Source organism: Carassius carassius, chromosome 31 (genome assembly GCF_963082965.1).
Source record: "Carassius carassius chromosome 31, fCarCar2.1, whole genome shotgun sequence".
Lineage (NCBI taxonomy): Eukaryota > Metazoa > Chordata > Actinopteri > Cypriniformes > Cyprinidae > Carassius > Carassius carassius.
The window spans coordinates 20,835,400-20,907,488 of NC_081785.1; the positions used below are offsets into that span (position 1 = coordinate 20,835,400).

The 72,089-nt window shown below is 40.0% G+C and overlaps 4 protein-coding genes across 6 annotated transcripts in view; 2 read left to right on the plus strand and 2 right to left on the minus strand.

Moving 5' to 3' along the window:
- Window positions 1-6,840: 6,840 nt before the first annotated feature.
- LOC132111737 (calpain-2 catalytic subunit-like) lies at window positions 6,841-17,550 on the minus strand. Of its 2 annotated transcripts, none has more exons than XM_059519319.1 (14): window positions 17,329-17,550; window positions 14,110-14,355; window positions 13,910-13,982; window positions 13,567-13,685; window positions 13,325-13,458; window positions 13,035-13,209; window positions 12,510-12,584; window positions 11,245-11,330; window positions 11,045-11,119; window positions 10,792-10,931; window positions 10,416-10,594; window positions 9,604-9,812; window positions 7,015-7,061; window positions 6,841-6,980 (listed from the first exon to the last, which is right to left on the minus strand). In XM_059519319.1, the coding sequence occupies exons 2-13, from the start codon at window positions 14,338-14,340 to the stop codon at window positions 7,037-7,039; spliced, it is 1,521 nt and encodes a 506-aa protein (XP_059375302.1). In that variant the 5' UTR covers window positions 14,341-14,355; window positions 17,329-17,550; the 3' UTR covers window positions 6,841-6,980; window positions 7,015-7,036. The 2 variants fall into 2 exon arrangements, with proteins under 2 accessions (XP_059375302.1, XP_059375301.1); XM_059519318.1 differs by having other exon boundaries at window positions 10,771-10,931; window positions 17,329-17,547.
- A 2,218-nt stretch (window positions 17,551-19,768) lies between these two features.
- Window positions 19,769-27,541, minus strand: LOC132111941 (calpain-1 catalytic subunit-like). The gene is made up of 22 exons (XM_059519548.1): window positions 27,498-27,541; window positions 27,125-27,392; window positions 26,728-26,800; window positions 26,233-26,351; window positions 26,005-26,138; window positions 25,650-25,824; window positions 25,140-25,205; window positions 24,227-24,312; window positions 23,343-23,414; window positions 23,063-23,223; window positions 22,830-22,990; window positions 22,717-22,728; window positions 22,367-22,572; window positions 22,177-22,234; window positions 21,380-21,448; window positions 21,220-21,277; window positions 21,068-21,129; window positions 20,841-20,909; window positions 20,608-20,686; window positions 20,252-20,368; window positions 20,055-20,107; window positions 19,769-19,950 (listed from the first exon to the last, which is right to left on the minus strand). The coding sequence occupies exons 1-22, from the start codon at window positions 27,539-27,541 to the stop codon at window positions 19,924-19,926; spliced, it is 2,169 nt and encodes a 722-aa protein (XP_059375531.1). The 3' UTR covers window positions 19,769-19,923.
- A 4,593-nt stretch (window positions 27,542-32,134) lies between these two features.
- On the plus strand, window positions 32,135-34,227 carry LOC132111736 (complement component C1q receptor-like). The gene has a single exon (XM_059519317.1). It carries the CDS (start codon window positions 32,382-32,384, stop codon window positions 34,038-34,040), a length of 1,659 nt encoding a protein of 552 aa, XP_059375300.1. The 5' UTR covers window positions 32,135-32,381; the 3' UTR covers window positions 34,041-34,227.
- Window positions 34,228-70,798: 36,571 nt separating this feature from the next.
- Window positions 70,799-72,089, plus strand: part of LOC132111738 (sushi domain-containing protein 4-like) — a 6,198-nt gene continuing 4,907 nt past the window's right edge. The window contains exons 1-2 of one of the 2 annotated variants that reach the window (XM_059519320.1): window positions 70,799-70,889; window positions 71,398-71,568. In XM_059519320.1, coding sequence (XP_059375303.1) covers window positions 71,433-71,568 — 136 coding nt within the window. In that variant the 5' untranslated portion in view covers window positions 70,799-70,889; window positions 71,398-71,432. Of the gene's footprint in view, window positions 70,890-71,037; window positions 71,346-71,397; window positions 71,569-72,089 lie in introns of those variants that run through there. The other variant, XM_059519321.1, reaches the window with a different exon arrangement.

The following is a 72,089-nucleotide window of genomic DNA, read 5'->3' on the forward strand; positions in this document are numbered from 1 at the left end:
GTGACGGACGTTTCATTTGATGCGCACACTTTATTTCACGTCTTCTCAACAGTTGACAACAAACACCCACTTACCCCTAATTAATTTCCTGCAAAAACCTATCTGTATAGAAAAAAATATTCTAAGCTATAATATTCACCATTGTGAATTGGGCTAAAGTAATAGGCAATAGTTTTGAACACTGGCTGGCTTTGTACTTGCTCAATTATTGATTTTGGATTATTTTTTAACCAAAAAGGTGATGGACTGCAGCTTTAAGTTTTAAGAAATTATGAAAGATTCCATTAATCAAAAACAGTTCCACTGTAAAATGCAACCACAACTATGCCATCCCTAAAGTAATGCAATCAATGACTCAGAATGACAATGGGCAAAACTAATCCTCCTGTAAAGGAGGCTGAAACAACACAATCAATCACACAGTCAATCCTTGCCAGTTCAAACAGAAGAGCTGATATGATGGTGGAAACTGCCAAAACAAGACATGACCATACACCTCTGCCCAGCCCAAATCCCAAGAGAGTCAAATCAAATGCGAAAGACAAAGTTAAACAAACAATCCTAAGAAAGTCAAATCAAAGGCAAAATACAAAGTTAAACAGACAAAATAACAAATGAAGTGATTTTCAATGCAGTTCAAACTCTAATTAAGAGATTTGACGAGCAATATCAACGACTGAAAATAATTGAAAAGACAATGGAGGAAAATGCTCACACAGTTAAAAAGAATAAAGGGCAAACTGAAAAAGAAAGCAGCTGACTTGAGGAAATAAGAGAACATCTCACTGAGACAGCAGTGTTTGTATCATGCCAGGTTCAAAAGAAGATCTCAGACTGATCGGTCTTCCAGAAAAGGAAAAAGAAGACACAAGAGAAATGGTGACTGGAATTCTTACCTGGGTGATTCCGTGGTCAATGGAGAAGGTCCGGCAGTCGGTGGACACCGTACATCGGTTAGGCAAAAGAAACAAGGCTTCTACTAATAGGTTACCCAGGCCAGTGATCATCCAGTTTGCAATGCGGGCTGTGCATGTGTGTGGAAAAATCAAGAGAGGCAAGAGTGTTTAAAGAGATGAACATCCAATTCAAAGAAGACTTTTTAAAGGAAGATTGCGAAGCTCTTGCTAAGTTGTGGCTAAAATTACAAGAAGCCAGAAAAAATGGGATGAGAGCCTTCCTAAAAAGACGTTCCTCATATGTTTTGTATTCTTGTTTGCTCCCTGTTTTTTTTTTCCTCTTTCCCTCTCTTCTGTTTTTCTGTTCTAAATTCTTAGGTTTTGTTTATTGGCTGTTTGGTTCATCAGTTGACTTTAAAGGGGGCCAGGCTTTGTGTGATGTTGTCAACTGTCCTGCTCTCCAGCCAGTGGGCGACTGTCCATTTTTGCCTGCTACGCTAATTTTTCTCTTTGATTGTTTGAGTTGTGTATTGTGTTTAGTTGTTTTCTGAATCATTTAAGCCCCTTTCACACTGCCATTCCGGCAAATACACGGGTATAGTGTTCCAGCAATTGTTCCCGGGTCGCTAGATTTTGCACTTTCACACTGCCAGTGATATGTGCGTGCTTTCCCCCGCAACCCGTAAAGTTTAGGGCGTGACGTGTAATGTATGAGTCGAAAACGTTAGGCACGTTATACTTTCACTGAAGCAAGCGAACGATCAGAAAGTGAGGAACTAACTGATCTCTGCTTCATTAGAGTTTGCACATATTTTTTCAGCGCGAAAGTTGATCTTCCTTCAAAACAGCCGGTCAAAGAGTCGCGCAATAACGCGCGTCATCACTTCGTCACGGCATTAGATCTGGCTTTTGTTCACACAGCGCTCATCCCGGGTTGAACCCGGCAATGTTACTAGGTCCCCGACCCTGGTTCAATGCCGGAATCAATCCCGGGACGTGGTTGCTTTCACACAGAAGGCGACCCGGCAATGTTCCGGCAATATGCCGGGTCGGACGTGCAGTGTGAAAGGGGCTTTAGTTGACTGACTTATTTGTTGGTTTGAGGTTTTCTAGTTTGTTAACTAAAACTGGGTCATTGATCGTTAGAACTTGGAAACATCTGTTGCTGAATGATTGGAGCTGTGATTGCTGGTCTGACATTATCGCAGAGACTAGTTAACATAAACCAATGAGTCCTGTTAGACTAGTTCTGGGAATAGGAGGTAGGTAAATATTTGTATTTAATTATAGTTCTGTTTTGTTAGTTCTAGGTAGGGAGTGACTGTCATCCATGTACTTTTGTTATTAATTAGGGTAATTTATATTGGGCGGTGGATATGCTGAGGTTTGCATTTCTGCATTTTCTGTTTGATAGTTAGATTAGTTTAATTGGGGTCAAGTTATCAGGGTTGTTTGTGCTTTTGATTATTTCTTTGTTTTGGAATTACTCAATAGCCCTTCTTTTTCCCCATAGTTTCTTAAGTCATTTTCTGCTAATCTGCAATTCTCAAAATAAAAAGATTTAGCCTTGAACGTCATTGCCTATTGTAGGATCTTGTTGGATTTTCATGGTTTGCCCAAGTGCCAGTTGTTTCTCATTTAAATGTTACGAAGTTATGAAACACCCCAAAAAAAATCAAGCACATAGATTTTCTATGGGTTTAAGGTCAGGCGAGTTTGCTGGCCAATTAAGAACAGGGATACCATGGTCCTTAAACCAGGTACTGGTAGCTTTGGCACTGTGTGCAGGTGCAAAGTCCTGTTGGAAAATGAAATCTGCATCTCCATAAAGTTGGTCAGCAGCAGGAAGCATGAACTGCTCTAAAACTTCCTGGTATATGGCTGCGTTGACCTTGGACCTCAGAAAACACAGTGGACCAACACCAGCAGGCACATGGCACCCCAAAGCATCACTGACTGTGGAAACTTTACACTGGACCTCAAGCAACATGGATTGTGTGCCTCTCCTCTCTTCCTCCAGACTCTGGGACCCTGATTTCCAAAGGAAATGCAAAATTTGCACCCCCTCATTTTTGAATGGGTTTTGTTTCACCATCCTCTCCAGGGTGCGGTTATCCCTATTGCTTGTACACTTTTTTTCTACCGCATCTTTTCCTTCACTTCACCTCTCTATTAATGTACTTGGACACAGAGCTCCATGAATAGCCGGCCTCTTTTGCAATGACCTTTTGTGTCTTGCCCTCCTTGTCCAAGGTGTCAATGGTCATCTTTTGGACAACTGTCAAGTCAGCAGTCTTCCCCATGATTGTCTATCCTACAGAACTAGACTGAGAGACCATTTAAAGGTCTTTGCAGGTGTTTTGAGTTAATTAGCGTGTGACACCAGGTGTCTTCAATATTGAACCTTTTCATAATATTAAAATTTTCTTAGATACTGAACTTGGGATTTTCCTTAGTTGTCAGTTATAATCATCAAAATTAAAAGAATTAAACTTTTGAAATACATCAGTCTGTGTGTAATGAATGAATATAATATACAAGTTTCACTTTTTGAATGGAATTATTGAAATCAGCTTTTTGGTGATATTCTAATTATATGACCAGCACCTGTATAATGCAGAAAATGTGATAATAGAGGGTGACTTTAATATAGGCCCTGATTTATGGCTAGACAGGAGACCTCAAAGGGGTTCACATTCTGTGTATAATGATACTATGTAGGATTTTTGTTTTATCTCAAGTAAAACAGAAAATTGTAATACAAAGCTAGCTAACGTTAGTAAGATGACTTTTGGAAACCAGTTCGCCATGTAGCACTAACTGATGTCAAAACCATTGCAAGTCAGTGGACTCTAATTTCGATGGAGTTAAACTATTTGTACAAATATTTGCTTATTGGCTTATTCTTTATCTGAGTATTTTTTATTGTTTATTAGAATTGTTCCATTTAAGCTTATAGTCTCTCCCAAAAGATGTACCAAATGAACGTTTATTGATTTGAGGTCCGTTCAGAATTTCCCACACCTTTGTGAAATGCTTGATAGTAGCAGATCATTTGCAGACAAACAAAGTCAAGGCTAGTTTGCTGCAAACGAGTAATTTTATTGTAAAGCTTCCATTTTAATCAGGTGCAGACAGAGGATTTTTTATACTACCACAATGTCAATATATATTTGTGACACGTAAATGTATACGTGTGAAAGGTTTTGTGACTGCTGTAAATTAGTGATTAGTATGGTGATGGTGATGATCTGTTGCTGTTCCTCCATATATTGTAATTTTATATAATGCCATTAGAAAGCAGTGCAGACTCATTCATACAGGTTTATATGTGATGCAAAAATTTCCATTTTAGTTGATTTTTTTCCCCTACACTAATATACAAAGGAATTAAAGGCAAATTTCAATCAGAATTGAGCTAAAATTGGGTCTCTTTGGACTACAATTTGAAACCTGAAAAATTGAATCTGATATAAAAAAAAAGAAAAATGCAGGTGTACCTTAACAGAATCTTCACTAAACAAGATCAGCACATCACAACGTTTCACATCGCATCTGTACTTCTAACCTGGACAGGTAAATTTCAGAATCACCTACTATTCCGGATCCTTCTTTGCTAGAAGAAAGAACATTTTGCAACATTTGCCTTTTCAATGTTTTCCCGAAATTCTTTACAAGAAAACAGGACCATCATCACTATAATTTCCCAACTCATGTGCAATTACAAAACAAGCAAAAATGGCTTTAAGTTTTTCAGTCAACTTGCTGCTGTAGAGAGAAGAGAGATACAGGATCTGTGTATCCAGAACAGCATTTGAAATCGGATACCGCCAAGACATTCCTGTTTACAAAGATCCACTGCTATTTTCTCCCATGTTCAGCAGGGTAACTTTGAGATCAGCAGTTCCACACTGAGCTGTCTGCAATGCTAACAGTATGCTGCTTTTCTCTACATCATTATTGCTTCTTACCTTTTAGCCACTTGCCGACACTCCTTTTAAGGTTGTAAAAGGAGATATCGTGAGGCATTTTAGTCTTAGGAAAGCCACATCTTGCTGGACCTTAGATCAACAACACCCTCAATTGTCAGGAGGTTAGACACTGTACTGTGACTATTTTGGGAACATATTCCCCTTGATCAGTGGTTTCCAAACCCTGTTCTTGGATCCCCCATGAACTTATGCATGAAACTGACAGGCATTTGAGTCTGTCTGCTGGGATGCCAGGGTGCTGAGCGAAGCTTTTTCAGAGGATAGATGTTTCTTTGGTGTCAGCTGTTTAAACGCCTCCTCAATTCACATCTCCTGTATCAATATTAAAGTTAAGTGATTTCTGACCTTTTTTCATTAGTGCATTGCAATGCTAGATAAATGCAATACAAGGAAAAGTAATAAAGATTAATAATAACAATAGCTTATTCATAAAAAAGAAGAGATAGAAAAACAAGCACAACTTTACAGGAAACATACACTTTAAAAGATGAGTGAAATTTTAACTGTGTATTATTGTAAAAATACTACGAAAAGAAAACATAATATGTTAACAGTAAGTTCCTGTACTATATACAGGGAAACACGGTCAAAGACCTAACCAGACATTTCATGTAATTTTACAGTAAAATGCTGTTAATTGTAGTTATAATATTTTTTTTTTTTTTTTTTTTTTTTAAATCAACATATAATTTACAGTCCAAAACTGTAAACTGATATTCCCAGTAAATTTCCTGTATGGTACTTCACGTTTGAAAGTATTTTGTTTAAATAATAATGTTTCTTAATTGTTTTTGTTAACATTTCTTTTAAATTGAAGTGAATAACATTGACTGTGTCATTATAACGGCACCTGTCAAAGAGGGGGATAATTAGGGAGCAAGTGACCAGTTTTGAATTTCATGTGTTGGAAGCATGAAAAATGGGCAAACAAAAAGGTCTGAGTGACTTTGACAAGGGCCAAATAGTGCTGGCAAGACAACTGGGACAGAGTATCTCCAAAACGGCTTGTGGCGTGTTCCCAGTATGCAGTGGTTGGTACCTACCGAAAGTGATGCAAGGAAGGACAACTGGTGAATCGGCATTAGGGTATTATGGGCACCCAAGTCTCATTGATGCATGTGGGAAGGGAAGGCTAGTCCATCTAGTCCAATCCAACACAGAATAGTGTTGCACATGTTAGACCTAGAGCCTAGAAAACACCCAGTAAACCACCCCTTTAAAAAAAAATGCTCTTCCTGACAGATCAGTCAGGAAAATATTGAAAGCAAGTAAGAGCTAGTTGTTAGCATTTAGAAATAGAAACATATTACCCAGATATTGAAAGGGAGTATCAAATAAGCCAGCTAACATTCGTTTTGGCTTATCACCAAAATATGTATAAGCTGCTTCAGCAACAAGCTTTAATATACAGAATTTTTATTTCCAATGTTCTGAAAACAGTTTAGGCACTATTTTTTTAAAAAATTTGGATCAAATGTGTGTTAATGCAGACAGGACAAATTTACAGTAGATACAAGACTTTATTAATTATATAATTAAATATATAATTAAATATATTTGAAAGACACTTTAATCCAAAGTGACTTATATTGCAATCTAGATATACATTTCATAAATTCATGCATTCCCTGAATCAAACCATAACATTAGAATTGTGAGCACCATGTGCTACTGTTTGATCTTAAACTCTTAAGCTTCATTGACACATTTTTAAAACAGACATATAATCCTCTGAATTTATGTGGCTTCCCTAAACAGATGGCCAATACTTAAGATACATTTGCCTTGTTGTGTCACTCTAAGAAAATCTGGATGCTAGATCGAGGTTTTAGCTTTATATTTTTTACTTATTTGGATTTGTTAAATTAGAATGCTCTCACCACATCCAGAAAGAAGCTGCCAATTATTTTTTTATTATTTGATTATTATTCTTATGCAAGCAATATCCTGTTTCTTTGAAGAACAATATTAGAGTAATATATGGGATCTTTATTTTTATGTGTGCAGCAGTATAAATTATTTTGGAATTAATGAAAAGAACTGATATAATGCCACACTTTCTTCAAAAAGTAGAAGCAAAATATACTGATTCCTATTCATGCGACAAGTGAATAGGTTTGCCACACCCTCATCAAGAATGTCTTCATTCTACTTAGGAGTTTCTTGAATATGTCTGTTGAGAAAAAAAATTAATAAACGATCACAGAGCTGTATTTTCAGGTAACTCTATACCAGTGGTTTGTCCTGCGAGCACCCCCATCACTGCAATTTTTCTGTGTCTCCCTCATCTATCACACCTGATTCAACTCATCAGCTCATTAGTAGAGACTGCCAGACCTTAAAAGGGTGTGTCAGACATAGGGAGACATGCAAAATGTGAGGTGCTAGGGGTGCTTGCAAGACCGGTTTGAAAACCACTGCTCTGTACTGTACGCCTTAAAGGGATAGTTCTCCTAAAAATGAAAATCTGATGTTTATCTGCTTAACCCCAGGGCATCCAAGATGTAGGTGACTTTGTTTTTTTTCAGTAGAACACAAACTGAGATTTTTAAGTGAAACTGTTGGAGTCTGGAACCCTTATAATGTAAGTGGATGGGAATCATAAAAAACATACAAAAAAACAAACACATAAACAAAACCAATTTAAACCCTGTGGCTCGTGACGATACATGGATGTGTAAAGACACAAAAGGTTGGTCTGTGCAAGTGCCTGAACAGTATTTATATAGTTTTTTCTTTTTTTTCCCTTTTTTTGTTTACCTCTGATTCACGCAATGTGCAAACTGTTAGAACTCTCTTAAGTGCGTCTTCTTGAGTAGGGCTTTGCAAAAAATCGAAGACTATTTTCATGCACATCTAGTCAGTAAAGGTGCTCCTAAAATTAGTAGTATATTTCCAGCATGTGCATTCAGGTCAGGATTGCCAGGTTTTCAAAACCAAACCTGCCCAATTGCTTCTCAAAACTAGCCCAATCGCGTTTCGTTCCGGGCGATAAAATACAATTTTTTTTGGTGGGCTTCCCTTCGTAAAATTAGCATTTTAGGGGCTAAATATCATGTTATTGGGATTGGGGTCACTTCAACCCATGGACATGAAAAACAACTGCAGACTTGGCAAAACTGGTTGGCATTTACTACACAGAGCCGTAGTTCACTGACAATCTACACAAAATCGATTTTAAAATCGCAAGTGATTCTTTGCCGATTTTGTGTAGCTTGTCAGTGAACAACGGCTCTGTGCAGTAAATGCCACTCCACCTGAACCAGTGTTGCCAAGTCCGTGGTTGTTTTTCATGTCCGCGGGTCGAAGAAACCCCAATCCCAATAACGTGATATTTAGCCCCTAAAATGCGAATTTTACCAAGGCAACCATGCCAAAAAACGATATTTTAACCCTGGGATGAAATTTTTTTCGGGGAACCCTCTGGAAACACGATTGGGCTAGTTTTGGACTAGTATTGAGAAGCAGCTGGGCAGGCTTTGTTGTGAAAACCTGGCAACCCTGATCTGAACACATATGCTGGAGATATACTACTAGAACAGGAGCCCTTACTGATGAGATGCGCATGAAAATTCCATTCGATTTTTTGCACAGCCCTACTCCTGAGCACGTTATCAAGCTGGCGGATCACAGACTTATAAGTGCATTACTGCCACCTATCTCTCAAGTGGATCATTGACACTCCTAATTGAGATTGTAGATAGTGTCAATGGTCCACTTGAGAGATAGGTGGCAGTAATGGACTTATAAGTCAGCGATCCTCCATAAAGCAAGAAGATGAACACGCCTTATGCGCCTGCTTGAGAAAGCACTCAGGACAGAGTTCTAACAGTTTGCACATTGCGTGAATCAGAAGTAAAAAAAAAAAACTATAGAAATACTGTTCAGTTTCTTGCACAAAGAGATCGTTTTGTTTCTTTACACATCAATGTATCGTCACGAGCAGCTGGGTTTAATTTGGTTTTGTTTGTTTTTTTATTATTGTATGTTTTAGCTGTGATTCCCATCCACTTACATTATAATACTGAAAAACTGCAATGGTTTCAGTTAAAAATCTCTGTTTGTGTTCTACTGAAGAAACAAAATCACCTACATCTTGGATGCCCTGGGGGTAAGCACAGTGCTCGAATTGAGTCAAGTCTTATGGGGGGGTCCCCAAGTTTTTTTGGGCGGGGGGTTGGTTAGTCTCGCAATATACACTTTATACAAAATATACAATATATTTGATCATAATATGCATAAATATATACTATTTATTAAAAACGCTTGAATTCACATACATACATATATATATATATATATATATATATATATATATATATATATATATATATCTTCTTTTAAATTACTTACTTGAGTAATATGGATTTAGAGGGTGACAAAGCAGCAGACTCAAAAGGGCAGCTATGGCAAATATACCAGGGCACTACATATAAGGCACTTATATAAGGTATCCTTTGCATGCATTTATTTTGATTTGTCATTATTATTTTTACTAAAATAAAAATATCCGAGGGACCCCCCTAATTCTATTTTTTACTTCTTATGGGGGGTCCCTAATACCTTATGGGGGGTCCCGGATCCCCCCAGCCCCCCCTCAATTCGAGCACTGGGTAAGCAGATGAACATCAAATTTTCATTTTTGGGTGAACTATCCCTTTAAGCACAGATTATTTAGGGACCTGGCCGATGCTTTAGACTGCTTCACAACTTACTCTAAGTGTGTCTCATTCTTTGAGAAAACAGACAGGACGAAGGAGGCCGTTTCTCCAGGATTCTCTGTGCACGGTACAATCAGGTACTCTCCCGGCTCCAGCCTGAAGAATTTCATCACCTCTCTGAACTCTACTAACTCCTCAGTCTGAGCCACAGGCTCTCTGTCAATGAAGAACTCAGATGAAAACCTCCCACTTTGACTTCTCCTCTGAAAAAGAATTACAAAACATGTCTTTAGTCTATTTAAAAGAATGAGCACATAAAAAAATAATGAATAAATAAATCTCTTCTTGAAAGAACCGTAAGAGTATAACATTTAGATTCATTTTCACTTGCCTCTATTGGTATCTGTGAAAGTACAAGAGGAAAAAAAGATAAAACATCTATCATTACAGGGATATAGCAGTTTATGCATAAAACATGTCAGTGCTGAACGTGCTGAGGGTATCACAGCTTTCAAAAAGCAGCTGGCACTTCTTCTTAAAAGAACATAACGACTCCACAACCTCAAAGCGTGGCACACACAAAATCCTCTTTTTCTTTACATTTCACCTCCTTTAGCTTGTTTTTTAGTCTGGCTTTCTAATAAACCTAGCATTGTACACTACAAATATCAATGACTCTGTTACTAATTGCTCACATTTCTCAATTGTAACTTAAGTCACTTTGGATAGAAAAGCATCTGTTAAACACATAAATATACTATAAATGTAACTTAAAGCACCTTCAATTTATAAAGAAACTCTAAACTATATCAGATTCAAACATATGTAAATTCTATACATTATTTGCCATATTTACATATGTAAACAAAAATACTGACCTCAAAAACATAGAAGCCAATATTAAAATTATCTTGGCTATTTCTGTGTCTCTTCTCATGGTTCTGCATGAGGGACACCAGCATATTTTCAGGGCGCTGGCCACTAGCACATTCCTCATCAAGCTCATCAATTTTCACCCGAAAATGAGGGTTTGTCCAGAAAGTCTCTATAACATGTCAAAATAATATTTGTAATGTTTTTTATGCATTTATTCCAAGTTGTATCTGTCTTATACAAGCCTTATTTATATACTTGTCTATATATCATTTTGCTATGCTTGCTGATTGATTCTAGGGCTTTATGTGCAAATATAGACATACTGTATGAATACAGTAATAATACCTGTGTTAATTATGTCACCACCTGCTGTAGTCTCATCATTCCATCTGCCAAAATGTCGTTTTGACGTCCAGTGACATTCATCAGAACCATCCAGAAAATCAGGACAGAGACAACATATGTCTATGTTTTCAAAAATACTGGTAAAGTCTTCCATTGACATCCTGCATTAAAATATGTTTCTAAGTAAAATGTGATTTCATACTTTGTATACGAAGTAGTAATTTGTCACATCAAGTGTGAGAGGGTGGGGTGTATCCAATATGGCCTTGCTCACCAGAACTCCCCGTTATTTAAAACTTCATGGCAAATTTTGCGGACTTCCTCGCAAACTGTGTCCCATAAAGGTGATCTGTAAAATTAATAAACCATTGGTGCTATAATGTAGCAAAATACAAAGAAAATAGCTTTCAGCATGTGAGATGATATGTCATGATGTGTTCAAGATGTAAATGAAGCTGTTTCTGTAACCACTACCCATCGCTCCAGTCTCCTTGCCACTCTTCTTGGCCCCATGGGTTTAACAGTCTCACTAGCTGGACTGGATTTTCATCACTCATCACCTGTTGTACAAACCCAGGAATCAATGTCAGTTCAAGAGATTAATTAAAAGTGAGAGTATTAAATTAAAAATAATTTTAATTTTTTAAAGAGAAAGACACAAAAATGCACATTAAAAAAAAAACATGCCTCTACCCACAAAATCCACAACCTTAAAACAGGAAACATACAAAATGCTCTTTTTCTTTGCAACTTACCTCTGCTCTAGCTTGTTTCTTAGTTTGGCTTTTAAATAAACCTGGTACACTATAAATATAGATGGCTCTGTGACAAAGTGCTCACATTCATTCCATTTACACATTGCATCAGCCATGCAAAACAGAAAAATCACTATGAAGAGCTCATAGTCAGCTAAAATGCTTCAGCTAATGCATTTTTACTATTATTTTATCAGTTAGTTTTAGGGCAGGTGAGAGTGTGGACGAATGACAAGCTGACAGAGTGTACCAAAATGTACAGTCTACAAGGCTGGTGTGGTGAGCACGCTTTTACGGTAGTGAATCATGGAGCCTGCATGCTCAACATGAAAGTAGACTCAACACCTTCCACTTGCGCTACCTCTGTCACAACCTGGGCACCATGGAAGTACAAGATCTCATCCATGTATTCTCTTATTAAGTAGAGATGTGATGTGATGGCTGGGTCATGTTATCCAAATGGGTGATAGGTGCATTCAGAAAGATCTCCTGTATGACTAGCTGTCACATGGAATGCGACCAACAGGTAGAGTTTTGTTAGGTACAAAGACTTGTCAATGGCATCTCAAGGCCCTCGGAATCAAACCAAACTCTTGGGAAGCTATTGCCTCAGACAGAATACAAGTGGAGACAGATTGTGTAAAAAGGCCTCTCTAACTTTGTGGAGACGCTCAAATAGCAGTCTTATATTAAGTAGCTATAGAGGAAGGCCAGGACCCAGCCTATCCAACAAACTTTAGAGTTTATCTGCAGGTTTTGCAGCAGAGAATACCATTCCCAAACTGGATTTTTGAATCACAACCGAAGCTGCACCAGTGATCTTCATCTGTTATGATCCACGGTCTCCTGAAACCAACGGATGCCTATACTAGTGCCATCATTAAGGTAAAAAAATTTACCTGAATCTCAATTCCACTGTGGAAGTATCCTATTAACAAAAGTTATAATCTAAATGAAACGGCCAGATTTCATGTGTGGTCTTACCTCAAAAACCCCTGTCACCGTGTAAGCATGCTCTGCAATAATGCCATGAAGTAACTCAATTTCTTCAGGGGTTGTCTAATGTTAAATGCAAAAAAACAAGTGTAAACATTTCATATTAAGACATAGCAGGCCATGTACTGTATCCAGTTATTAAAAGAAAACGTTATTATTCTTTGACATTCTCGACTTCTGCATACATTAGTCATCAAATTTAATCTGATCTTCAACATAAATCATAACAGTGCACAAATACTGCCTGCTTTTGCCTTAATTTGACAGTACAGTCAATGTTACATGTTAGATGACTGCAAGTGAGGCTATGGCTCTGATTTGTAATTTGTTTTAAGCAGATTGAGTTTGAGTGTTGTTGTGACATAGTAAAAGATCAGATCAAATTCAGCTTTTTTTGTTATGTGCTTTTTTTTTTAACAATGATCATTTCACATTCTGCCTTTGGAAAGACTTAACAAATATATGACAATGCTTTGGAGCTTTGAATCCAGGATTTGGTAAAGTCTTTCTTACCGCTGTATTAGAGCCGCAGCCCATAAGCGTTTTCGACTTGAATGCACATTCCATGATTTTCCACAAATCAGCAGGAGCTGTGTTCAGTGTATAATACATATGTGTCCCACCAGTGAAGTCCATCAGGGCCTCCGATATGTAACCAGCGTGCAAGTCAGCATAAGACCCGCACACCCTGTAAAGACGGTTTGAGTTCACTCCTCAGCATACTTGTAAGTCCATTTAAATTTCAGTTATTCTAAGAATACATAAAGAACGGGACACTTCTTTCTCAAAATAATGGTACCAACTTTGCATATGCTTTCTCCAGTAAAGCAGGCCAAAACTCATTAGATGTTTTTGAACACACAAAAAGTAGTTCATCATCAATAGTTGGAAGTTGGTCATCAATAACAACATCAATCCATTTCCCAAATCGCCAGAACTGTGATAGATTACAAACATGGTAAATATGACTTTCTTGTGTTGAGGAAATTATAATGTGAGAATATTCTGATTAAATATTGATATATTGAACAGCTATTATATTCACCCTGAAGTGAAATATCCCAGCATAATCCTTGGTGAATGACTGCTCAGCTGGCATGACCTGTTTTATGATATCCTTCTCAAAGGTTAGAGCTCCAATTGCAGCCAAGAACCAACAGTTTCCTAAATAAATTAAATATTACATATCTGAAGTATGTACAAAATGTGTCAAAAAATATTGTATATTATTACTAGTTTCCCATCATATGGTGCATGATGCCATTTATTTAAATTGTTAAGTAGAGAACTTGAATTGATATCTGTGTTGAGAACAAAAATTGGCCCTCCACACATTGTGTAGTAGACATAGCACCTATGGTATGACACCAGAATCTACTCAAACTTACCTAATACATCTCCCTGTGCGTAGTCAAACCTTGACATATCATCTACAATTAAATTAGGATCTGACACCAATTCCTGATAAGAGAAAATCAAGTGCAGTTCCTTCAGTAGCGAAACTCATAATTCCATGCAAAGCTGTAAAAGCCATTATGGCAGAAGGTTCGAATATTTATAGACAAAGAATTCAGTAATGTTTACTTACGGATGGCCGCTTCCACACAACTTGAGACATGTCCACATCAGGTGACAGATCATCAAACAAGCCAATGGAGCTGTTTTCTGGAGGGAACAACTCATCATTGTAGAGTGTGTTTTCAGTGAGACAGTTCTGGAGCAGCTCCTGGTAGTTCTGTTCCAGGAAATCCAATGGACTGGTAGGTGAATTCCCATCATCTTCATTTGAGTTGGGTTGGCATCCATCAGGGGGAGGCATTTTTCACTCAGTATGCTTTGGCAGCATGACAAACAAATACAAACACATTTTTAGCATTGTGCTTTTGTATCACCATGAGTGCCAAAGGCTGTAGTCAATGTATTCTTTGTATTCTTCTTTCCTTGACTAGAACAAGTTAAGCTCATATTCTTACCAATCTCACAACTGTGGCCCCTTTCCTGGACCTTATTTCTCTTCTATAATGTACTTCAAAACACTGAGCTGTTAACTGTGTAAATGTAATTGTATCATGACACTAATTATGCTTACTTTTTATATTTAGTGTAAATACTTATCATCTGATAGCCTCTGCCAAAAAAACCTAAGACCTATGTCAAATTCTTGTTTGTCAGCGGATGTTTACGCCAAGGCGCATTGCAGCAAAAGGCTTGGCAGCCTGACAAAACAACACTTTTGCAAATCCTTGTGTTTTAGACATGGCATTGGCCAAAAAATATATTCTAATAAATACAGAGATATTGAGTAAACTAGTTCCGATTACCAATGATGTACTGGAAACTTAATGGTGTTTTGTTTGTTTTTTGTTTTTGAAAATGTGTTAAAAATTTACTTAAGAAATATGCAACCAACAACCTTTGAGATGTTAGCTTATGATAAAAGGTGCAATTCCAATTAAAGATGAAGGAGAGAAAAAAGAAAAAAGGATAAGTTCAAAATGTAACCTATAATTCACTTTCTTTGTCCCATAAAACAGTTATCTCTTTATTATTAAAGGGGAGGTCCAATGCCATGTCATGCATTCCGACTTATTTACACTATTAAAGAGTTGGATTTTCATGCTAAACATGGCCAAAGTAAAAAAACAAAAATAAAAAAAAAAACGAGTTTCTGTGCAAAATACACTCCTTCAGGTATCTTGAGTCTCAGAAAGGTTTTTTTTTTTTTTTTTTTTTTAAAAAGCACCTAGTGACAAATTTAGTGATTTAGACGAACCTTTACTTCCTGAGACTTGCTGGTGGTGTGCACGAGCACATGGTCTCATAAAAGGCAATACAATGCAATGGTGTTGTGAATATGCTAATTAATGTATGACATCATCTAGCGACATTTAGCGCCTTTTCAAGAAGGCTTTAGCTACTCTTCAATGAAAGAAGTTGGCAACAGTGTCAATGTGCTTCATTCGGGTGACGGATGTCATCGGCAGTGCTGCACAGGAATTGCTTGAGAGGGATTTGTAATTTAGTTTTTAGACCACAAAATCAACAATGTGTTTCTTTGGCTCCGCCCAACAGCATGCCTCCAGGTGGTCGACTGTTTTCAGAAAGAAGTGGTACAGTCTTTTATAAATCTGAAAAAAAAAAAAAACTAAAGCCTCTTCAAAATTGTGTGTATGTCCCCTTTAAAGTACACATTCACTGCATGGTCATCCAAGGAGGAGCAATGTATCTCCACCACTGTTGGCCAAAGCCTTGTCTCTTCTTGCCTCTCATCACAATCTCTCTCTGACACAACAAAATCAGAAGTTCTTTGTTCCCTGATTCCTTCTTTGTCTTTTCAGCTCAGATGCTCTAGCATTTGCATTCCTCCTGCACCTAAAAAAAAGGCCCATCCCCAGCTGATCAGTAGCCTCGGCACTAGTCCAATCGGATATGTCAATTTCCATACAAAAAATAATAAAAATTAAAAACTATTTTTTTATAAATATATAACTCTTCTTGAAGAGTTTAGATCCAATCGTGATGAAACACACATTAACCAGCTAATCAGATTCATGATTACTAGAAAGTTACAGGCAGGTGAGCTTGATCAAGGTTGGAGCTACTGTAATCTCTGTAAGAAAGACCTTAAGAGTCACAGTTGAGAACCTTTGCTCTGTAAAACCATAATTAATTAGGGTTAGAGTCTCCAACTTAGAAATTATTATTTAAAAAATCATAGGCTTTATGTGATAGACTATGAACATGTTTTATACAGCAACTCAATGACTTGGCAAATTTTGGTCTCCACAATGTGCACAAAAGCTGATCCAAAGACAAACACAAAGCACTTGTGACTCTCTTATTGTGAGGGAGGGAAACAAAAGTGCTTTGTGTTTGTCTGTTTGAGCTGACTTGAACTACAATCAGTGAGACATGTGAATGTGCCGAGATAATATAAAAGAAGATATCCTTTCGCAAAATTTGCATCTATACTTTAGCAGAATGTATTGACAAATAAACACAGGTATATCTTGAGGTGGTAGTTTATCAGAAATGATCAATGATTTTAAGTTCCAACAAACTGCTCTCTTCCAAATCTTCACTGATAATAAGAAAATCACTGCAAGTTTACTTGATGCAACATCTTTATCTAAAAGTAACATGGCAGCATGCTGGGTAAAGTTATTGCGGTCCCCGAACACACCCTTACACAGATGTGGAAACAGCTGGTTAGCACTGTGCAACCAGGAAAGGGGTTATTTGAAAATATTTATAAAGCCCTGCATACTGCAACCACATCTTTAAGAAAAAAAATGCAGATTCCCTGACAATGCACTTAACTTCTCATGTGTGGCTGTAGAAAGCATTGTCATAAGACATTTATATTTAGACCTAGGGATGCAACTCTGGATATACAGATTGTTGGGCAGTGATTGATAAAGGACATCTTGATGCACAACTATTGTTCAATGGAACATTTAAAATCAGTGATAAATAACACGTTTAATTACACTATGCTGCATGTCAAAAATAAATAAATAATAATAATAGGCTATTTACCTACTCTATAATCATGGAATTTGATTATCAAACGTAAAAATATGTTTTGTTGTTGGTGGGGACAACGAAATAGGTATGACACGAAACAACACTAAACGGAAAAATACACAGCTAGTTACATTCGACTCCGAAAATTCATGACGCTAACGACAATAAAACACGTTAACATTCTAGAATTAAAAATAAAACTCCCTCAGCTAATTCTGAAACGTTCACTTTATACGTCTCAATATGTCGGCTACTCTGTTGCGCAGCGCTGTAAACGTACCTGTCTGTGGGGACCGGGAGCGCTGACTGACCGGCTGAGGGCGGAGCGGAGCGGGCGCTGGACGGGTCAGGTCTTTCGGACGGTGATTACGACGAGAATGACGTCACTACAAAGCAACACTTCTAAATATTATTAGATATCAAAAACAGAGATTTTCCCAATTTCGGAGATGAAGGTGCTGAAATAATTTACAGAAAATAGATAAAAAGAAAGAAAATAGATGCAACACAAATCAAAACATTAATTGTATAGGGTAGCTAGAGACTGTGGGTACAACGAGGCGACCCGGGGTAAAAGGCGCCTTTGATATTACTTTCATCTTAAACCACTAGATGGCACAAAATGTGGCGTAGCACTTTCCAGAACATTTGCTTTTCAAGATGCACGATAAGTTTATATATATAAATATAACCTTATATTATAACCATGTAGCCTACCCATCAGGGACGTGCGGTCAGGGTAGGCAGGGTAGGCAGTGCCTCACCAAAGGAAATGTTGAGATTACATTTATTAATTCCAAGAGCTTTATTAATTCACCACATTATTAATTGCATTAATTTTATTCCAAATATTATTCTTTGCTAAATTAACTGAATGAATATATGAACATATATTCCACACATTGATAGGTCACAGCCTACCCATGACAAGATTTCACCGCACGTTACTGCTACCCATTTACCCAGAATATCAGGACAGACAGACATCAGATTGTTTATTTTCTAATGTATTCACTTCAGTTATCCTGATTATTTAAAACAATATGTAATCCCATTTAGCTCCTCATATAGTTTATGCCATGCACATATTTCTGATGCAGTGAAGAACTTGTGAAACTGTTACTCAGTTCAAAAGCAACACGTGCTCGTCACTCCAGTCTCCAGTACCCCCCCCCTGACAATCTCACCAGATGAACTGGATTTCCTTCACTCATCACCTATTCAACACAACCTACAGTGGTTCTGTCAGTTTCAAAACATTTTAAGACAAAATACAGAAAACAAAGGGGGCATATTTGTACCAAAGAATAACTTACGAAAGCACATATGCATAATGAAGAAAAATTAAATGCATTTTTACAGAGCCAAAAAAAAAGCATAAAGAAAGTGCTTAAAAGAAAAGTGCCATAAAAGAAGTCTGAAATGCATATTTCTCAATGCACTTTAAGGTATTTGGATTCTTTCTAGCAATGAGACTTTATGGTCTTACCTTGGGAACCCAACTATGCCATTGGATGACACAGCTTCACTTGTTCCCTGATTTATTTATGTAATCAAAACAAACAAGAATCAATAATATATATTATGTTAACATCATATATCAGTACACAGCAGATTAATGTGTATTTGTGAATAAAACCCTTAAATTAAATCTCTTCATGATATCAATATTGCTTCTCTTCAGAGGACTTGGATCAAACTGCTTAATCCATATTAATTACTTTTGCAATGTCTTTTTTTACACTTTAAAGCATGGACTTTTTGATTGCATTGGTTTAAATCAATGTACAAAAATAAAAAAAATTGTCAATTATGTTTCGATGAATAGAAGTCTTAAATTTTTGAATGACTCAGGGGGTGAATAAATTATGAAAGTTTTTTTTTTTTTCAGTATTAAAGCATCTCTGGTCCAGGAATCTGACTGGTCGAACAATGTTCAGTGTTTTTCAGTTTTTCCTGCCATTCAGGTGATTTCATAAGGTCAAAGTCAAATCTTTCAAACACTAAGGAGGCAAGGCCCACTAGACCCCCCATACACTCATGGTTCCAGGGGCACCTCGAATGGACCACAAAGGCACTTTATCAGTGGTGATTAAAGGGGCAGGGGTTCAAACATATTGAATTAGTGAATGATAACCCATTGAATTACAAATTTAAATGAGAAATTTCATTCCACTGTACAGTAAATATACACTATGTGCCAAAATTTCAAGCTAAAGACAAAGTCATTAGTCATACAACTATTAATACAATTCCAACAATTTTCATTAATGTGTTTTTAAAATCATGTATCTAAAAACTAAAATCTAAAATAGAGTTAATACATTAATACATGTTCACAGACGGCTGAATTTCTTCTCTTCTGTGGATGTTATCACTGTAGCTGATAACAGACAAACAATGGTCCCAAACTGACACCAAAACACTTTTTCCTGGCATGTCAGTGTTTCAAAGCCCCGCGAGAGCCAAAGCATCTGCCATTTGAAAATGAAAATGTATCGATAGATCTCTCCATAATATTATGAGTCCTCATATAAAGTTGTGTTGAGAAAAATTCTTACTTTACAATCTTGCTGACAAATAATATATATATATATACACACACACACACACACACACACACACACACACAATTACTACAGTTTGAAAAGTTTGATCATATAAAAACTGTATATTAAATGACATTTAAAAAAAAAAAAAAGGACAAAGAAGAAAAGGTATAACCATCACAATTTGTTTATTAGTTTGAAATACAAATATAAATGAAATGTTTAGACTGCCTAGACTGTTGATTGTTTTCGATCACCAAACTAATATTTCTTTTCACGCTGCTTCTTGCATTTGTTGGCAAAGCTCCCGGCAAGGAGACATTCCCTCAAGAGTACATGGTTAGTCCTATCCACTAAAATACAGATACACAGAAACAGGTTGTAAATGTATGAACTATTAAGCACTTGTATGTGTTTGGAAAAATGGGAGAAAAAAAAATGTTTATATCAGGATTACCTCACTCTCATCAAGAGTTACCTTTCCATTTTCACACAGTCTCTGGAATATTCCTGATGAAAAAGTAAAAAAGACAGTTCATATGTAAGAATATATATATATACATTTCTGAAAAAAAATTCTGAACATTAAATTGCATTGCGACAGTATCTGTCCAGTACACTGTCCAGTTCTGTCCAGTTTTGGTCCATACTCACTGGCCATGCAGTTCAAACGCATGACAAGACATATGAAACCCTCCAGAGAGATCTGTTCAGTGGCACCACCATAACGCACAAACATGAGATTCAGGATATCTTCATTTAGATGCAGACCTAGGGTACAATAACCATGACATAAATACAGCGTATTTGCAATGTGTGAATGAGCATCTTATATCAATTATACTGTATATCTATACTTCTGTGTTCAGTTTTATGGGTCATTGGACACAGAGGGTGGCTATTATGCTGGCAGTAACATTGACTAGAAATGATATTTAAGCTAATGCAATATTGCATACTAACCTACTAACGGTTTACCAGAGCAAATTAGAAACTTTATAAATCTCAACCTGTTTTCTCCAATGCATTTTGCAGTTCGTTGAAAGACAGAACGCCATCTTTGGAAGAATCCATGCTGTAGAAGATCTCCTGGGAAATGACTTAAAATTTTATTTTTGATTAAAAGTGAAAAAAAAATAAAAATAAAATAATAATAATTCTTAAAATAACTCAATGCATAGCAAAATATCTTGTCATAATACAATAAAATACATAGCTAAATTCCAGACTCAAATCCACTCACCTTGTATGTCAAAATACGGTTCCACAGACGAATGAATTCTGGTCCGCGAAGTCTTCCAGTGACACTGAACTATTGTTATTGTTACAGTCATGGAATATTTCTAGAGTTAAAACATGTATCTTTACAATACGGCTGCAAATACAAGCCAAACCTGGGAGATAAACCGTCATCATTAAACAAATTATTTGTTATAGCTTATATTTACATGCTTAAAGAATGAAGGATACATCTGACATGGCAATTATACTTCTACAGGAATCCAGGCCAAATCCTTCAGTGTTGTTTTTCCCTAAACAGTGTAAGTGACATAAAAAAGTGAGATTTTAAATCTAGCTTCAGGTATTTCACATAAAATGGACACGGTTTTTAAAACATTCACCTCTAAGTAGGTTTTCTTGAAGAAGCCATTGAAGCTTCTCAGCATCAACAACTTTGAACTGTTTCCAAGAAGACATTCAAGAGATTGTTAAGCACATCAGCTGCAGTTTAATTATGGATCAAATTAAAAATTTTGATATAATATTAGATTTCATATTTACTTGATCGGAATGTTGCCGAAACAGTGTTTTAGTTTTCAATCTTTCATCCATTTCTTCAGTGTAAAGGACCTGAACATGAGAAAAGATCATGTTAAAATGGTAAATAACTAGCAAAAAGGAAGAAAGAAATAGTTTAGGGTCCTAAGGCAGAAAATAAATGTATGAGCTTTAATATTACAATCAGGTCTTATTCTTAGATTGATATTATTAATAATATTTAATTTCATATTTATTTGATTAAAAATATTTAAAATTAATGTTTTTGATAGAATCAACAATATGTGATCATCAATATGCTGAGAAGGGTGTTTATGTATTCGATTCTGAAGTTGTAATTATACTAACTTTATTTATAAAATGTATTTAATTTCAGTCTTGTAGGTGCCTTAAGACACTGGGGTATATTTTTAGGAATAGACAAAAAACATTGCATGGGGCAAAATTATGGCATATTTTTCTTTTATGCCAAAAATCATTAGATATTGAGTAAAGATTATGTTCCATGAAGATATTTAGTAAATTTCCTACAGTAAATATATCAAAACAAAATTTTTGATAGGTAATATGCATTGTTAAGGACTTAATTTGGACAACTTTAAAGGTGATTTTCTCAGTATTTAGATTTTTTTTGCACCCTCAGATTTTAGATATTCAAATAGTTGTATCTCAGCCAAATACTGTCCGATCCTAACAAACAATACATCAATGGAAACTTATTTATTCAGCTTTCGGACGATATATAAATCTCAAACGAGAGAATACTAAAGCTTTTACAAAATGTTTCTGTGTGTTATTACCTCAGACTCGTTTAAAAGATCCACAAGAAAATCTTTCTCCATTCTTTCTGTGTCCTTTCTGAATTAAACACATTTAAAAAAAAAAGTTTTGACATGTGTAATAAAGAATATGATTGTGAACATTTTGGAGAAGAAATTTCAGTTTTCAACCAAGATGATGGCAGTCTCTCAGAATCTTCATATAACTTACTGAATGTGGATCTCATTTTTGCAGAAAATGGACAGGATGAATTCTGCGCTCTTCTTGGGATAGTATGTGGAGGGTATGACGAGATACTCTCCCGGCTCCAGTCGGAAGAATTTCATCACCTGTCTAGCATCCTGAAAGGGCCCACTTGTTACCACAGGCGTTCTTTTAGAGAAAAAACTTGATCCAAACCTTCCCTCAGATCTCATCTAACAGATAATAATAAAAGAAATTGTTTCACTGAACATGTAAAATTAATGTTTAAGAAAGGTCTGATCAGTAATGTAATACATGTTGGTATAACATATTATACAACACCAGAGACTGTGATATAACTTATAGGATTTACTTGCCTCGGGTGGAATCTGTAAAAGTTAAAAATAAAAATAAATGTTACACTCCGAACACAGAAGCATCATACATGCACTGTACAACCATATGTTTTGTCTTTTTTGTTAATACTGACTGCAAACACGTAGAAGCCGATGCCATGGTGTGCAGCGCGGCGTCTGTGTCTCTTGTCAGGTTTCTGTATGAGGGACACCAGAACATTGTTCTGGCCCTGTTCACAAGCCTTATCAATTTCATTAACCCTCAGCCAAAACTGGGGGTTTTTATAGAAGGTATCTACAATCACAGGAGAGGGGTGTTAGAAGCAGATTTGCACTCATAACCAGCTTTATATTTCAGGAAAGGCACCTGAATGATTCATGCAGCCCCCATCTGTGCTCCCAGAAACCCAGCTGCCATGGTGGTACTTGGAAATCCAGTGACAAGCAGACTTCCCCTCAAGAAAATCAGGACAGGTGCAGCAGATATCCATGTTGTCAAAAGTTCTAAGGAAATCTTTCATTGACATCCTGCAAAAAATAAATATATATAAAAAAAATATATATATATATATATAAATCCTGTACAAAATGTGTTTTGTGTTTTAGTACATTTTAAGAATGTATATGAAAACATGGTTCATGCTCACCAAAACTCTCCATTTTCACTCACTAGGAGTTGTTTGTGGTCCTCATCACTCACTGTGTTCCACAAAGGTGAACTGAAAGAATTATGCAAAATAAACATCAGGACAAAGGATCACTTTGACAGTTAAAGGGTTATTCCACCACAAAATGAAAATTTTGTCATTAATCACTTACCCACATGTCGTTCCAAACCCTTAAAAGCTCTGTTCGTCTTCGGAACACAATTAAAGATACTTTGGATGGTAACCAGGAGGCTTGTTTTCTTTTTGTATGCGAAGAAAACAAAAATAACAACTTTTTTCAACAATACGTCTCCTCTGTGTCCTGATTTTGGAGAATAGTACACAAGCAGCGTATGCTCTTCTGTGTCAGCCGCATCACAAGGATGCACTGTTTTCTTTCAAATCAAAGTGTAAATACACGTAGAAAACATATCCTTGTGTCGCAGCTCACACAGAAGAGCGTACACTGCTTGCGTCCAGCGGATATTCTCCATAACGTTACAGTTCATAATGTTACGGTTGTTTCACTGATGGCAGATGGACTATTCTGACGATGTCTTTCATACTCTTCTGGACCTTGACAGTGTAATTTACTTGGCAGTCTATGGGACAGTCACAAGCCTCCCGGTTTTCATCCAAAATATCTTAAATTGTGTTCTGAAGACAAACAAAACTTTTATGGGTTTTGAAAGACGGAGGTAAGTGATTAATGACATAATTTTCATTTTTGGGTGGAGTATCCCTTTATTCTATTCAATTCTACTTCCTATTCTACTACTATTCTACAATTCTACAACTACTACAAATTATTGTTTTATGATTTTACTGGAAGTTGTTCTGCTAGATGGCTATCTGCTATAATGTTGAATAAAAGCAGTGCTTACTTGTCACTCCAGTCTCCATTCCACTCACTGTCTCCCCATGGGTTGAACAATCTAACCAGCTGAACTGGGTTTCTACCACTCATGACCTGTTGAGCACAATTTCAACTGCACAGATTCAGTGATATAAAAATGTGGCAAACCTTTTTAACACTACAAGTATCCTTAACCACATCAACTCTGGGGACCCACCGGTGGGTCCAATATTGCATATGCCTAATTCTCAAAAAATCTAAATAACAGCTGAAGTGGTTAATGTACTATTCAAAAAAATTATTACTTTGTTTTTTAACATTATGCATAATTTTGAAATAAAATGCAGTGTTTACTTTCAATTATTTGGAAGGTAAAATATTTTTCCTAGAACCCACGCACTTTCTAAACGAAAAAGCTTGTGAAACCTAAAGAAGATTAAGAAAAGTCTCCCTGAAGCAACCTGCAGTTAAGATCCTTGCTTAATATTTTCCTTACACAGTATGAATGAAACTCAATACATGAAATTAAATAGTGTGTGTGTGTGTGTGTGTGTGTGTGTGTGTGTGTGTGTGTGTGTGTGTGTGTGTGTGTGTGTGTGTGTGTGTGTGTGTGTGTGTATGTGTGTTTGTGTGTATTTCTGTGGTAAATCTGCAGACTTAGCAGGATTTTGGGGTCTATGAAATCAAAATACATGTTTTAACATTTGATTTTTTAAACATTTCTATCAGACCGTTCAAGGAGATTTTACCTTTTCTCACTACTGTCTTATCAGAACAATCACAAGACCTAAGCAAAACTGCCACATCGAGTTTAAACATGTAAAGGATGGGTGGGTATCAAGTCTGCTGGCCTCCAGGCATTATCTGTTGTCTTAAAAAATGTATCTTGAGACTTTATATTAATCTACTCCATGCTGAGACTTGATTTTGTGCAGTCGTACCTGGTGAACCTTTGTCACAGTGTAAGCGTGGCCCAGGACTATGCCATTTGGTAACCGTGTCTCATTCTGAAACAGAAAAATGAATAGGCAAAAAAATGAAGCTTCTGGAATCCCAACTGAATTTTATCTCTCTCTTTTTTTTTCTTTGTTTTTTTTTTTTTTTTACTAAAATAAGTGTCTAGGCATCCATAGAAAAGTTTTTGGCAGGGTTTTGCAGAGTGAGAGACACTGTGTGTGTGTGTGTGTGTGTGTGTGTGTGTGTGTGTGTGTGTGTGTGTGTGTGTGTGTGTGTGTGTGTGTGTGTGTGTGTGTGTGTGTGTTGTTAAAGCTATGGGGGAATTTGTGGTCTTGTTAGTGAACAATATGGCTAACATCACTTACAGCAGCTTTAAATGTAATCTATATAATTAAAGAAACCACAACAATCCTTTATTTATATATTTATTTAATATATTTATGTTTTTAGTTTTGCATGCCCATGTATTTGAGATATAATCACCCTTTGCTTACCCCTGGTGGAGTTTCACAACCCATAAGGACCTCTGACTGGTGAGCACGGTACATTATCTGCCACAAATCACTAGGAGCTGTTTTCAGATCATAGTGCATGTGAACCCCACCGGTAAAGTCCAAGAGGGCCTCAGATACTCGACCAGTATGCATGTCAGCGTAGGAGCCACACACCCTGCAACAGTCATTCTAACTCAAAATCTTTTGCCACAGTGTGATAGACATAACTTTGATGACGATTACAGTACATGAACTACAGATCACATTATAGCCATGCTTATATTCAATACAACAGCACTACATGTACATGAGATGATTCTTTATCAAGTCATATATAAGATTCAGAGGCACTTACTTGGCATATGCTTTCTCCAGCAAGGCAGGCCAGAATTCATTATATGTTTTTGATTTCACAAAAATCAGCTGGCGGCCGATAGTTGGTAGTTTGTCGTCAATCACAACATCGTACCATTTTCCAAACCGCCAGAACTGTAAATATATATAAGCAGAAGAGTAAATGATCAACTGAAACTGAAACACAAAATATACTATTGCTTGGGTTGGTGAATCTTGGTGAACTTACCCTGAAGTGAAATAAACCAGTATAATTGTGGCTGAATGACTGTCCGTCTGGAACGACCTTATGTAATAATTGGTTTTGAAATGTTAGAGCCCCAACAGATGCAAGAAACCAGCAGTTTCCTGAGGGGGGAAAATCGATCAAAATATCTGGTCTGTACCTTCGCAACGCTTTTATAATTCAAAATTATTTTATTATCATTTTGTCATGAGGGTCTTTGGATAACACATGCCTGATTTTGCATACATGGATCACTAAATTGTAAATAAGAGTTATGAAATAATAAACAAATTTCACTTATTATATTATAGCTAGTGTCTGATGTGTGTGTATGGATGTCTATCCTGCAGAGTTTTGCTCTAGCCCTAATTAAACACACCTAAACCAGCTCATCAAGGTCTTTAGGCTCACTAGACACCTCTAGGCAAGTGTGTTTGTCTAAAGGACATTGAGTTGGACACACCCCTCTTCCATAACATTTTGGTTATCCAGACATACCTACATTCCCTTGGGCATAGTCAAACCTGGACACTGTCTGTACAATAAATTCAGCTACATTTGGATACAATACCTGAAAGAAAATAAGCAATGTAATGTCAGTATTGGTCAACTGATCCATTCTGTGAAAGGGAAATTTGATTGATGGTTTTTTTTTAGTAATGGCATTCTTTTTTCATCTTTTGTATAGGACCAGAATCTGCTATATTATGTGACTACAGGTCAAGTTTATTAATGTTTTTTATTACTATAATTATTATTCTTTCAGGCACTTAGTCAAAGTCAGCTGACTTTAAATAACACTCTTTTAGATTTCAACAAAAGTGTATATTTTACACTCCTTCTACAATTTTGTGCAGTATTGTCAGAACGCATGTGCTGCCTACTGCCTACATACCGTTGGTCTTATCCACTCCACCTTGGCCATGACATCTGGCTTCAGCAGCCCTTCGCCAATAGAACGGGCATCTGGCGGGAAAAACTCATCAACAAATCTCTGTCTTGTCTTGAGACAGTAGTCTTGTAAAAAGTTGTAGTCCTGATCCATGAACTTCAAAGGGTTTGTTTCAGAGCCCATGCCACCCTTCATGTTGCGGTCATTTACAACTTTTAAGCACATGCCATGTGGAACCACTGGAGGAGGCATTTTGAAATCTGTTTGGATTCTTTTTTAAAAGAGGGAAACAGAATAATAATACAAATATATAACAATGCTGTGAGAAAAAAAGCTTGCTCTATCACATTCAAGTTCAGCATATTTCCCACATGACCTTCTCTGCACCAGAAATCCAAGCCACAGACTGTTCTTCTTCATTTTAAAATCATTTATACCCTGACAGCTCAATGCATGTGTACATCTGGCAGTTCTAGATGACTGTTATCTTTGGCATGTCTACATGTCTTGCTCTTCTAGTCTTTGGATATAGTTGTCCACATTTCCTCTTAAACTTAAACAAAATCCATCCTGTTACTGATTTTCCTGTATTGGACTTACATTTACATTACACCTGTATTTGGCACTTGAAGCTTTTATCCGAAGCAACTTACATGGCATTCATAGTATAAATGTTATCTATTGTTAGTGCCATGCTCTGATGTTTATGCTTCAGGTATGCACACAGTGTGTAATACATTTTCACATAATTTTTGTTCACAGTGTTTTCTATGCACCAACTAGTTTGTAGAATATCTAGATAAAATATGGTAGAATATAGACCATTCCTTCCCATTACTCTAATAAACATTAACTTATTGCATTTATGAAATGAATAAAATGCAAACATACCTTCAGTGATGCAACAAATCACTAGAACAAGAAATTTCACTCAAATGACTGTTAGTCTTCTCTGTCTGCGACTGACTTTTACACACTTACTTCACAATTTTAAAACACCTGCAGAAGCCCCACCCAACTCCCAGCTTATGTGTTTATTAACAAAGAGTTCATCTGAGCCTTTGTTATTCTGAGAAACTGAAATCCTTCACATTTGGCATAGAAAAAAAGCTGGCCAAGATGTTTCACAGTATGGAAGACACAAAAATTAGATGTGCACAGTTCATTTCTGTGCCAGAATTATAAAACGTGTGCAGCTTTTTAGGATACCAACTTAGATTATTTTAGCACTCTTTTACGGTTGGGTTTATGTAAAGCCTCCAAAAAATGCATTCAGTGCAGCAGATACCGGTTTGTCGTGCCTGGACTTGCTATGAATGTTGCATTCTACTCATGATTCATCATTACAATGATCATGAATTACAATTTATATTATCTGTAATTGATATATTATACATCCTATGTATACAGTATCTGTATATTATACAGTATATACTGTGTATAAATCTATCAATTATTGCCATATTGGCCCATTTACTACTGCCATGCACAATATGCTGACATGGTTTAACTTAGCCTCAAGTGTAATTTCTTAGCATTCACACTCTTGACAAGTAGGCCTACTTAGGAATGTAAATAGCATGGCAGTACAGTATATGCAAATAAAACACAGTCAAGTCAGATCAGATCAGGTATGGTCAGTGTACAAAGTTCATATATAGTTTGATAGTGCCAGGCAATAAGAACTTGTAATTGAAATTGTGAAAGTTGTTTTTTTTTTTTTTTTTGGAAAAGAAAATCTTTCTTTTCTATTTCTTAAAGGGGTCATGACATGAGAAATAAAATTTGCCTTGATCTTTTGTCATATGAAACGTCTTTGTAGCATTAAAACATCCTGCAAGTTTCATAGCTCAGAACGTCTTACTCACTATGAACAGATCATTTATTTAATCAAGTTCCAAAAACAAGACACCAGATCGATCCCGGCGTCAGGAAGAAATGGATGCTTTATTTTAAATGGCATCCCTAGAATTACAGTGCCTTGTGAAATTATTCATACCCCTTCATTTATTTTTCTTTTTTTTTTACATTTGTTATGTTGCTGTCTTATGTTAAAATGCTTTAAATTACTTTTTTTCACATCAATCTACACTCCATTCACCAAAATGGCAACGCATAAAAAAAAATAAAAAAAGTTTTCATCATCTTTGCAAATATGTAAAAAATAAAACAAAATTAAATTATTCCATTGCATAAGTATACATACCCTTATCTGGGACAGATGAAATTTCATACTGGAGCATTCATATCGCTTAGATGTTACTACACTCCAATAAAAGTTAACCTGTGGCAAATTTAATTGAATGGATATGATTTGGAAAGGCACACATCTCTCAATAAAAGGTCTAACAGCTGAAAATGCATGTCAGAGCAAAAACCAAGCCCTGAGGTAAGAAGAACTGCCTGTAGAGCTCAAAAACAGGATTGCATCAAGCCACAAATCTGGGGAGTTCAGAGACAACTCTACTGTACTGAAGGTTCGCAGATGCTTGTACTCTACATCACTCCTAGTGGAAGAAGTTTGAACTCTTCCAAGAGCTGGCCTTCTGGCCAAACTGAGCAATCAGAGGAGAAGGGCTTTGGTTAAACTGGTGACCAAGAACCTGATGGCCACTCTAACTGAGCTCAAACATCACTGCAACACTCCACCAATCCAGTCTTTAAAGCGGTGAGGACAAACTCAATCCTCTCCTCAGCGAAGACACATGAAAACACACTTGGAATTTGCAAAAAAAGCACCTAAAGAACCCTCAGATTGTGAAAAACTAGATTCTCTGGTCTGATGAACTGCAGTTTCAAGCATCATGTTTAAAGGAAACCAGGCACTTCTCATCACCTGCAGATATCAAAAAGTAAAGTGTGCTGAAAGCAGCCTCATGCTGTGGGGCTGTTTTTCAGCGGCAGGGACTGAGGGACTTGTAAGAGTAGAAGAAAAGCTCAATGCAGCAAAATATTGAGATAGCGTTAATAATAACCCAGTCCAGAGCATTCAGAACCTCAGACTGGGCAGAAGGTTAACCTTCCAACTGGACATTGACCCAAGCACTCAGCAAGGATGGCTTATAGACAACTCTGTGAACGTCCTTGAGTTGCCCAACCACAGCCTGATTGAACCCAATCAAATATTTCCGGAGAAATCTGAAAATGTGTGTCTGCCCCCATCCGACCTGACAGAACGTGTGAGGTGAAGAGGTGAGGGCAAGAATGGCAGATAATTGTCAAATGATGGTTAACGAATCTTGTCGCATCAAACCAAAAAGATTTGAGACTGTAAAGGCGCTTTAACTAAATACTAAGGGAAGGATATGAATACTTATGCAGTGTAGTTGATGTCGGGAAAGTTAAAGTAGTTTAACAAAAGGCTGCAACTTAACAAAACCTGAAAAAATGAAGGGGTATGATTTTTGTGTGAACTAACCCTTTAAAATGGTAATTTCGAATCTAGCCTATAGCAGTGAAGGTGTTTTTTCTTTTCTTTTTTTTCTTATTTTGTGAATGAATAAATTTTTTTAAAGTTTAACAAAGATTAACGAAAATGAAAAGATTCATTCATTCATGTTTTTCAAGAAAATTATATGCTGTATGTGTGTGTGCATTTGTACATAAAAGTGTCGTGTCACCAGTTTCCAACAGAGGTCCCTGACGTCAAAGAAGTGACTTTAAATCCCATCGTTGCCTGTAATCTTTTTGAAATCTTCATGACAGCATATTGTGAACAAACATGTATTAATATTTAGAATGTATGTAATGCAGAGAAGGTTTTTTCATTTTGAAATGAACATTATTCAATATAGTTCCCATAATAAAGTGTTTGTCTGTAGGTCTGACATTAGATAAATTCAACAATACATTTTGAATTAAATCTTTATGCTCAACTGCAGTAACAGTCTTTGGTTAAGTCTTGGATCTCCAACATGGAGAGTGTGTGATAGATTTTTAATGAGAGGTTGTATGGATTCATTATAAGAGCAGAGATCCCTGATAAATAAAAAAAAAGAGAGAAGGCTACTGTTTACAAAACTAGAATCAGCGTTCATGAGACAAAATCAAATGGAAGTATTCTCTTTGAGAGAGAGAGAGAGAAAGAGAGAGAGAGAGAGATGCATAGGCCTATATGTACATTTATATATTTTTTTATTTAGATTGAGAATTTCTGATGTGATTCATTATCTGTCATCCCTTTGGTGATTCAGTGCAGAAGACTATGTTAGGAAAGAACACAATTCCCATTGGCTAAGAAAACATTAGCAACTTCTGCACTGACATTGGGTCCAAAGGTCCCACCGGAAGGGTGTCGTAGGTCATTTCCTGCCATTCAAGCAGAGGCGCTGTCCTGCTTAACACAAACACAGGATGTGATCCATGGCTAGATTTATCAGCAGCTGGCAGGCCATGTACACAATAGCAATACACATTGTATGTTTGTTTCAATGTAAAATACAGAAAAAAACATAACTATGTTTTGTGGCCAAGCATGTAGTCTGTCTTCAGTCTCATTTTGGAGCTAGTTGTCACAAGGGCTATAAAAGTTAATTACACAAATGTATGCTTTCTGTAGCAGTGGTTTTATTTATTTATTTGTATTTTATGCTTTAACATTTTTGGTATTTCATGAATCGTTCAAATTCACATTTCAAATAAGTTTGTCTGTTCATACTAGACTAGATTCAAATTATATTCAACTTTATTGTCATTGTGCATTATTGTGCAGACGTGTCAATGTAATGCAGTTAGCATCTAGCCAGAATTGCAGATAGCCAATGTATATAAAAAAGCCTAAATATGTATAAATAAATGAAAATATAAATGTAAGTGTGTTTAATCCATGTTCAATGAACAATGCGGTTAATAGGGTGTGAATATGATTTTTCACCGGACACTAGAATTGTGGAACTTATGTTGCTTTATAAAATATATATATCTAAATCAGAATCTCAGTTTACATCCAAAATTATACAGATTTTTGTCACATTGTGAGTTGCCATAGGCTGAGACATCTGGGAAAACTAGTCAAAACAATAGGCAGCCCGGGGCAGTTGTTTTTTGTTGGCGGCAGGAACTCACTCTGAGAAGAGACAAATTAAGCCTGCTGCTTAAACAAGATTTCCTTTGTAGGCTATACACTAAACAGGATGCATCAGTTTGAGTCCTCTCATGGTACTTGGAAGGCCTACGAACAATTCCTTCTCCAGTCTCTGAGATGAACTGAATATTTTCTCGTCAAAGCGAGTAGTATTTTATAATTAATGATACTGACGGGATGATGCGCGTACTGATTCTGATGTTATCCTGTTTTGTCTCTGGCGGGACCGACCGGGTGAGCACAACATGCATCCCCGAGGCTTGTCTCACGTTGCATTTGGAGAAAAAACGCTTTGAAAATGCTTCAGAAGACTGTATCAATAATGGCGGCAATTTGGTTACTATGAGAAATGAAAATGAACTTCAGAGCATCAAATCGGTTCTTTCAGCAGCAGGAGAATACAACATACTTAATTCTAAAGTTTGGATCGGACTTAAGCTGCAGAAAACAAACTGCACCGATTTCACTGAGGAGTTAAAGGGCTTCAGATGGACGTCAAAGCCAACCAATTCCGAATATTCCAACTGGAAAAAGACACCTTTGCGCACGTGCACGGAAAAAAGGTGTGTGTCGATTTCACTGGCAGATGGTCTCCAGTGGTCAGATGGCTCATGTAGAGACAGTGCATTTTATATGTGCAAATTTATCTTCAAAGGAATGTGCAAACCAATAGAGTTTGAAGAACCAGGTGATGTCAAATATAATGTTCCGTTCTTACTTAAACCGCTACGTCCAAATGAAAGGTTGGCGATGTTACCACATGGGACATGGGCTGAAATACAATGCAGTGGCTCGGAAGATGCAGAAACTTTTGTCTCCATTTGTCTCAACAATAACTCTCTTTTTGGCTGGAAACCTGAACGTTTTTGCACACAAAATAAAAGTTGCAAAAACAGAGGCTGTGATCACGGTTGTTTTGAGACTGCAGGAGCAGGTGTTCATTGTGAATGTCGTGAAGGCTATTACCTCATGGATGATAAAGTGAGTTGTGCTCCTAGAATTAACTGCAAAAATTCACCTTGCGAATCAAAGTGTGTACCGACTCCCACTGGGTTTTCATGCAAATGCTTGGATGGATTTAATTTGGCTGAAGACAAGGTCAGTTGCATTGATATCAATGAATGTCAGCAACATATGTGCGGTGAACACAGGTGTCGAAACACTCCGGGAAGCTATTTTTGTGAGTGTAAACCTGGTTTCAGGCTTGTTGCTGGCAAATGTGAAGACGTGGATGAATGCACCGAATTCAGATGTCAGCAGGGCTGTCTCAATTCAGAGGGGTCATTCTCTTGTTACTGCCACGCAGGATACAGTTCATCATCAAACAATAGCAGGAAATGTATAGATATCAATGAATGTGTAAGTAGACCGTGTGAAGACAACTGCCACAATACCTTGGGTAGTTTCAAATGTTCCTGTAGGGAAAACTTCCTTTTGGCTAAAAATGGCATCAGCTGTATCCCGTATCCCATAGAGAAAATACAAATCACTCCATCTCCAGATCATAGTGGTGTGTTCATCACTAAAATGAGTCAGTCGCCTGTCACTTCTGGACCGTCAACAATCAACACCCCTCTACTTAACATGACAAACACTAAAGCGGACAGTAAACGCAAAGAAAGTTTTCTCGGAAGTTATGTGATGTTGGTGTGCGTCTTGGGTTCAGTTATTCCATTGACTGTGATCACTGTGCTCATCATGTCTGTCTTTGTTATCCACCGATGGAATCGTTCAAGAAAAGCCGCTTTGAAAAATGCCAACGCTGACAACTACTGCTGGGTTTCATCTGGAATTGACAATGAACATAAAAAGAACAACAGCCAACTGAATGATTAAATGAAGCCAAAATATAAACGTTTAGTTTTTGTCAGCATCAAATTCAAAGGTTAATTTACTCAAATGCTGTTTTCCTAATTTTAATGTCCTTTTTATAGCCTACACTAGTTCAATTATTATTAATTTTATTATTATTTGTGACTTGTGTACTTTAAACTGCAATTCCATAATTATCCGGAGGGGGTTCTGTAAATGTTCGACAAAATAAATAAAAATAATAAAACCAAACTGGGATAGGCTACTAAGTTTAATGCACCATAATATTTGCTATCTTTTACATGTTTGCTGTTTAATTAATTTCTTTGTTTAATAATTTTGTTGCTGAAAACATAACAATCGTGGCATTTAGGGCATGCAAGAAAAGGGTAACGTTTGTAAAGTGAACTTTGTATGTCTTTCTGGCAATGGAATGATGATATAATTTTACAGTCTGTAGTAGACAAGAATGCAAGGTACATATAGAGAAATTGACTTAAAAAATTAACCTATTCTAAGATATGTTAGATAAATTCTAAGATATCTATTCATTTGAGTAACACTGTGACAATTTAGCCCACTCTCCCCTTTAAATGAACTATGTAAAAGTTAATGTTTGGACAAGCTTCAGACCTGTTCACAAGCGTCACTGAACGTAATCTTATATTACCTTTTTCATTTCATGTATATGATAAATATTATTGTTGAATAAAAATCTCTGTACATTTTGGTAGAATAAATAAAGTTTAGTTGAACTAGTCTCAGTGTCAATGTAAAGATTTGCTTGAAGCGCAATGTTCTTGTTTGATCTATAATAGGGCTATGGAAGCCCGTTTCCACCACAGTTGAGAAAAATATGATTCTGTAAGACATAATAATGAGAAACTTTCTAATTATGACTTAGTATCTTGTTATATTGAGATTTTTTTTTCTTGTAAAAATGACCTAGTTTCTCATAATAATTATTTAGTTTCTCATAATAATGAGAAACTTTCTTGTAATAATGAATTAGTATCTTGTTATATTGAGAAGCTTTCTCATAATAATGAGAAAACTTCTCATAATATTGACTTGTCAAATAATATTGACACAGTCAAGCCAACTTTTAGCTTCAAAAATGTTTTTCAGAAATCTACGAATGACGTCACGGACACTACATCCATGTTTTTAAACAGTCTATGCTCGTAACACACTCATTTATTAAAATGTTTACATAATGCTGTGTTCCTGACAGCTTGAATATAATATAATATAATATAATATAATATAATATAATATAATATAATATAATATAATATAATATAATATAATATAATATAATATAATATAATATAATATAATATAATATAATATAATAGTTATAAGTATATTTGTATAGACTTTATTTCCAAGACCTAGATGGCTGCACGTCAGTAAATGATTGACAGTTTTTTTTTTCGTTTATCCCTATTTTTCCCAGTCTTTGAATCATGTTTCCTACATTACTTCTTTTATTATTTTTTTGTTCAGTCATTTAATTTAGATGTGTATTTTTTTCTGCCCTTTTTTAATTATTTCATTTATAAATTCAAATTTAACTATACTCACAAGAAGTTCAGAAGAAGCACGAATTCTGAATATGGGTCACCATACTTGGCTGTATTTCACGTCACATCAAGAATAAAGCACTTGAATAAAGTTAAAGGTGTAATCTGTAAGATTGTCCTACATGTTACCACATCTGTATCCTAAAGATGCACTTATGGCTTTACAATTACTCATAGATCAATAATGATTTTCAAGTGATACTTAAGTTACGATGCTTTTAGGAAACAGACCATAATAATGAGATCGAATTTCTTAGCCTAGGGGAGATATATCCAGAACCCGGAAGTGAAGGGCGGCATTATTTACAATGAGACAAGCATGGCGAAGAGCATGGTACGTAGTCTCTAATGTTTTTGCTGTCATATGGTCAATAATTATCGTATATATTTAGTTAAGCGTTTATCTGCAAAAAATACTTAATTTGTGCATGGCTTTGTTGTCTTTTTTGTAGCTTCATATTGTTGTCGTAGTTTAATGTAGGCTATAGAACGTCTCAGGTTACGAATGTAACCATGGTCCACTGAGTAGGCAACAACACACTGCATCCTCTAGGGGTCGCTATGGGGAACACCTCGTTGTGACCCGTGTTTGAAGCATACATTGAAAAAACACCAATGAGTTGGCTGGCGACAGCCTCTGACATCACTACCGGCGCAACTATAAACAGGCACCGGGAGAATACGTCATTTACTTCTTCGTCTGAAGCTTGCGTCCGAAACATGGCAGGGAGCTAGAGGACACAGTATCTTGTTCCCTACTTTCAAGGGAACTTCGAACTGCAATAGAGTTGGAAGAGGCGGGTTAATATGGGAGTGAAAAACAGATTTCAATTTGGAGACATGGAATGCGGGGTGAACCCTCCTGTACGCAGGAGGTAGTTTGAGGCAGACCGTCACCGGACTAATGATTTTGGTGACAGTGAACGGACCAATAAATTTAGGAGCCAGTTTATTACTCACGGAACACAGAGGAATGTTCTTGGATGAAAGCCACACTTTTGGCCCATGATGTATGAAAAATGGAAAATGGAACTGACTGTGCGTGAAAAACGCATTTCTCCGCCTTGACAAAAAGCCCATTCGCTCGCAACCTCTGGAGCACTAGTCTGACGTGCTGAACGTGTTCCTGGAGAGAAGAAGAAAATATCAGTATGTCATCCAGGTAGAAATAAACGAACTGATCTACCATGTCTCTCAGCACGTCATTGACTAGTGCTTGGAAGACAGCAGGGGAGTTGAACAGCCCGAAAGACATGACCAAATATTCAAAATGGCCCTGGGGGGTATTAAATGCTGTCTTCCATTCATCCCCCTTCCTTATGCGGACCAACTGATGAGCATTACGTAAGTCCAGTTTTGTAAATATAGATGCTCCCTGCAGCCTCTCGAAGGCTGAAGACATCAACGGCAAAGGAGAGGTATTCTTCACCGTGATGTTGTTCAGCCCTCGGTAATCAATGCAAGGTCGCAGAGATCCATCCTTCTTACCCACAAAAAAGAACCCCACCCCCGCTGGAGAAGAGGAAGGGCGGATGAACTCGGAAGCCAGCGAATCAGAAATATATTTCTCCATGGCCTCCCTTTCAGGAGTAGAAAGTGAATCTAACTTGACCTTAGGCGTAGACGTACCTGGCATAAGGTCTATGGCACAGTCATAGGGACGATGAGGAGGAAGAGAAGCAGTCCGGGACTTACTGAACGCTTCCTTTAGGTCTAGGTACTCCTTGTGCACGTTAGACAAATCCACCGTCTCCTCTTGAAACACAGAACTAGACACAGATGAATGAGCAGACACAAGACAAGAGGCATGGCACTGATTACTCTGGAGCCTTGGCCCCAGTCCACCCTGGGGTTGTGTTTGATAAGCCAGGGGTGCCCGAGAACAATGGGGCTGAGGGGAGTGTCAGTGAGGAGGAATTCCAGTGTTTCAGTGTGGTTACCCACTACCGTCAACGTGATGGGATCCGTGGTATGCGTGATGGTGGGTAATGTCTGACCATTGAGAGCGTGGACTGCTATGGGTTTGTGGAGTGATGTGATGGAGATGCGGAGGTGATGGGCCAGTGAGAAGTCCATGAAATTACCCTCCGCTCCGGAATCCACAAGGGCTTGGCAGTCGTGAGAACTGGTTGCCCATTGCAATCTTCCCGGAAGGAGAGTCGCGGACGAGGATTTCCCCAATGCTGCTCCACCCTACTGCCAGGCTTGGTCTTTTAGCGGACAGCGATTGAGGAAATGCCCCACCGCACTGAGTAAAGACATAGTCTCTCAGTTCGTCGACGCTCCCTCTCCTCCCGGGAAAGCCAAGCTCTACCCACCTGCATGAGCTCTGGATCGCTGGATGGACTGACCGTGTCTTCGGCGAGGAAGCCCAATGGCTTGAGTTGTCTTCTGGCTCGGGAGTGCTGTTTGACTTGAGAGCGCTGTTCCAACCTCAAGTCGACCCTTAATGCTAACTCCATCAATCCGGTCAAGCTCTTGGGAAGATCCAAAGTGTATATTTCATGTTGGACATGGTCAGCCAGCCCATGCAGGAATCTGTCCCACTGTGCCTCCTCGTTCCAGTGGAACAGCATTGATCGTTATTCTCCCACACCGCCGTTCCCCAAAGACCCGCACGCCCCGACAGCAGGTTTAACACCAACGCCACTCTTGATCCCTCAGTGGAAAAGGTTACAGGTTACAGGGGAAAGAATAATGAGCATCTAGTCAGAAAAGCACGACACAGCTCTGGCTCACCCGCGTATCTCTCTGGCGTAGGAATCCTGGGCTCGTGCTGGCTGGTGATGTTAATAGGGTTGAGGGAAACAGGGGGTGGGGTGGGCGCAGCGGGCGATCGTAGCTGTTGAATCTGGACACCTGCGTCACTAGAGCTTGTACTGCCTGAGCGGTGGCAGAGACCTGTTCCTCCTGATGATCCATACGTTGATTGCTGGTCGTGAGGTATTCCTGAAGCTCTGCCATTCTCGCTGGATCTATCAATGGTCAGTTCATTCTGTTACGTCTGGTGCGGAAAGAAAGGCAGAGAATCCAATAGCGAGTTAATGACAGAGATTTATTATACTCAGGCACTCGTGAAATGTTAATGTCAGTTTTGCTGGATGAATCACAGATGAGTGAAGATGGCTTCTGAGGCAGGCAGGCAGGCTGAGGATACCACCGCTCAGGACTGTGATGCAGGGAAGCAATGGGCAAACCGGACCAGTGGGATACAGGTATCCGAAACGGAGAGTGTAGACCAGGAAGCACATGAACAGCCGGAACCCCAAACACACTGCAACGAATTGACAACACGGCTGGGTGAGAGACAGGTTAATATAGCCCCGGTGATGAGTGCAGCATGTGGCAGTGATCAGAGTGATAGGTAATCAGAAACCACGCCTCCAACACAACTGCACACACAGAAAAGGTGAGACAGTGAATTCATGAACCGTGACACATACAGAATGAGTTTTTTTTTGAGAAAGTAAAATTGCACAAAGTTTCCTGTGAGGGTTAAGGTTAGGTGTTGGATTGGTGTAGGGCCATAGAATATACAGTTTGTAAAGTATAAAAACCATTACGCCTATGGGATGTCCCCACTTTTCACAAAAACAAATGTGTGTGCGTGTGTGTGTGTGTGTGTGTGTGTGTGTGTGTGTGTGTGTGTGTGTGTTTGTGTGTGTGAAAATTACAGAATTATCTTTAGTGACATATGCATGGCTTCTCTAGTCATTTTACAGTGATATCAGTATACATTTTTTTTTCTCAGGGTCATTTTTATATCAATGAAAAAAAAATTATAAAGTTAACTGTATAAATGTGTATTGCTGATTATTTTATTTTGTTCATTAAAGTTAATTGCAAATAAACTACTGATAAAGCAGTTGCCAGAGAAAAACAAACTTAATAAACAAATGAAAATGATTTAAAAAAGCATCATTCTTTAACGCATCATGAGACGATTTATTATGAAATACAAATAAGCCATCTGCAGGTGTTCAGCATGTTTTTCCTGGTTGAGTAGATTCAATCCACAGGAGACTGAAAACATGACCTGGGGGACTGGGTCACAGTGAGAGGAAATGTCAAATGTAAAATTACAGCTAAAATACAAATAAAAGTTTATCACACAAGTTAACACTGCTACCTGTACTTTATGCTGGATCTTCAATGGCAACAACATAGAAAGGTTATTGTTCCACACCTGACTGTAAGTAGAAGCTATGTGCTTTATGAGAAACTTTCATTTGTATTTTAGCTGTAATTTTACATTTGACATTTCCTCTCACTGTGACCCAGGTCGGTCTCCTGTGGACTGAATCTAATCAACCAGGAAAAACATGCTGAACACCTGCAGATGGCTTATTTGCATTTCCTAATAAATCGTCTCATGATAGGTTAAAGAATGATGCTTTTTTTTAATCATTTTCATTGGTTTATTTAGTTTGTTTTTCTTTAGCAACTGCTTTATGAGTAGTTATTTGCAAAATGATGTCTCCCTCTCCAATAATAATAAAAAAAGAAAAGTTTTACTGTATTTGATCAAATAAATGCAAATAAATCCTTGGTAAACATTTCACTGATATTAAAATGACCTTGAGAAAAAAAGAATATATACTGACATCACTGTAAGATGACTAGAGAAGCCATGCATATGTCACCAAAGAGATTTCTGTCATTTTCACACACACACACACACACACACACACACACACACACACACACATATATACATATATACTCAAATAAGGGATTATTAGGAACACCTGTTCAATTTCTCATTAATGCAATTATCTAATCAACCAATCACATGGCAGTTGCTTCAATGCATTTAGGGGTGTGGTCCTGGTCAAGACAATCTCCTGAACTCCAAACTGAATGTCAGAATGGGAAAGAAAGGTGATTTAAGCAATGTTGAGCATGGATGTTGGTGCCAGACGGGCCAGTCTGAGTATTTCACAATCTGCTCAGTTACTGGGATTTTCACGCACAACCATTTCTAGGGTTTACAAAGAATGGTGTGAAAAGGGAAAACATCCAGTATGCTGTCCTGTGGGCAAAAATGCCTTGTTAATGCTAGAGGTCAGAGGAGAATGGGCCGACTGATTCAAGCTGATAGAAGAGCAACTTTGACTGAAATAACCACTCGTTACAACCGAGGTATGCAGCAAAGCATTTGTGAAGCCACAACACGCACAACCTTGAGGCAGATGGGCTACAACAGCAGAAGACCCCACCGGGTACCACTCATCTCCACTACAAATAGGAAAAAGAGGCTACAATTTGCACAAGCTCACCAAAATTGGACAGTTGAAGACTGGAAAAATGTTGCCTGGTCTGATGAGTCTCGATTTCTGTTGAGACAATCAGATGGTAGAGTCAGAATTTGGCGTAAACAGAATGAGAACATGGATCCATCATGCCTTGTTACCACTGTGCAGGCTGGTGGTGGTGGTGTACTGGTGTAGGGGATGTTTTCTTGGCACACTTTAGGCCCCTTAGTGCCAATTGGGCATCGTTTAAATGCCACGGCCTACTTGAGAATTGTTTCTGACCATGTCCATCCCTTTATGACCATCATGTACCCATCCTATGATGGCTAAATAGATCATGGCCAATAGAGCATCTTTGGGATGTGGTGGAACGGGAGCTTCGTGCCCTGGATGTGCATCCCACAAATCTCCATCAACTGCAAGATGCTGTTCCTAATAATCCTTTAGGTGAGTGTATATATATATATATATATATATATATATATATATATATATATATATATATATATATATACATATATTTCTTTATTTCTTTTAATTTTGATGTTTATAACTGACAACTAAGGAAAATCACAAATTCAGTATCTCAGAAAATTAGAATATTGTTAAAAAAGGTTCAATATTGAAGACACCTGGTGCCACACTCTAATCAGCTAATTAACTCAAAACACAGCCTAGTTTCTCAGTCTAGTTCTGTAGGCTACACAATCATGGGGAAGACCGCTGACTTGACATTTGTCCAAAAGTCGACCATAGACAAGGAGGGCAAGACAGAAAAGGTCATTGCAAAAGAGGCTGGCTGTTCAAAGAGCTCTGTGTCACGGTTCATGAATGCACTGTTTCCTGCTCGTCTCAGATTATGTCATGTTGATTGTTTCATCATGATCAGCGGCAGCTGCATCCCATTCCAACGGCCTCCTTAACGCCCTGTCTTTCGTCTCTTGTTTGTCAGATCGTTGTTTGAGGTCCTCCGTGCTTCATGTCTGAGTCTCCTCTGCTCAAACGTTCATCCTTGTGTTTTAGTCCCGTTCTGTGGATTCATCATCATCTCTCACCAACGCTCTCAATTCACCGACCCATGCTGCCATCAAGGTCCCTGTGTCACCCACCATCAACCCCATCTGACTTTGTTATAAATAAATACCTGTTTACTTGCAACTGCTTCCTGTCCTTATATCCCATGACAGAATGATCTGACCATCATGGAAGCAGCGAGTAACCTATCGACATCTCTAGAAGAATTCCTCAGCGCCAGTGTTCGGAGGATGGACTCCCAGGAACGGAATCTTAACAACACTGGTCACACCGTCCAGACATTGGTGACGCAGGTGTCTGAGCTCACCCAGCAACTACAGCTCCTGCGCCACTCACGCCGCTCGTTGCCCCCACACCATCGGAAACCCCCTCTCAGCCAGAAACCACGCCTTCCGATTTCGGAATCTTACTCTGGTGAGCCCAATTTCTGTAGAACTTTTCTAACATGATGCTTAATGCACTTCTCCCTTCAACCCAGGACCTTCTCCAATGAACGAGCCAAAGTTGCGTTCGTCCTGACATTGCTCACTGGGAGGGCGGCGTTATGGGGAACGGGACCCTATTGGTAACCGAGTCAGCGGCGGGGACACGGCCAGCCCCCTCTACAATTACGAGCCCATGCAGGTAGGGCGAGCTCGGCTTTCCCAGGAGGAGAAGGAAAGGCAGAGATCCCTGGGCCTTTGCCTCTACTGCGGGGGAAGCGGTCATCATGCCTACATCTGTCCGGTAAAAGGCCAAGCCCGGTAGTAAGTATGAGGCTACTATCGAGTGGGAGCTCCCCTGAGAAGACCACATCATCATCTACGCTCCTTCCGGTAAGACTAAGATGGCCAGCACGATCCCACGACTGTCAAGCACTTCTGGACTCCGGGGCTGAAGGTAATTTCATGGACCATGCACTTGCACACAAACTTCAGATTCCTCTCAAACCCCTCACTCACCAGATCACTGTTCACGCCTTCAATGGTCAAAAACTTCCTGTCATTTCACTCACCGCTGAAGACATCACCCTCATCACATCAGGCAACCACACTGAAATCACCTCCTTCTACATCCTCGACTCTCCACTTGTACCCATAGTTCTCGGACACCCCTGGCTCCTCTTTTACAACCCCAAAGTGGACTGGCAACTTCATTCTATATTATTTTGGAGTAATAAGTGTCATGAGTCTTGTCTTGTATCTGCTTGTCCGTCTGTTTCTATGTCTGTGTTTCAGGAGGAAGCAGTGGATTTGTCTAACGTGCCTGTGGAGTGAAATGTTAATGTCAGTTTTGCTGGATGAATCACAGATGAGTGAAGATGGCTTCTGAGGCAGGCAGGCAGGCTGAGGATACCACCGCTCAGGACTGTGATGCAGGGAAGCAATGGGCAAACCGGACCAGTGGGATACAGGTATCCGAAACGGAGAGTGTAGACCAGGAAGCACATGAACAGCCGGAACCCCAAACACACTGCAACGAATTGACAACACGGCTGGGTGAGAGACAGGTTAATATAGCCCCGGTGATGAGTGCAGCATGTGGCAGTGATCAGAGTGATAGGTAATCAGAAACCACGCCTCCAACACAACTGCACACACAGAAAAGGTGAGACAGTGAATTCATGAACCGTGACACATACAGAATGAGTTTTTTTTTGAGAAAGTAAAATTGCACAAAGTTTCCTGTGAGGGTTAAGGTTAGGTGTTGGATTGGTGTAGGGCCATAGAATATACAGTTTGTAAAGTATAAAAACCATTACGCCTATGGGATGTCCCCACTTTTCACAAAAACAAATGTGTGTGTGTGCGTGTGTGTGTGTGTGTGTGTGTGTGTGTGTGTGTGTGTGTGTGTGTGTGTGTGTGTGTTTGTGTGTGTGAAAATTACAGAATTATCTTTAGTGACATATGCATGGCTTCTCTAGTCATTTTACAGTGATATCAGTATACATTTTTTTTCTCAGGGTCATTTTTATATCAATGAAAAAAAAATTATAAAGTTAACTGTATAAATGTGTATTGCTGATTATTTTATTTTGTTCATTAAAGTTAATTGAACAAAAAACATGAACCTTGAGTTTTGTCTTTCTTTACAAACGCCGCATGACATCCTCACGGATTCTTGCACCTCGTTGATATCCCTCTTGTCGGCCAGGGGGCTGTGGCTCGGGGTCGTAATGCTGGGGTAGAGGGAGATCAGGAGGGAGAGGAATACCGTTTCTCAGTGCTATATTGTGCAAAACACCACACGCCCTGACAATCTTGCACACTTTTGCTGGATGGTATAAAAGTCTGCCACCCGAGGCATCCAGAGCACGCCATCTGCATTTCAGGATGCCGATGGCACGCTCCACAACTGCGCGGGCACGAGAGTGGACCTCGTTATAATGAGTTTCCTCTGCGCTCTGCGGGTTTAAAAATGGGGTGAGGAGCCAGCGTCTCAGGGGGTAGCCACTGTCGCCTGCAGGTTATAATTATATTAAAAACAAAATTGTTACAGTTTCTACTTTTTAATATTGTTAAACTCACCAAGAAGCCAGCCATCACGTACTGCGCCTGCATTTAGTCTGTTCCCTACACTGCTATGTGTCAAGATAAAGGAATCATGTGTTGAACCAGGCCAGCGTGCCACAATGTTTGTGAGGGTCATGTTGGAGTCACATATGATTTGCACATTAATAGAATGCACATGCTTTCTATTAACATAAGCAAATTCATTTTCAGATGGTGCCCTTATAGCAACATGAGTGCAGTCAATTGCGCCGATTACATTTGGGAAACCAGACATTGCTGCAAATTGCGTTTTAATTTCGGCCTGTTCTCGCACAGTGTAGGGGAACCTGATGTATCGACTAACCATATTAAGTATACCATTTAAAACGACAGATATTATGGCACTCAGGGACGGCTGTGATATACCAGACCTATAGGGTGAGATGATAGATTCCAATAGAATTATTTCATATACAAAAAGGTCTTAGAGACAAATTTGAGGATTACTTATAGTTTTTTTATATTATTAATATACCTGTCTGCCAATTCCCGCTGGAAACAGCCGGTTGCCAAGAACCCCAGAGTGGTGAGGACTTGTATTTGGACTGGGATGGTATGGTTCCGGCGTGTTGCCCTCTCTAATACTGGACCCAATTCAGCACATAGATCCAAGAGCACAGCTCTCGGGAATCTAAATCGGCTTATTAGCCAGTCATCATCATGGGCCAGGAAATCATCATGGTCCCTGAAAACTCGTTCTCTCCTTATTCTGCCATTAGCGTAATCCTCCAACAGTGCCAGGAGTGCCATCATGAAGCATTACATACCCGGGTCACCGGAGAATTTATATGTTTCTAGCAAATAGACTGATCGTTAACACCTTGACAAAATCACTTAATTAATTTGTGGGCGAAAATTTAAGACGAAAATGTTATAGTGAACACATGCTTCTTGACGGTTTTGTAATGAACACCGTAATAGTTAGGACCGATGATGAGTAGCGATTGTGCTTCATGACTGTATTTGCAGACTTTGACATTTTATGATATAGGCTATGTACATTAAGGAAAATATTTCCTTTTTACACTGTGTTCTGCAGTTCTCTAATAAAAGGGTATTTCATGCTATTCTGTAGGCTATCACATGTATCGCGCCATGTCCTCCTGTGCTCCCGTTGTGGACAATGTGACTGTAAGGCAGCGCTGATTATTATTTTATTTTACTTTTAATACATTTTGAATTACGTTTGGATTTTACTAGATGTATATAGCCTAAAACAATCGGCACAAATAACACTGTTGGATTTAATCTTCATGATAATGTGGATATAACGTATGAAATGGAGTGAAAATTAAATGTCATTCATTCTTATAATCGTTCTTCTCACATTTATTTTCTACAATCTAACTTCAGTTCACGACCTCACCATCGGTGTCGCCAATTCCCTTTGTCTCCAGAATGTGCGTACGCACGGCTCAAAGTTTGCTTAAAGGTGCGCACATTCTCCCGTCAAGTTTGTTTTTTATAGATCACAACCTTTGCGTGGGAACTGGCGTACGTACGTTTCCAGCCCCGTTTTGTGCGTACGCACGCTTTATAAATGAGGCCCCCGATCACTGTTCACGCCTTCAATGGTCAAAAACTTCCTGTCATTTCACTCACCGCTGAAGACATCACCCTCATCACATCAGGCAACCACACTGAAAGCACCTCCTTCTACATCCTCGACTCTCCACTTGTACCCATAGTTCTCGGACACCCCTGGCTCCTCTTTTACAACCCCAAAGTGGACTGGCAACTTCATTCTATATTATTTTGGAGTAATAAGTGTCATGAGTCTTGTCTTGTATCTGCTTGTCCGTCTGTTTCTATGTCTGTGTTTCAGGAGGAAGCAGTGGATTTGTCTAACGTGCCTGTGGAGTACCTCGACCTGAGGGAAGTGTTCAGTAAGTCTCGAGCTGCTTCTCTCCATCCGCATCGTCCCTATGACTGTGCCATAGATTTACTGTCAGGTAAGTCTCTGCCTAAGGACAATTATATTGACATTCTGTTCCAGAGAGGGAGGCTATGGAGAAATATATTTCTGATTCTCTAGCTTCGGAATTCATCAACCCTTCCTATTCTCCAGCGGGGGCAGGATTCTTTTTTGTGGGGAAGAAAGATGGGTCTCTGCGAACTTGTATCGATTACCAGGGACCGAACAACATCATGATAAAGAATACTTATCCTAGCAGTATAGTGTCATTGGAATGAGGAGGCGCAGTGGGACATGTTCCTGCATGGGATGGCTGACCGCGTACCGAAGGAGATCTACGCCATGGACAACATCACGATAAAGAATACTTTACTGTTGATGTTATGTTCAAAGTTTGGCTAGATACCGGCTAAAGACAAACAGGCTTCACACAGGTTGCAGTGAGAACACACAATCATTTGTTTATTGGTACAGGTGCAGCTTAAATAGAACATCACATGGCATGGACACATGACAAACGCCTGAGAGGAACCCACAATAATTGGGAGCATACTCATTAACCAATCAATCAATTAACACCCCCACTTGCGCCCACATTATTCAGAATCATTCACAAGTAAAACAAAACAAACAAAAACAAAAAATATATAATGGAAACCAATTGCATTACATCTAAGCTTGGCTATAACCAAACAAGAACGTGGAAAAGGTAAGTAACTTAACTTTTGTAACTGGTTTAGTCATTAGGTCAGCAACCATCTGATCTGTTGGGCAATACTCCAAAAACACTTTACCATTGTTTACAGTTGATCTCACAAAATGGTATTTAATATCAATTTGCTTACATCTCTGTCTGCTAACAGGATTCTTTGCCAATGCAATTGTACCTTGGTTGTCTTCATAAATCATAGGTACACCATAATGATAATCATCAAGATGTTCAAGCAATTGTTTCAAGTACAAACACTTTTGTATAGTGGCAGCTAAGGCCATGTACTCAGCCTCACATGTTGATAATGCTACAGTTGGCTGCTTTTTGGTCTTCCAAGAAATCAGAGGACCATTCTTACATAGGCTAACACAGTAACCTGATGTACTACATCTGTCATTTTCATCACCTGCCTAATCTGCATCACTATAAGTCACCAACCTTAACGTCTCTAGGTTACGTATGTAACCCTAGTTCCTCGAGGGAACGAGACGCTGCATTGAAAGCGCTTTGGGGAACGCGTCCAGCGTAAGCGACTCTGAATATCGTGTGTAATCAGTCCAATGGAAGGGTGTGACGTCACTGACGGGGTGACGTAAGCGACCAGGAAGCTATAAAAGCACGTGCCATGCAGCTGGCGTCAGCTTCGAGCAAGCGCCCCTGCCGGGGGTATGGCTTCGAGACGCAGCGTCTCGTTCCCTCGAGGAACTAGGGTTACATACGTAACCTAGAGACGTTCCTCTTCAGGAACTCGAGCTGCGTCGAAAGCGCTTTGGGGAACGAGTACCAATGCTGCCAGACTACCAAACCCCTGCCTGGTGTGTATCCGAAGAGCACAGCTCAGGACAGGAGGACAGAAGCGCCTGGAGTGACTGGCATATCTAGGCCATAGAACCTAACGAATATAGAGGGCGTGGACCACCCCGCAGCGTTGCAGATGTCCAGCATGGATACACCTGCTAGGAAGGCCTTAGAGGCCCCATACCCCGAGTAGAGTGAGCCTTGGCTCCCGACAGCGGGGGACGACCAGAGGACTCGTAGGTAACGTTGATAGCCTCGACTATCCAACTACTAATAGTCTGCTTAGAAGCAGGAGAACCCCTCTTGGGGGGACCGTAGCACACAAGCAATTGGTCAGTTTTTCTCCACAGGGCAGCTCTGTGGACGTATGCGTCCAGCGCTCGAACTGGACACATACAATTTAGCTTCGCCTGGTCAGGCTCCCGAGTTTCCTCATAGAGGGAGCTCTGGATTGGAGAAGGGTCTCAACAACCTCAGTTGAGAGACCGGCTGCTAACAGTTGTGCCCCCTCAGGGGCCACACCCACAGCTTCCACAACTCCGGGCCTGTGAGAATAAGTCTGTCCTGATCGGTATCTCCCACGGAGAGCCGTCGAGAAGCGAGACTAGATTTGAGAACCATACTCGGCCCGGCCAGAACGGGGCTACTAATAGCAGACGGGCCCCGTCCCGGTGTACTCTCAAGAGACCACTGATGTGTTGTCGGTGCGCACCAACACATGGTGACCTCTCAGGTCTGGGAGGAAGTGCTTCAGTGCACGAAAAACTGCTAGCATTTCTAGACAATTGATATGCCATGTTAGATGGCGGTCGCTCCACAGACCACGGGCAGGGTGGCCACTCATGACTGCACCCCAGTCGGTGAGAGACGCGTCCGTCGCTAGTGTCACACGGCGACAAGGAGCTCCCAGCACCGGGCCCTGATTCAAGAACCAAGGTTTCTTCCACATGTCTAAGGCACGGAGGCAGCGCCGCGTGACCTTGATAGTGCGAAGCGGATTGCCCCTCGGGGAAAATCCCTAGGTCTTGAGCCACCACTGTAGGGGTCTCATGTACAGCAGGCCAAGAGGTATCACGTTGGACGCAGCTGCCATCAGACCCAACAATCTCTGAAATTGTTTGACAGTGAGTGACTGGCCTTCTCTGACTCTCTTGACTGAGATGAGAATCGACTTTCTCTGAACCGGAGAAAGTACACTCTTCTTGGCGTTCAGTCTCAAACCCAGCTCCCCCATATGTGCGAGAACGACATCTCGATGTCGAACCGCCATCTGCTCTGACTGAGCTAAGATCAACCAATCGTCGATATAATTGAGAATGCGGATGCCCTGCATGCGCAGGGGGGCCAGAGCCACATCTACACACTTTGTGAACGTGCGGGGTGAGAGTGCGAGGCCAAAGGGAAGTACTCGATATTGGTAGGCTTCGCCCCGAAAGCGAACCTCAGAAACTTCCTGTGTTGTGGAAGGATGGAGATATGAAAATATTCGTCTTTGAGATCTATTGTGACAAACCAGTCCTCAGACCTGATCTGAGCTACAACATGCTTGATTGTGAGCATTCTGAACTTCAGTCTCATAACTGAACGATTTAAGACCCTCAAGTCTATAATCGGACACAGCCCCCCATCCTTCTTTGGAACTATGAAATACCGGCTGTAAAATCCGGACTCCCTGTCCTGAGGAGGGACCACCTCGATGGCCTCCTTCTCTAATAGGGTTTTCACTTCCTGTTCCATAACCAGACCCTGCCTGGGGCCCACTATCGTGTGAACGACCCCGTTGAATATAGGCGGCACGGAGCCGAACTGAATGCGGTAGCCTTTTTCTACTATGTGCAGGACCCAACGAGATACATTTGGCAGTAGTTTCCACGTTGCTAAATAATCTACTAAGGGAATCAGTCTCTCGAGACTGACCTCTGGTGTAAGAGACCCCCGCAGGGGCGGCGAGCGTCCCAGCCCCGCTACGCGGACGGGCGGAGGATACTGAGAGCGATGCTCGCTCGGGGCCGCTGCGCCCTGGAGCACTGGCAGGGTTGGCAGAACGACCCCCAGAGGGCGCTGAGACGGGACGGGCACCGTGGACTGCGGTGTGTACCGTTCTACCCCAGCGGAGGCTGCCCTCTGCCCCGGGCCTTTGGCATCAGGGTTTCTTGGCCGAGGACTTCTTAGCTTCAATAACTGCCCTTAGATCTAACTTGGGCTTAGAAGACCTCGGCCGAGACTCTCGTTCCCGACGCGGAGGAGCACGAGAGGCGACGCTCTGCTTCTGGGCCTCGCGGTGTGAGGAGCTAGGGTGTGGCTGGGGCATCTCCTTCCCAGATGCCCCGAGGGAGCGATGAGGGAGGAACTTATGGAACGCCGCCGCCTGTTTGCGGGCCTCCTGGAACCTGTCGACGACAGAATTGACTGTGTCGAATGCTTAATTTGGCCACCGCGCGAGTAACCACCTCTAAAAGCTCCTCATACTGTGGCGAGTGGGGTGGCGAATCCCTATCGAGCGGCTCCACATCGACCTCCTCGGAGGAAGAGAGGCGGAGCGTCGATCCCTCACCCTGAGTGGAAGGAACCGCTGTGCGTGCTTCCGACTCTAGGGATTGGGTGCCGGATCTGGCAGAAGTGGAAGGAGATAGGGACTGGCCCGTCTCCATTCCCTCCACCAGATCGACTTGCGAACCCCACGAGTGCAGCCGCTGTTCTGCCTCGGCAGAAGCGGGACCAGCACCGCGGGGAACGCTGGCCCTCCGGGAACGAAGCAGCCGCACCGACATTCGCTCGCAGTGCGGGCAGTCGGCCCCCTTGAGAGCCGACTCAGCGTGCTTCGAACCCAGGCAAACCACGCACAGGTTGTGTGTATCCCCACCCGTTATATATCTCGGGCATGGAGGAACACACAGCCTATAACGCGATTTGGAATCGCCAACCGAGTGCTTAACTTTCGCCTTGCTTTTTGGCATGTCTAGGAGCTCTTTTTAACTGGACAGACAACAGTAAATAAGACTCACAAGACGGACAAAAATGACATTCACACACAGAGCGCTTGCTGAAAGACGCGAAGCTGACGCCAGCTGCGTGGCAAGTGCTTTTATAGCTTCCTGGTCGCTTACGTCACCCCGTCGGTGACGTCACGCCCTTCCATTGGACTGATTACACATTATATTCAGAGTCGCGTACGCTGGACGCGTTCCCCAAAGCGCTTTCGACGCAGCTCGAGTTCCTGAAGAGGAACCCTTCATCACATTTCCTGTAACAAAGCATCTTGTCATTTGTACCTTTCAGATTCTTCAGTACATGCTTTACAGTTATCCACTGCTCTTCTGTTGGCTCACTGAAATACTGAGACAATTTGCTAACAACATAACTCAAATCAGGTCTAGCGCATAAGGTTAGGTAGGTTAAACTACCCACTACCTGTATTTTCTGGGGTCAATCAGTTTTACATTACCATCGGTGTAATTCAACTTTGGTTCACAAGGTGTTGACCTGGGTTTACAATCTTGCATGTCAAATCTTTTTCCAGCAGTTTCCCAACATAACTCTGCTGTGACATAGTCACACCCCCATCACACGGATCAAAAATGATACCTAGAAAATTATTCAGTTCTCCCAAATCTTTCATGTGGAATTTCCCAGTAAGCATCTCTTTGACAGTTTTTAAAGCTCTCTCATCACTGGCACCAATAACCAAGATGTTAACAAATAACAAAGATGTTTTCGCACAGATAGTTATGTAACATTTTGTTCCAGTTTCGACCTGATTGTTTTAGCCCATACAATGATTTCTCCAGTTTACACACTATCTTCTCATTTGTCTGAGATTTTACATCATACCCCTCTGTCTGTTCCATATAAATTTCATAATCAATCGGTGCATGTAAGTAGGCAGTTTTAACATCCATCTGATGGAGAATTAAATTCTCCTGTGCAGCTTTCTGCATCAACACTCTCACACTGGTAAGGTTAGCAGTAGGAGAAAAAGTTTCTCCATAATCTACACCCAACTCCTGACTATACCCCCTGGCGACATAGCGAGCCTTATATTTGTCAGATCCATCAGCATTGGTTTTGATAGCATACACCCATCTACCCCCCACTGCTTTCTTGCCCTCAGGTAGGTTGGTCAAAGTAAATGTGGTGTTATCCCTCAGTGATTTCATCTCCTCATCCATTGCATCTATCCACTTCCTTGAGTTGGATGAAGTCACAGCTTCTCTAAAAGTCTGAGGTACATTGGAAATCATCTTATAGCAATAATCAATGCTGATCTGCACCTGATCACTCTCCACGCCATAGAAATCTGGCCTCCTTCTTTCTCTACTAGGGTATCTCCTCTCTCTACTCAGGGTATCTGGAGAATGCGATTCTGGCTTAACCTCAGCTGACTGTAGGCTTATCTGGCTTAGGCCTAGCCTATTCTCTAGAATGTCACACTGCTTGGGTTTATCAGGGTCAGGTTTGGTTGTGCTATAACGCATATCAATGTCATCATCATCAGACATGTCATCAGTCTCTTGTCCCTCAAAATTGGACATAAACCTCACCAACCTGTGTTTCATCACCTTTCTACTGTCAGGATAATAGACCATATAGGCTGGGCTGTTCTTATCATATCCAACAAAGATGCCTTTGTCAGACCTTGAGTCTAGCTTCTTCCTGTCCTGCCTATATGTAAGACACACAGTACCAAACTTCTGCATCCTGGACATATTGGGTTTCCTTCCTGTCAGCATAAAATAAGGTTTCTGTTTGGTGCGGTTGTTAAAACATCTATTCCTCACCACCGCTGCTGTCTGGACCGCATACGGCCATAGCTCCTTGGGTAACTGACTTTCTAAGAGCATACATCTAGCCATATCAAAAAGAGTTCTCCAGTTACGCTCAGCAGTTCCATTCTGGTGTGGTGAGTATGGTGCTGATGTCTCATGTCTGATTCTGTTCCTGCGAAGTAATACTTGATAACCCTGTCCAGTAAATTCAGCACCATTATCAGACCTGATACATGTAACATTCCCATATGGGGCTATGTCAGCTAGGAACCTCTCTGTTGCATCCACTGTGTCACTTTTGTGCTTCAGAAAGTACACAAACACTGCACTTGAGTGTTCATCAGTAAAGGAAAGTGCGTACCTATACCCTTCTCTGGACTTTGGGTCAATGGGGCGTGCCAAGTCAGTGTGTATCAACTCTAAAGGTGACTTGGCTCTCACATCAGGCTTTCTGTTCCTACTCTGAGTGAATTTACCTTGGACACACACATCACATTGCATAGACTTGGGTACTTTACCCTTAGTTGACATACCATCCACAATATTCTCTAACTTCTGAACATCATTAAAATTGCAGTGTCCCAAAATCTCATGCCACTTCTGAATATCATGGCAACTCATACATTGATTATCACAGTCATTGTTTACTAGCACAGTAGCCAAATAGAACAGCCTGTTATGTTCATGAATAAGAAAACGTGTACCGTCTTTATACTGCAGGACATCCTCACCCTCCTTAAAGATCACTGTTGCCCCGCTGGAAGTTGCAGCTCTCACAGAGAAAATGTCTTGGGGATAGGAGGGGATGTACAGCGCCTGGTTAGAAGGCTCGGGGGTTCCTTTTATAGTATGGACCAATCATAAGAATTTAGAATACATTAGAACTGCCAAAAGATTGAACTGCAGGCAGGCTCGGTGGGCACTTTTTTTTCGGCCGTTTTGATTTTATTCTCTCGTACCGCCCGGGTTCTAAAAACATCAAACCGGATTCATTGTCAAGTAATTTTTGACCTTTCTGAACGCCCGTCTACTCCCGAGTGTACTTCACCCTGAGATTTAAGTGGTCTCCACACTCACATGGGAGGTCGAATCGAAGGTCAAGACGGCCTTAGAAGGGGTAACGCCTCCGCCCGGGTGCCCACCGAATCGGTTATTTGTCCCGGAGGGATTATGGTCCAACGTCATTCAGTGAGGTCATTGTTCCAATGTGGCTTGTCATCCAGGAGTTAACCGTACTACGTTTTTGGTCAAGCAACAATTCTGGTGGCCACTTATGGCTTGTGACGTTCATAGTTTTGTTTTGGCTTGCTCGGTTTGTGCCACTGGTAAGACTTCCAATTGACCCCCTGATTTTAATGTGGCTGACACTCCCTCTGAGTCAGAATAAACCAATATCCCGGAGTAATTCATTTACTCAAACAGTACACTGACTGAACTGCTGTGTAGACCGAACTGAAGATGAACATCGAGCAGAGCTAGATGACAAACAAACACACCCACTGCTGGAGCAGTTCTCGTTCTCGAGTCAAGAACCGGTTGCATCGGTTTTCAGATCACCAGTACACTGAACTGAGAACCGTTTCTGTAGGACGCATCCGATTTGAGAACTGATGAGCTGATTCTCATTCTCGAGTCAAGAACCGGTTGCATCGGTTTTCGGATCACCAGTACACTGAAACGAAAACCGTTTCTTTTGGACGCATCCGATTTGAGAACCGATGAACTGATGTTACTGCACATGCGTGTACTTTTTCAAGTATTTTGTTAAACATCGGAAAGTGTGATAAAATAACTATATTTTATTTTGCTTTTTTTTTTAAGATGAATGTTTCTAATCTGTATATTGTAGATTATGTATAGGTCAAAGGGGTTTTAAGGGGAAGTTGGACAATAATTAAGACTCTACAGACTCTATGGTTAATAGGAATAAGGGATGATTTATGAAATATCTGTACTGTATTTATAGTTAATGATGACACATTCACAAATTAAGTTTGTAGTAAACAGAACATGAACACGAGTAGAGCAGCTGATGATACTGAACTGCAGCACGTGCCGGTTAGAGCGGTTCTTGTTCTCGAGTCAAGAATTGGTTGCATCGGTTTTTGGATCATCAGTACACTACACTGAACATCTCAAGGTTGCGTTGAGCTGCGTCGAGCGCTTTGGGGAACGTCCCTGACGAGACCGACTCTGAATATCGTGTGTAATCTGTCCAACGGAAGGGCGTGACATCATGGGCGGGGTGACGTAGTGACCAGGAAGCTATAAAAGCACGTGCCGTGCAGCTGGCTTCAGCTTCGAGTAGGGATGCAAGCGCCGGCAGGGGTGCCGGGAGTATGGCTCTGCGACGCAGCGTCTCATTCCTTCAAGGAACCAGGGTTAAATTCGTAACCTTGAGAGGTTCTTTTTCAGGAACTCGAGCTGCGTCGAGCGCTTTGGGGAACGATGTGCCCACGCTGCCAGACTTCCAAATCCCTGCATAGTGTGTATCCGAAGAGCACAGCTAAGACGAGAGAACAGAAGAGCCTGGAGTGGCTCGCATATCAAGGTCATAAAATCTGACAAATGTAGAGGGCGTGGACCATCCCGCAGTGTTGCAGATGTCCAAGAGGGACACACCTGCTGAGAAGGTCTGCCATACCCCGAGTAGAGTGAGCCTTGGCTCGCACTGGACACATACAATTTAGCTTTTCCTGGTCTGGTGCCCGAAAGGGAGGAGGGCAGAAGGCCTGCAGTACGATAGGTTGTGGTGTAACAAAGGGAACCTTCAGAACATAACCCGGCCTGAAGATCTCCAACTCTCTTTAACGAGGTGATAGCCAGTAACAGGGCAGTTTTAAGCGTCAGATGCCTATCTGAGATATCTTTTATTGGCTCGAATGGAGCTTTACAAAGAGCCTCTAAAACCACAACCAAGTCCCAGGGGGGAACACGGGACTGTACTGGAGGTCTCAGCCTCAATGCACCGCAGTGGAAACGTGTAACTAGGGGGTGTCTACACACTGACTGATCTTTGAAAGGGACATGGTAAGCAGCTATGGCCGCCACGTACACCTTTAAGGTGGACTGGGTTAACCCCGCAGAGAGCCTAGCTTGTAGAAACTCCAAAACTGTACCAACTGGGCAGTTAACAGTGTCAAGCTGGCTGTCTCTGCACCATGAGGTAAAGAGTTTCCACCTGAGGGCGTACAGTTTCCTCATAGAGGGAGCTCTGGATTGGAGGAGGGTCTCAACAACCTCAGTTGAGAGACCGGATTCTATGAGCTGTGCCCCCTCAGGGGTCACACCCACAGTTTCCATAACTCCGGGCGAGGGTGAATTATCGTGCCCTGCGTCTGTGAGAGTAGGTCTGTCCTGATCGGTATCTCCCACGGAGAGCCGTCGAGGAGCGAGACTAGATCTGCGAACCATACTCGGCCCGGCCAGAACGGGGCTACTAATAACAGACGGACCCCTTCCCGGCGTACTCTCGCCAGAACTCCCGGGAGCAGAGCGATAGGGGGAAATGTGTACAGACGAAGCCTCGGCCAGGTCTGTACCATAGCGTCCAGTCCCAGAGGAGCTGGATGAACTAGAGAGAACCAGAGGGGACATTGCGATGTCTCCTGAGTCGCAAAGAGGTCCACTTGGGCTGTGCCAAATACTCTCCATATCTGCTTCACCACCTCGGGGTGAAGCTTCCATTCCCCGGGCCTCGGCCCCTGTCTCCACAGTATGTCTGCTCCCACATTCAATCTCCCAGGAATATACACTGCTCTGAGCGAGAGGAATTTGACCTGGGACCTCAGAAGGATCTGGTGTGCCAGCTTGTACAAGGGGCGTGAACGCAGACCCCCCTGGTGATTGATATAAGAGACCACTGGTGTGTTGTCGGTGCGTAGCAACACATGGTGACCTCTCAGGTCTGGGAGGAAATGTTTCAATGCTCGATAGACCGCTAGCATCTCTAGGCAATTGATGTGCCATGTCAGATGGCGACCGCTCCACAGACCGCGGGCAGGGTCGCATCTGTCGCTAGCGTTACACAGCGACAAAGAGCTCCCAGCACCTGGCCCTGATTCTAGAACCAAGGTTTCTTCCACATGTCTAAGGCACGAAGGCATCGCCGCATGACCTTGATAACTCGAAGTGGATTCCCCCTCGGGGAAAAGCCCTTGAACTTGAGCCACCATTGCAGGGGTCTCATGTACAGCAGGCCAAAAGTTATCACATTGGACGCAGCTGCCATCAGACCTAACAATTTCTGAAATTGTTTGACAGTGAGTGACTGGCCTTCTTTGTCTCTCTCGACTGATGTGAGGATCGATCCGAGCAGGAGACAGATGTGCCTGCACCGTGGTCGAATTCCACACTACGCCTAGATAGGTGGTTCTCTGAACTGGAGAAAGGTTCTCTTCTTGGCATTTAGTCTCAAACCCAGCTCCCCCATATGTGCGAGAACGACATCTCAATGTCGAACCGCCATCTGCTCTGATTGAGCTAGAATCAACCAATCGCCTATATAATTTAGAATTCGGATGCCCTGAATGCGGAGGGATAGCAGAGCCGCATCTACACATTTTGTGAACGTGCGGGGTGAGAGTGCAAAGCCGAAGGGAAGTATTCGATATTGATAGGCTTTGCCCCCGGAAGTGAACCTCAGAAACTTCCTGTGTTGTGGAAGGATGGATATGTGGAAGTATGCGTCTTTGAGATCTATTGTGACAAACCAGTCCTCAGATCTGATTTGAGCTATAACCTGCTTGACAGTGAGCATTTTGAACTTCAGTGGCATAACTGAGCGGTTCAGGTGATGTACGTCTAAGATCAGACGCAACCCCCCATCCTTCTTTGGAACTATAAAATACCGGCTGTAAAACCCGGATTCCCTGTCTAGAGGAGGGACTACCTCGATGGCCTCCTTCCTTAATAGGGTATTCACTCTGGTTCCATAACCAGAGCCTGCCGGGGGCCGACTACTGTCGGTGTAACCCTGTTGAACTTCGGCAGTGGATGACCGAACTGAATGCAGTAGCCTTTTTGTATTGTACGCAGGACCCAATGAGATACATTTGGCAGTAGTTTCCACACTGCTAAATAATCTACTAAGGGAATCAGTCTCTCGAGACTGACCTCTGGTGTAAGAGGCCCCCAAAGGGGCGGCGAGCATCCCAGCTCCGCTACGCTCGCGGGCGGAAATATGCGCCCTGAAACTCTGGCAGGGTTGGCAGACCGACCTCCTGAGGGCACTGAGGTGAGGCGGGCACCGTATAATGAGGTGGACCGCGCTCTACCCCAGTAGGGGCTACCCTCTGGATCCCTGTGCCACTTGCGTCAGGATCTCTTTGTCGAGGACTTCCGGGCCTCGATAACTGTTCTTAAATCAGGCTTAGATTTGGAAGTCCCCGACTCAGAGCATCGCTGAGGCCCTCGGTCCCGACGTGGGGGAACACGAGCGGTGACACTCTGCTTTTGTGCTTCCTGATATGAGGAGCCGGCATGTGGCGTGGGCATCTCCCGCCCAGATGCACCACGAGAGCGACGAGGGAGGAAATTCTGAAACGCCACCGCCTGTTTACGTGCCTCCTGGAACCTGTCGATGACAGTATTGACTGTGTCGCCAAACAGGCCAGAAGGCTGAAGCGGAGCGTCCAGGAGGCAGACCCTGTCCCTCTCTTTAATTTCTAACAGGGTCAGCCATAAATGCCTCTCCACAGCCACTAAGGCTGCCATAGACTGCCCAATCGTGCGAGCGGCCTCTTTAGTGGCGCGGAGGGAGAGATCAGCGGTCCTTCTAAGCTCTTCAATATCATCAGACTTGATCCCCTCCCCCTCGTCGATATCTCCCAGCAGGTCGGCCTGATATGCTTGTAGGCAAGGCCCAGCCTGACCTGCTGCCACATATCCTTTGCCCACCAGTGAAGATGTAACTCTGAGAGGCTTGGTGGGCAACGTCGGAGCCTTTAGAGACAATGCCGACCCGAGCGACAGATAGCCCGCGAGCGTCTGTTCAACCCGTGGCACCGCTCTATAACCCCGTTCACAAAAATCGTTCACAATGCGGACAGTCGGCCCCCTCGCGAGCCGACTCAGCGTGCTTCGACTCAGCGTGTGTATCCCCACCCGTGATGTAGCGAGGGCAGGGAGGAACACACAATCTATAACGTGGCTTGGAATCGCCCCTCACATGTTTGGTCTTTGATTTCACTTTTGGCATATTGAGCTGTTCTATGAGCGATAGATCTCATGAGCGATATCAATCTTTTAATGCTTAAGAGACAGACAACAATAAATAGGACCAACAGGACAGACTTTTGACATACACACACAGAGCGCTTGCTGACAGACGCGAAGCTGAAGCCAGCTGCACGGCACGCGCTTTTATAGCTTCCTGGTCGCTACATCACCCCGCCCGTGATGTTATGCCCTTCCATGGATAGATTACACACGATATTCAGAGTCGGTCTCGTCGGGACGTTCCCCAAAGCGCTCGACGCAGCTCGAGTTCCTGAAAAGGAACCGTTTCTTTCGGACGCGTCCGATTTGAGAACCGAGGAGCTGATGATACTGCGCATGCGTGATTCAGCGTGAAGCTGGGTGACTCACAGCGCGTCTGAACCGAACTGATTATTTTGGTGATTGATTCTGAACTGATTCTGTGCTAATGTTATGAGCACGGGTAAACCGAGGGCTTGAATGAAGGGCAATCTGGCGAAACGTAAGTTAATTTAATAACAAATACATCGTAATGGATTATGTATAGTAAGTGGATCATGATTTCTGTGCTGATGACGCTAATTTATTTACTTTATATCTTCAAGACTTAAATCCTTGTATGCACATTATTGCTGTTACTGTATTTGGATGCGTTGTTGCAAAACTTAATTGTAAACTTTTCATGATTATGAGGTTTTTATCTGACTAAAGTTATGATTACTGACTTTATATATTTGAATGTTTGATAGACTTGACGCCAGTACGTAATAAAAAGAACCGGTGAACCGTTTTTTTCAACTGGTTGATTGAATCGAACTGTCCAAAAGAACTGGTTCGCGGAAAAGAATCGAACTTCCTATCACTATTTTATTACCGCTCTCCCGCCCTCCCAGGGCAACACGGTAGTTTTGACCATGGTGGGCCGGTCCTCGAAGGTGGCCCATTTTATTCCCTTGCCCAAATTACCCTCAGCCAAGGAGACACATTGACCATCATAGATCACGTCTTTTGCTTACATGGCCTCCTGACAGACCTGGTCTCTGACAGGGGACCCCAGTTTGTATCCAGATTTTGGCGAGAATTTTGTAGATTGCTGGGAGCGACTGTAAGTCTGTCCTCAGGGTTTCATCCCCAGAGCAATGGTCAAACCTAGAGAGCCAACCAAGATTTGGAAAGGGCATTGCGATGTCTGGTCTCCAAGAATCCTTCCTCCTGGAGCCAACAATTTTCTATGTGGAGTACGCCCACAATACTTTACCTGTATCAGCTACGGGCCTATCTCCGTTCAAGTGTAGTTTAGGATACCAGCCACCAATTTTTCACGCCTTTCACGCCTTTGTCCAGAGGTGTCACCGCATTTGGACTAGAGCCCGCAAGACTCTACTCCAAGTGGGTGCGCGCACCAAGGTTAAAGCCGACCGCCACCTGTCTAAGCCTCCCGTATACGTTGTGTGTCAAAAAGTGTGTCTTTCTACTAAGAACATTCTTCTCCATTCCGTCTCTAATAAACTTGCCTCCAAATTTATTGGCCCGTTTACTAAATTTATTGGCCTGTGTTTCATTTTCCGATTAATCTGGTTTGCGGTGCCATGTCATCTGCTGGTGTTGGTCCACTGTGTTTTCTGAGGTCCAAGGTCAACACAGCCATATACCAGGAAGTTTTAGAGCACTTCATGCTTCCTGCTGCTGACCAACTTTATTGAGATGCAGATTTCGTTTTCCAACAGGACTTGGAACCTGCACACAGTCCCAAAGCTTCCAATACCTGGTTTAAGGACCATGGTATCCCTGTTCTTAATTGGCCAGCAAACTCGCCTGACCTTAATCCCATAGAAAATCTATGGGGTATTGGGAAGAGGAAGATGTGATATGCCAGACCCAAGAATGCAGAAGAGCTGAAGGCCACTATCAGAGCAACCTGGGCTCTCATAACACCTGAGCAGTCCCACAGACCGATCGACTCCATGCCACGCCGCATTGCTGCAGTAATTCAGGCAAAAGGAGCCCCAACTAAGTATTAACTGCTGTACATGCTCATACTTTTTAATGTTCATACTTTTTAGTTGGCCAAGATTTCTAAAAATCCTTTCTTTGTATTGGTCTTTAGTAATAATCAAATTTTCTGAGATACTGAATTTTGGATTTTCCTAAGTTGTCAGTTATAATCATCAAAATTAAAAGAAATAAACATTTGAAATATATCAGTCTGTGTGTAATGAATGAATATAATATACAAGTTTCACTTTTTGAATGGAATTAGTTAAATCAACTTTTTGATGATATTCTAATTATATGACCAGCGTGTGTGTGTGTGTGTGTGTGTGTGTGTGTGTTTGTGTGTGTGTGTGTGTGTGTGTGTGTGTGTGTGTGTGTGTATATATATATATATATATATATATATATATATATATATATATATATATATATATATATATATATATATATATATATATATATATATATATATATATATATATATATATATATATTATTATTATTATTATTATCATTATTATTATTACAGATTAGAGGTTAAACAAAAGTAATGGAGGATTGTTCATAATAAGATCTATGATCCATAACATTCATTTCATGATGGTTAACTTCTATACCAAAGATAATGGTTAGATGCTCAGAACAGTTAAAGACTTTTAGTGACAATTCGATATTAAAATATTTCAAATAAATAAAAAATGTGATGAACATAATACATCCAACACTATAAAGCAACAATATTTTTAATGCATTTCAAAGTATGCTCACACCTTTTTAAACATATGATACAATCTGACTAAAAAAGTCTTAGAAACCAGGGAAGATTTAATCCAATAGCTGTTTATTGAACAACAAAACATACAGCAAGGAACACAGAGCTAGTAACATGGAAACAGAAGCAAGGACACAATATAAATTTAGAAATATCCCCAGTCTATGGCAGTCAAAAGTAGATAGTCACATTCTGATGTATATTTTTCATAAGATTCCAAAATGTAGAGTTTCACAATCTGCAGCTTTTTGACAAATACAAATCTTCCCACACGATCATCAGACACTGGGAAATCTTGTTTCACAAAATTTTCATCTTCATTGAGGACCTTTGTTAGGCTCCTCCCTTGATATTTTCTTGGTGCCAAAGTCAACTCCTCTCTCATTTCAACAGAACTTCTTGTTGGTTACACACATCATTCTTCTAGATGTTTCAGGACTGTTTGGAACAGTGGCAGCCATTTTAACAGGAGAATGTAGAATGTCTTCTGCGATTAACTATGTGCTGCCTACACCTTGTTTAAATACCAAATTGTGAATGTAGGTAGGACCCCATAGAAACAAACAAGGATGTGGCAATCTTCAATATTCATAAAACACATGCTTTGACACATATTCAGTGAGATGTTTATCTCTCTCTCTTTTTTTGTTGTTGTTATTGAAAACAATGCATTCAAATTATCTTGCTGGTAAATCAAAACACACTACATGAGTGACCCATACTCAGAATTCGTGCTCTGCATTTAATCCATCCAAAGTGCACACACTCAGCAGTTAACACAAACCCGGAGCAGTGGGCAGCCATTTATGCTGCTGCGCCCGGGGAGCAGTTGGGGGCTCAAGGGCACCTCAATCGTGGTATTACCGGCCAGAGCCTTGAACCCACAACCTTAGGGTTAGGAGTCAAACTCTCTAACCACCAAGCCAAGACTTCCCCACATGCCACATTGTTTTAATAAAAGTAGACCAATTATTATGACAACTCGCAGTTGCAGCCGAGCACGTTTCCCAATTCAAACCTTTTGGTCAGATGATTACATACGGTGAAATGTGTCTGTGTGTTGGTGCATACTGTTTAAAATGATCGAAAACATGTCCCTTTCAAGTTTCAACTAATTAACTGCATGTGATTTGTGATTTATTTACTGGAGCGATGTTTAGAGACCCAGACAAAGGAAACAGTGTCTGTGGCATCCTTGACTTTTAATGTCTAATTTTAAGTGTAATAGGTGGGTTTGTATTAAGTGTAACAGTCAAAACAGAAAATGACAAGACTCATTTTCAAGTTGAGGTAGGGGCTATTATATGTCTTTTTGACACAGTTAGACAGGATCGTAGACAGGTCGGAAAAGACAACCAAAAAATAATAACACACTTTTAGTTTTAAACACTCATCCAGAAGGACTATCCTTTTATTTATTTTTTATGCTGTAGTTGTTCATAAATTCCTATGAACATACACTGCATGTTTGACCACAATCAGAAATAACTCATCACCTGAAAGATGTGCAAAAAGTTTTTAAAAAATCACACATTCACAACAGAGAAGGGGAGAGGATTTCTCTTATGTGCTCATGGGTAAAACACCATCCAAGTTGCTCAAAAAAAAAAAAAAAAAAAAACACCTTGACGCGCCATTTCCCCATCCGCGCTCGCCACCGCTTGCGCCTCATGTTTGCTGCTGAATGCAAATGATCATAAATTATCGATGGACATCTATGCCAGTGAAAAGACATCGGCAATCCGCCGCAGAGAAAAAGAAATGAAAGAAAGAAAGAACAGATTCAAACGAAGTCCGTACATAAATTTCAGTAACATGCATAATGCTGTGAACGTTAGCTAATAGCGTGTTTTAATGTCGGAAATAATTTCACCATCACCAACGCATCTGATATTCTCTCCGAGTTTCCATGTTCCTTTACGAAAACTACTCATGGTTTTAACACGAATAACACCAAAACGTATCATTCTTTTAGATTTTGTAACTGCAAATTAACCATGTTTTTGTTACTTCAAATAATAAAGAAGTATTAAGGTTTATTTTTTATTTTATTTTATTTATGTATTTATTATTATTATTATTATTATTATTATTATTATTATTTTGTGGTTATAAAAACAGACCTAAGCCAACAATAGCCTTTAAAATGACTTAAAATGCATTATATAACAACAATGAGGCAATAATAATTGGTTAATAAGGCTGTTAAAATACATAATGTAGGCTAATACAAAATAAACAATTTATGTACATTACATGTTATTACAAATGCCTGCAAAGGGAGCCAAAGGCCTGGTTATTGCTGCTATTACACTTACAGGACAATCAAATCCTTGTCGGCCAAACATTCAATTCAAATAATCACTTAATCTTTCATTTTTGGCTAGCTTTTTGCTATAAGATGACACAGCCTTTATAATTTATTCAACAGAAACATGTGGACATCACAACACTTACAAAAACAAACCATGGTTTTATCATAGTAAAACTACTTAATTTTCTTTTGTAAGATTTCTGAATGCTTGAGACTACAAAATCAATTAGACAACTTTAATAAAGCCATAGGTAACTGTCTAGAGATACATTTGTAATTTGTAAATAATACAATTTATTTATTTATTTACTTTTATATTTATTTATAGTTACATTTTGACCCCTATTCTCCTGAGAACCAGAAATAAAAAGCTTTGTCAATTTTGTATTTTTGATGTCATTATTGTTTAGAGCTTAAGAGAAAAAAAAAAGGTAAAATCCATTTTTTGCAAAATTATATTTTATTCATGTTATGCTATGTACTTTGTAGATAACTTTGTAGTACTTTGTAGTTTTTCAAAAAAAAAAATAAATAAATGACAAGAATAGACATGAAAAGGCAAAAACAAATGGGATTTTTTTTTTTTTTAATCAATCAATTTTTAGGTTTCAGGATTTTTTAGACCAAACTTTAAGGATGGTTCTCAACTATGTTATAAAATATATAACAAAATATACCATTTTGCTTTATACAATATGTGTTCAAAAAGTCCATAAACTGGGTTTTCCATTAAGCACAGTGTTATCTATACACTGTATCTAATGTGCACATTAAAGTGCTTGTTAGAACAGCATGTTGAAAAAAGAAGTGTAATAATGAGAGTGGTAATTGGCCATTTTCATAATAATATCTAATACTTCATAACAATATTGCTATATAATTTATTTTCCTATGCAATTCTTTTGTCTCCCAAAGTGCATAATACAGTAAACATTCTTTTAGTCCTGGTGTCCTCTCGACATGTGTAAAATGATGTCCTGTTTCATAACAGGAAGTCATATTTTAATTTGAAGCCCCATAAATATTTTCCTGATAAGTTGATTTATGACAAACAATTTGAAAGTTAATCAGATTTAAATTATAATTACAAAATATTATCATATTTCTATAAGGATGTAGCCTACAGTCAGGTACAGGTAAAAACCAAAGAGAGGGAGTGTTCATGGTGAAACATCCAATCATTTGGTATTTCTGGAAAGCCCTGAATGTGCCCTGTACAGCACATCCAGACTGAAAAATATGGCATCTCAGAGAAATTTGCTAAAATACACTGCGTTCCAAATTATTATGCAAGTGACATATCAATAGGATTTACAATAAAGAGTCTGATCTTTGTTTGTGTTGTTTTTCACATCTTTTTTGATAACTGCTATCAATCTCAGACAGGTTTGTTCAATAGTTTGCCAGGTCTTCTTAGGTAAATGGAAACCCTACTTAAAGATGCTGTTCCACATTATTAAGCAAGTCACAGTTCTCATGAAATATGGTGAGGAAGAAAGATATTTCTGAAGATGAAAAGTATGAAACAATGCAATGTCTTGCAAAAGTCAAAACAAACACTATTTTGTGAAAAGCAAATAGAGATGATTGAACTGTCAAAAGATTTGTGAGTGACTTAGAGCACAGAAGATCTTGGTCAGATGAAGATTTATTAAGGAAAGTTTCTGTAAAACAAATGACAATCCTGCTTAGTGCACCCATTTGGCCAGCAGCGGCCCTGGATTGATTCATTACAAGTGAACATTAAACTTTTGTGACCACAGCCAGTTGGAATGCTGTTCATGCGTAATTTTCGTCAACATCATTATGCTCTCCCGAGAGTGGGCATTGCGTGCATCCCGTTTGAACAAACTCATCGCTACTGTACACAAACATCGACTCCCGCAGGCGGGGTTTCCTTCCTATCTTTACTTTTATCTCCTGAATGTGCTTGTAAAAGGTAGAAATATTTAAAGCTTTGAACACCATCGATGCAACTTAAGCTGCCGCCTACCTCTTGAAATCAAAATAAAATGGATTATCATAAACAAACGATTTTGTTCATCATGTTAATTTCATATTGCGCTGGAATGGTATGTAGCTGTGCTTGTTCAAGCAATCTAAAACACTGTGCAAACATTTACCAAATGCCAGTAGACTTCCAAACGGCTGAACAGAAGTGCAGAGAACGAGGCGGTCAGTTATCTATCCAGTCAAATGGATCAGATAAAGTTGTCGACTATCTTATCGATAACCTGATCGGGAACTTTTGGTCCGGACTCCATCTACCAAGCGACAAGTGTTTAAATAATACGAGCGCATTACGCGGAGGAGAATGGACCAACTTGGAGACCGAAGAAGCGCCGTGCCTTCCACTCTGCATGTCTGTCTCCAGCGACGGAACGCGGACGCCGAGATCATGCACGGACAAACTGGATGGGTTTTTGTGTGAGGACTCTCAAGGAGATCTTTGCAAAGGACGTGCGGTCATTCTGGATAATACACGGTGCATGACTGCGCCCTGTGAACATGCATGCACTCCTATGAAAGCCGGATATAAGTGTTCATGTATGGAGCTATTCCGTCCAAATGCACGAGATCCACGCCGCTGTGATTTTTATTGCGCAACGAACGTTTGTGCGGCGTTGTGCATGAGAAGCGGATCGGCGTGCTGGTGCCCGGCTGGTTTTGTTAGAAGCGACCAAAACTGCGAAGATATAGATGAATGTGATTCTAATCACGACTGCGCACACAAGTGCATAAACACCATAGGAAGTTATAGATGTGAATGCTATGAGCCTTTCATACTCGTTAATGGATCTGAGTGCACTCGTGTTCATAGTCTTTATAATGGTATAAAAGTATTAACAACACCGTCACCGAATTATATAGCAAGAGGGACACTGTCAACCCCAGGAGAGTATGCTGGGCTGATAATATTCCTAGTAATGGCTGGTTTTGCTCTATTAATACTTGTGCATTATTTGCGCGGTCGTAAAACAACTGTACAGGAATGCAATCCATCAGATTCTGGCGAGTTTCAAAAAACTGTATCTAAGTAAATGGAAACTTTATATGAAGATGGTGATGTCCCTTTGTGTATGTATCAATTCATTTGTTTACTGTACACATTCTGTGAAGGATTAGACTTGATGGAATCTCGTAATATGTTTGTGAACATAAGTAATATGAAAAGTAATGTACCCAGAATGACTTCAGTTTACAGGCAAATGAAACTACACTATGAAAGTCGTTTTCCATTTTACATAAGCGTACCTTTTCACTTATCCTGCCCTGTAGGAAATGCAAAGAAAAAAACACTTTTTATAATTATTTAATGTATAGTTTATTTTGTTGTACAAAGTTTATTCAAATTATAAAGTTTAAATGTAATTTTTAAATTTATTCAGTAATTCATTTAAAAAGAGTTTGTCACTATTAAATTTTTTTTTTATTAATTTTTTTTTTTTATGAACAATAAAACCAAAAGCTGAAGATTTTTTTAGGTGTACCATTCATCAGTGTTTGTATCTGTATTGTTATCAATAATCAGTAATGTTCAATCAATATTGTTTAATTTAGTGTTATACATATGTTATAACATTTAAACAGCATGTTTTGTTCTCATGTCACAAGTCATAATCTCAAGTTTACTGGGTTTTTCCAAATTTGATTCATTTGTGTGCGTTTATGAAGGGTACCCACAATCTTATCAGTTTATATGTGAAGAAATCCATTTATTCATAAACTTCTCACAAAAATGATTGTTTAACAAACTACTCAGCAAACTACTTCCTCTTACTGCTGCTTTCTGATGGTTTGAAGAACAATTACTCTTGAGTCGCTCCTGTCATTTAACAGAATTGAACGAAGATGAGCAAGTGTAAAAAGTGTCAAGCAAGTGTCAAAAAATACATGGTCATTTAGAGAGGAGAGCACACAGTCAGCAGGTTTGTGGAGTACCGGTAGTATAAACAAGGCTTATAATAAGTGCAACTGCACCAAGCGCATCACACTCTTTTACTCAACCATTCGACCATGCTTCTTTTTCCAATCCAACGTTTTCCCACTAAGCATGGATATATTTGCTTAACCTGATAACCTGAGCAAAAAAAAATAAAAATACTGAGAAAATCACCTTTAAAGTTGTCCAAATTAAGTTCTTAGCAATGCATATTAACTAATCAAAAATTAGCAACTTAAGACTGGTTTTGTGGTCCAGGGTCACATTTGACAGGCTAGGTAATAAAATAAAAAAAAACGATTAACTATCAAAACTGATTGGCTAATGCAATTTTTTTCCTTGTTGGTGCTCTTTTATTCTTTCATGTTACCTGAAGGCGAATGATGCTCTATTTTAACTTTAATGAATAAGTACAATTAACCATGACATCCACCCCTCATCTTACTTCAGAAAAGTCGCTCACCCAATGCTGAGTGGAGATGTACAGCTACAGCTCAGGTGATGAACGTTAAAGAGGCGTTCCTGAACAAGTCGAAGTTGAAGAACAAGGTAAAGAACAGAGAAGAACTATCTGTTGTGAGAGAGTTCAAAACAAAGCAGTTTGTGATATCCGGTTCACGAACGAATCATTCGATGTAACCGGATCTTTTGAACCAGTTCACCAAATCGAACTGAATCGTTTTAAATGGTTCGCGTCTCTAATACGCATTAATCCACAAATGACTTAAGCTGTTAACTTTTTTAATGTGGCTGACACTCCCTCTGAGTTCAAACAAACCAATATCCCGGAGTAATTCATTTATTCAAACAGTACACTGACTGAACTGCTGTGAAGAGAGAACTGAAGATGAACACCGAGCCGAGCCAGATAACGAACAAAAGACTGATTTTTCGATGAACTAACCCTTTAAGACACTTACTGTTTACAGGTGGCAGGTCACAGATACAATAACTTTAACATTAAAGAGACCTCTCTATTGACTCTGAAAAACCCTAAATGAAAGATGCCCGGGGTCCCCTTCAGGAACAAGCCATTGTCCAGCTGCAGGGAGGCATGTCACAGGGAAACATCTCACAGCAAGAAGTGCCAAATCTGGTTCAATCCGTGAGGATGAGATGCAATGTACTGTACTTAAAGAGACACAAGATACTCACTGCATCCATTGTGTCTTTGTTGGTGGTTTTTCAGAAATCCACTTCAGCAGTATGCATCGTCTGGCAGTAAATAATACAATTTTGAGCAGCTGGATCTTAGAAGAGCTCCAGATGTTGTATAAAAGAATCCCTAAAATACAGACCAGTGGGTCAAGGTTCAGAGAGATTTCCAATATGTTATTAATTACTTGAACAACATCCAACCAGAATGCCTTAAAATGAAAAGTCAAAAATACAATGAAGATATGTACCGTCTTCCATTTTACACTTAACACAGATCTTTGAAAATTAATCTTGTGTCGTTTTATTGGTGAGATCATTTAATATCCAGACAACCCCGGCTAGCCACATGGCATTCCAATCACGCATCAATCAGAGATCCCAGATCCCTTATCCACAACTCCTTAGACCTTGAAGAATCTAACAGTGCTCCATAAAACATTTTAAGTACTGCACTGCTTATAAGGCATCCTCCAGAGGAGATATGTATATTCCACATGGATTTGCTCTCAGTATATTTGAAATGAAGCTTTTCGTCTGGAGGAACCTAAAAGAAAGGGGGAATTTGACAGGTTAAATTTTTCTTTGAATCTGTCAAAATTCATAATCGCACCAAGGTCTCCAATGACAGATATTCCTTTTATCCACCCACTTCAGGCAAGGTCCCGGATTCATGTGTTTCCTTGTCTATTTTCATACTCTCAGTGAGCACTGTGGCAAGAAATTTCCTCTGACAGAAAAGGAAGAGGGTTTCCGTTACTCTGACAGGTCTGAGCCATTACCTCAGAGTTTCTGTAGTTTATTATTCTGTAACCTGAAAAGCTGCCAAATTTATTTATGATTTGAATAATTCTGTCTATGGAAAACTCAGGATTACTTAAATACAGAAATATGTCATCTGTTTATAACAATATCATGTGATCCTTTGTTCCTGCATCAATCCCCTCTATAATGGTCTCTTTTCGAATGGCCTGTGCCAAGGGCTCAATAACGCGGGAACATAGAGCAACCTTGCTCTGTTCCTCTGCTCAGTGAGAAGAAAGGAGAGTGTGTGCCATTGATCAAGACAGAGGCTTGCGGTGACGCAAAGAGCAGCATTACCCATTTTAAAAGATTGTTACCAAGGTTAAATTTGTTACAAAAGGTTTGATTGTTACAAACAGTTAAAACCTGGAAAGGGTAGGGCTCTATCCTGTCAAAAGCCTTCTCAGTGTTGAGAGACACCACCAGTTATCACCCTGAATATTGTGTCCATGTTGTATAATATCCAATAAGCGTCGGCCTGGAGTAAATCCAGTCAGTGGAGATTATATGAGGAATTACTGCTTCTAACCAATTAACGTTATATTAGCCTCTAACATTAAATGTGGCAAGCTGTGTCAAAAGACTGAGACAGCATTCAAAGTAAAATAGCTACTAGAAGATCTTCAAATTCTTTATAGAACTCTGAAGTAAGGGCTTTAATAGATAACTTATTCAGTCTTGGGCTTATTAAGCATCTCTTTCTGTTCATCTAAAATTCTTGTAATGTTCAGGCCACTCAAAAAACTCTCCATGTCTCAACTGAAGAGTCTACCTCTGACCTCTACCTCTACCTTCTCATAGAAACTGAAACTGAAACATCACATTAACCCACTTATTACTGTAGCTATATTTTATGTCCTGATGAGTTTTGCATATATGAAATGGCCTGAGAAGCCTATATATATTGCTTTTGGCAGTTAGCCTATTCTGTCTAAAAGCTAAGCTTCCCTGTAACTCATTTTATAATACTCCACACTGGTACTTCGACCTATATAACAATTCATCACGAGATAACCTACATAAAGCACCAAAGGCGGGATAATTTTGCTTTCAATACTGTCCTGTTTCCAGTGAAGAACGGATCTACAGCCGAGGTAAGGTTATTATTCCATTTCTAATCAAGATCAGAGAAACTCCGACGCAACTGATTTTCAGTGTACGGCAAGAAATCGTGTGTGTGTGTGTGTGTGTGTGTGTGTGTGTGTGTGTGTGTGAGCAGGAAACAGCGAGCACAATATTTTAAACAGCAGTTGCATCAGTAGACCTTGGTTTTCAACCGGTTAAGGTAGATCAGTGACGCGTATGACGCATTTTTCATCATCATCATCGTACATTTAGACAGCATCGTTATGTTGCGCGAGCCTTATTCTGATCTGCCGAAGACATTTGAATAATGCATAATAATGCGTGCTGGATCTGCGACACACGCGTTCCCGAAAAGACTATTTTGGTATTTACGAATTGAAATGGGGATTTACTGGTCATCATGTTCTGCGCGTCCGCGAGGAGATTCTGCAGGGCTGAACATCCATGATGCAATCCCAATAGATGTAATGTTTTCACGTTTTACCTAGCTTTTTGTCGTTGTCATCATAATTTCAGAGCATTGTGGCCCGATGAATTTTATTCAGTGAAAGATGTTTCATCATGGTGATAAAGAAGGCAAAAAATCTGCATTTGGACCTTCTGTCTACGGCCAGATTGTTTTCTCGATTATCCTCAACCTCCTCCTCCCTCCTTTTCTGGTCACCGCCTTCCCGGTTAACACAGTAGGTAAGAGATCTGCATAAAAACTGCAATTTTATATTTACAGGAATATGCTGAACTTCCTTTGTGGTTGCCTCTGTAGTAGGACATGCTGAAGAACCTGGCCCATCATCTTCATTAGAGGTTCTGTTCTGTTATGCAGCCTCAGTTTCTTCATGACATGATGATGGAATAACATTTGGTCATGACTAAGCAGAACATTCACAACAAGCAAGAACCACACTCATAAAACTACATACATCATCTAGGCCCTAAACTCCTCCTTGTATAACAACATTTTATGAAAGTGATATCTATGTAACAGTGAGTAAAAGGAACATCTCAGCAGAAAAGTGTTTTCTCACATAGAACGAAAATTCTATATTGAGTGTAATGTTGACAGACTGTTGTAACATGGGCTGAGTTGTAACAGTTTCACCCAACATTAATTATCTACAGGCTGAGATCACTATCATGTGCTCACCACCCTCCTCAGGGGTTAGTAGTTGCAAGACCATATGTAAACATAGAAAGGATAACAAGAAAAC

What these genes read in the sequence shown, in the direction of transcription:
- LOC132111737 (XM_059519318.1), bottom strand. Translation starts at nt 14,340, where the DNA reads ATGCCTCCCCCTGATGGATGCCAACCCAACTCAAATGAAGATGATGGG. An exon ending in CTGGAGAAAGCATATGCAAA is followed by an intron (nt 13,210 to 13,324) that starts GTTGGTACCATT and finishes CCGTCTTTACAG; the next exon opens with GGTGTGCGGGTCTTATGCTG. An exon ending in CGGTGACAGGGGTTTTTGAG is followed by an intron (nt 11,331 to 12,509) that starts GTAAGACCACAC and finishes TTTGTACAACAG; the next exon opens with GTGATGAGTGATGAAAATCC.
- LOC132111941 (XM_059519548.1), bottom strand. Translation starts at nt 27,541, where the DNA reads ATGAAGAAGAACAGTCTGTGGCTTGGATTTCTGGTGCAGAGAAG. An exon ending in TCAAGAAAACCTACTTAGAG is followed by an intron (nt 21,130 to 21,219) that starts GTGAATGTTTTA and finishes TACACTGTTTAG; the next exon opens with GGAAAAACAACACTGAAGGA. An exon ending in AAATGCATTGGAGAAAACAG is followed by an intron (nt 20,369 to 20,607) that starts GTTGAGATTTAT and finishes ATTGTACCCTAG; the next exon opens with GTCTGCATCTAAATGAAGAT.
- LOC132111736 (XM_059519317.1), top strand. Translation starts at nt 32,382, where the DNA reads ATGATGCGCGTACTGATTCTGATGTTATCCTGTTTTGTCTCTGGCGGG.